Source organism: Melospiza georgiana, chromosome 1, assembly GCF_028018845.1.
Source record: "Melospiza georgiana isolate bMelGeo1 chromosome 1, bMelGeo1.pri, whole genome shotgun sequence".
Classification (NCBI taxonomy): domain Eukaryota; kingdom Metazoa; phylum Chordata; class Aves; order Passeriformes; family Passerellidae; genus Melospiza; species Melospiza georgiana.
Genome location: NC_080430.1, coordinates 42,458,087 through 42,530,175, shown reverse-complemented (window position 1 = coordinate 42,530,175; position 72,089 = coordinate 42,458,087). Strand labels below are relative to the sequence as shown.

The following is a 72,089-nucleotide window of genomic DNA, read 5'->3' as shown; positions in this document are numbered from 1 at the left end:
GTTTGTTGGCACTTTCCTACATTAATTAAGTACCTCTCATCTAATATTACATGCGGTCTTTCTGAAAACCTCTAGTGAAAAGTCTATTTGTTAAAAGTGCCAGTTGAAGTCAAAACAACATCCAATATTGCAAATTAGGATTCCAGATTCCAGGATGAGATCTATTAGTCTTTCCCTGCTTAACTAATTAAAAACATGGAGGGACAAAATTTGTTTTGTCATTCTTCCGTCCGTAGGAGTCCTTACAGTAACTAAGAAAAGAAAACAAAATTCCCCTTCATTTATCTTAAGATATCGGCTGGCTTACCCATCTGTGAGCAAAGAATGTTTTTGCTTAGCTTGCTTAGCTAAATGAATCTTGGTTCACTTGCTTGCAGCTGAAGACAAATTAGGCTGATTATCCACGAAAGGGCATACAGTACATCTAGGAATTAAACTGCGACTGGGTATTTAGGATGAATGAAATGAATAGGCTGCAACAGCTTTGCGTGGCTCTGAACAATCAGCAGTCCCCTTCTCTTGCAATCTTTTTAAAGCACTTTCAAAATAATCCTCTGTGTTATTCTTGTGTGTAAGTCGCTGCTTTGCAAGTATGGATTTTTAAAGAAACAAACAAAAAAAAAAATCCCCATGCAAACTTTCCCCCCTTTGAGACGGGAAGCATTGCCGAGCTCAGCAGCTTGCTGCGATGCTGCCTTTCCCACTCAGCGGAGGAATTCCTGACATGCCACGCTGCTGGGCTGCTCCGTGCACAGATCCTAGAGGCAAGCAACAGCATCGCCCCCTCCAGCAGTTTTATTTCCCACATCTCCTACCCCGCAGGACACTGCAGGATGCGCGCTGTATCTGCTGCAAGTGCTTGACAGGTGGTATTTCACATTCACCGCTCTCGCTGCTATCGGGAGCCGCCTGAAATACTGAGTTCTTCACGTGTCGGTGGTTTTCAGTAATTAGCATATTTCAGCCCAAATCACAAACATCCTCCCTTGAAAAGAATGATAATTGGTGACAAAATCCATGGCATGCAGTTACATCAAATGCAAATTTGAGCTAGTAAGATAGATGCTGGCCTGCACTAGGAGAATTAAATGCATCACTGTTAGCAAAAATAATTTTTGCTAATGTTTTGGGCACGATGATTTTTGAGAAGACATTTCTAATTTTAGTGTTTATGTGATAAAAGTGGATATTTGAAATACACAGATAAAGAAAGTCTTATTGGCCTGTTCTTGTGGCATACCACTGACCATTCCCTGTATGACTGCTTCTCAGTATGACCACGAAAGATCGATAAATCTTAAACAAAATGGAGATTTAGATGTTCAGCTCCTCTTTGAAACACATTCTCGTTTGTTCTATTCCAGATACTTGCTGACATGCAGTAATTCCAGTTTTGTGCTCTCTTCCCTCACTGTGCATGTAAAAGGGAGGTTGGAGAGTGTCTCTAGGTTTGTGGGTTTTTTGAGCCAGCACGGGCTTAGGTCCATGCTAGCTCCTTTGCAGTGCTGGTTTTACAGCTCTGTGACCCAAGCAAGGGTTCAGGAACATATTTTATATTGTGATTGGTGTCAACAGGGGAAAGAAAAGCAATCCCTCTAGCAAGAGAAAACATACATTTCTTGAATAGTGGGTGTTGCCCATCTACCAAAATCAGATGAAAACTGAAAGGCAAATATTTGTACCCAGATAGGACAAATCTGTCTTTTGACAGCAACAGACAGCTCCTGGGAAAAGTGGTAGGGGCTTGAACTCTACAGAACCCCAGCAAGGAAATTCCTTCAAACAAAGAACACTACTAAGCTGTTAGGAGCTCACTGACTAGAAGGTTTTCTACATTATGATCATCTCAAGCCTTGAGAAACTGTTGGGTGCACATGGGTGACTGAAAGACAGAAATAGTGCACTGGTTTTACCCACTATGACACAGGGAGCCCCGGCCAAAGTAAATAGTGAACCCAGGTCCTGGGGGTCTCGCTCACAGTTACAGCCAAAGCCAGCTTTTCTTCCCGTCTCTTGTTTCCATCTGTACTTGTTTTCCTGCAGCTTGGCCATCCTCTCTGCCCAACCATCCCCTCCTGTACTGCCATGGCCATCTTCCCTCCCCAGCACGCAGGACTCAGTGGCAATGGGTGTGATACCCAAAGCCTCCAACACCTGCCTTGTTTCCTACACTCCCCTTCAGCAGCATGGACAGTCATGGTAGGCTGACTCTCTGTCCTCTCATCTCAGCTTCCCTAGCACATATTAAGGCTCTGGAGATGCAAGAGAGCACTTTCCAGACCACAGGCACAAAAAGTTAACCAAAATTACAGCAGCACCTGCAGACCCAACCACTCCCTGTTGACGGAAATGTGATTCCCATCTCAGTAAGAAAACAGAACAAAAGTTTTCTTTCAAAGACTTTCTGACTACAAAATCATGGGAAGCAAATATAACAAGTCAAATCCCCAGGCTGAGATAGCATTGTCAACACAAGGCAGGATATGGCATTTGCTGTGAACTCAATGCTATTTTATTAAAAGCTGATAGGTGCTCATGAATATAAGTTAGCAGTTTACTTTTATCTAACAGGGTTTTTTTTTCTCTGAAATGACAGGTTCCTATTTTAGTATATAAACTTGCTTTTGATGTATTGATGTAACCTAGAACTTATCAATTGTGGAGAAAACAAGACAAACCATGGTAATATTGGGGGGGGTGTAACACAATTATTGAGCTTTCATGATATAAGCATCATAGCAAAATGATTAACTACATTTAGGAGTGCATATCCAGCTTGCTTTTGAAAAATCACATTTCACACACAAACACACACACACACTCACACACACACATATTTCTGTAACAGCCATATAAATAGACATTCAGTCATATCCTAACTTACAAAACATACACTACTGACAATAGGTGTGATAAACCCTTGTCTAACACTGAACAGCTTTGTCTCTTCTCTCTCTACAATTCTCTGCCATGCTGAAAACAATTCTGCATGTGCTGCTGAATCCAGCACAGGCTCTGAAATCTAAAGACTGTTAGACCACCATGCTGTACAATCACCAAATGCAAGATTAAAGTGTACAGAGGCACCATATTACTCCATTATCAGCAAAGCACAAAAACATCTTCTTTCAGTTATTATTTATACAGTATTAAGAATCTGAATTTCTTTCCAGAAAAGAATGTTTGAGAATTTCCATCCTTATAACATAGTAATGTTATGGGTATCTAAAGGAAAAAAAAATATATATAAATGCAGCAATTCGTTTTATACATATTTTGTATATAATTATTAGCTTTCTAAATTTAAGATTAAGTTACACCCATTAGATATGTGAACAATTTGTAAAACAACAGTGCTTTTCTGGTGTCATGAAAGACTTTGAAATTTAATTTAAATCTTACATTACTGCTGAAGTACATTTAATGTAACAACAAAAAGGAAAATAGCAATGTTAATAGCTGGCTTGCTTTGAAAGCCATCAGTAAGTGATCCTCACAATGACTTCATGTGTCACTGAAAGATGCAGTATCCCCAGAAGTCTACATGCAGGGAAATCTTAAAAAGCAGTCACACAGAGAGAGAGAAACTAGGATCAGAACAGAAATAATCCCAGAAGCTCCATTTCTTTCCCAGCCCTAGAGACATGCCAGTCCCCTTATCTTCAGCATCAATGCTCCTGGGGCTCGGCATGTGTCGGGAAAGTCCTCCTCTTTTCTGCTGGCAGGGCTGCAGTGGCTGCAGTAGGAGCAGCTCAGGGAAGGGAGGAGGGAGATGTGCTGCAGGGGCCTGGGGAGGTGGGAAGCAAGCTGGGAATAACCCAAGCCACACCGGCCTTCTCCCTCAGATGTTTGTGGGAGTTTCTGCGGGGAAATCCAATATACAGACAAAACAGGGAGTGGCTGTTTTCTACGACATGCAAAACCAGGCTGCATGGCATACATGTGAAGTGAAACCTGCCTACTCATGATGGAACTGCAATCTCAGTTCAGCTGTGTCATTTTCCATTGCTGTTGTATAAAGAATAGCATTTAAAACGTGGCATCAGCCCTTTCAGTCATACAGGGCTTCCCTAGACAGATGACTAAACAATCACCCAGGTAAGAGGTTTAATGAGCACTTTGAAGGCTATCTTCATCTAGAAAAGACCCCTATGCATATATATAAGCTTTGGCCAGAATTTTAAGTGATTCTTAAAAGGCTGGTTGTTAATAATCTAAGATCTCTCATACAGGGTCTTCTCCCCCACTGGAAAACACAAAGGCATTTATAAATTCATTATTTTTTAAAGGTTGAAAATTGTGGAGTTGGCATCACTGAGATGTGCCAACGATCAGCAGGGCAGGTCATTGTTATTAGCCAGAAGCACTTGTGTGCACCCACTGCTTTCACCATCCCAAGCAGTGAGTAACTGGAAAGCTTCCCTGGGAAACCAGCTCATGGAGACACCAGAAGGTTCCTGGTGCAATGAAGAGAAGAAGAACAAAGACAGAATTTGGTCTTATTTTTACTAACATTTACCTTCATGTCATGCATTCAGACATGAAGGGACACCAAACCCCTCCCAAGCCCAGCATCTATGTCCCTAACACTAAGCAGACACAACCTGGCTGGCGTGTGAGTCACAACTGACTGCTTGTAAAAGCCCACTGCAAGGCACAGCAAACCTCCTGAAAACTTTTCCCAGGATAAAACTGAGTTTCCTACTTTTCTGCAGTGATTTTTGGGTTTGTGCATGCTGGTTGGTATTTCCCTGCACATAAATCCTGGGTCTCTTCTGCAGAAGCGGGAAAGCACAGACTGCTCACAACACTCATGACTAAATTTGCTGACTCAAATTCTTTCCCCAAACCATTAAAAATACTGGGTTGCTAATTTCAATCTAACCACCATATCCTTCTTCCTGGATTTCCTGGGAATGGTCAAGTGGTTTAGGATGCCCAGCAATCCTCTTTTCTAGGAGGTTCAAAAGCTAGGAAAAATAAATATGTCAAACAAGGATTTTAAAGGAATAACTAAGGTGGTAGAAAACATGAGCCCAAAATGTTGGCTGTACCCACTATCCTCTAATATTTCCCCTTTCATATTATCAAAAGATCAAGTTCTTAAGCCTGCTGAACTCGGATGGCTAGGAAACCTGAGCTCAAACAGAAGCTGCTAATGAGAGGCATTTCCTAAAGCTGCTTTAGCAGGTGCTTCCTGCTGAAATGGGGAGGGTCACGAATGGAAATCTCATTAGGAAAGTTTCTAACCCCGAGGATAATATTCAGTGGTGCTGCCACTCTCACTGCCATCTGCACTAGAAAGTGGTTCTGACTGAACTAGATAGCACTTGATCCCACTGAGTGAGCCCAATTGTTTGCATTCTTGCACAAATGTGTGAATGGCAGCCTTCCGGCGAAGCAAATGCTGGGTCTGCTCCCTTCAAAGGCTTTGCCAGTGATCCTTGCCCTGCTGGCTTCATCCTTAATTGGCCTACACGGTGGGGAGCAATTAAAAATAAATGGTGGCTTGCTGTGCTGCTGTAAGGGGAAGTTTTGCGGCTCCAGGCATGAGCGCAGCTACCTTAGTCCATGGCGTATGCCGTTCACGGGGAATGGCACAAGGGAAAGGGGAGAGACCTGGCTATTCTGAGTGCCGAGGGGAAAAAAATCACACTGTAGTCTGCAATAAATCAGCATTACCTTTACAATTAAAGGTTTGATTGTCTGGGGCCAAGGCATGCTTTCCCTTGTGTGTCTGTGGAACGTGGGAATGGCATTTCCTATTATGCCTATCATCCAGAAATGGGATTTTTCATACCATCTTCACAAGCCCCCCTTCAATTCAGTCTCATCAGAGAGAGAAGAATGGCTTTTATCTGCTTGGGGACAAAATGAGGTTTCTTCAAATGAAATACCCAATACCAGAAGCTATAGAGCTAGTCTTTAATGAAAAACAACTAATCTCAAAGAAAAGCAGTGTCAGTGTCCCATAACTGTGTCATGAGGCTCTCTGAAACTTTAATCATAAGGGGAGAATTTTGAACCAGCAATTAACTTGCCACAGTCATCTGTATCAAGCAATGAAGTTTCTTAGATAATTTCCTACTACTTATTAATGAAAGTCTGGTATAAGGATGAACTGAAGAACATGATCATTTATGAAATTAAAACTTGAATTAAAAATACAGATTTTTGCTACACAACAACCCATATTTCCATGACATTTAGAAGTGGATTAAAGCGCAAAAAAAAAAAAGGAGGAGCTGAGAGTCACTTGATTTTCCTCTACTCCCTGAAGATACTTGACACTGAAGGTGGTCAGCTTCACCCAGGTACTAACTACATAACTTATATCAGCAACAGCCATTTTACAAACATGACATGTATGCCATTTCTTAATGATGGGGTTGCACATCATTTTTTGCATCTTGCTGCTTTACTACAAAGCATCTCTGTGCTTCCTGTTTCATAAATGTGTGGTACCTTCATGGACGTCTCTTCATTTTGTGGTGGAATAAAAAGGGATGAAGTCTGCCCTGGGAAAATCTCCAGAACATCCTTTTTATTTTATCTCTCTTTGTTGATACTAAATAGAGGCTAACAAAAGGCTTTACTCAGCTGATACCCTGAAAAATTTGTGATGCAGTATATAAGAGCTTAGCATCCCTGGAAAAAGCTACCACTCTTTTTAGGCAGATTCAGTGAGCATGGAATAGAGCTTGTATAGGACACACACTTCTTGTTGCACTCATTTTTATGCCCAGTGTTTAGAAAGAAAATCTAGACATACATCAAAAATTATTTCTCCCATAGCTAACGTGTGATGGTTGGATTGGGACAGAAAGATTTGTGGGCTATGGCAGGGGCACTGGGGCTACATGGCCTTTAAGGTCCATTCCAAGCCCTTAACATTTTAAGATTCTGTGATTCTATTCACCAGTGCAGTTCAAACTCTGTGATTATATAGATCTCGCTCCTTCCAGGAAATTACCTAAAAGAAGCAGTACAGAAGGATTTTTTTTGTTGTTGTTGTTTCAGTAGATTTCATCCTCAGAGGGAAACAGGTTATATAAATTGGATTTCTGCACAGAAGTCTCTTGTTTCTTGTGCTGCAGTGTAGCAAACCACCTGAACTGCACTGACAGCATATGATTTACTCAGTTGCTGAATGAGGACATTTATGTGCAAGCACATATATTTGCTATATTGTTTGTAGGCACCTCCAGAACTCACCTTCCCCAAACCTGCAAAATTTCAACAGCAGTAGGATGCTGTGGGGGTGGCAGAGACACTTTTCATGTTCTCTCCACAGACGGCTGGAGAAGATAATGCAATTTCTAATTCTTCAACAAAGAAATGTCACTCATCCCAGGCACTTTCCTTTTAGTCCATTAATTCCTGATGCAATTTCTAAAAGAAAAAAAGTTCAAAATTAGGCAAATCTCTCTAAACCAGATCTGAGCACAGAAACAGTGAGGGGCCAGTTGCTTAGTGATAATCACAAGGGCAAAGAAGAAAATACTGCAAGCCCTGCTATAGCTACGTGATCAATGTGAGGAAAAGGCCATGGTCTTGCAAGGGAAAAAACATTGAGCTGGTTTATTCTGTTGCTTGTAAAGATTTCTTATATGCTCACTCTATCTGATTACATTCAACACTGACAATCAGTTTTTTTGACTCCAGAATTGATAAAAAATTACTACTAAATAGCACTAGGGATTCTAATATATTGTTAGTATGACCTTTGTAGTAAGATCTTTAAAAATCACGTTGTATTCCAAAGCACAGGATAATTCACAGCTTTTTTGCACATGCTTTTTCTTCCTCCCACATACTTCAAACACAGCATTTGAAACACTATGAAACACATTTGAGCACTATGAAACACATTTAGATGAGGCACAAAAGATGCCAATCACATGAAGGCCATCCTAAAAAGTTTGTCTGTTCAGACTATTAGACAAAATCTGTAAGAAAACTTTAATATTAAAAAGCTACTTCTGCTAGGGCTGGTCTTATCAGCCATGAGATCACTTATGAGGTCCCTTCCCCACTGCTCAGGACCTTTGATTCCCTATTAGTCACTTCATGGGTCACTTCATGGCAAATGATCCTCCACATGGCAGGAAAACATCTCCAAAATAATTTCTGACCATTGCCAGCCTCTTCCTGTTCAGGAAGCATTAGCCAGTGCTAGTTTCACTAGCCAGTGAAAACTCTCCTTTTTTAGTGTTAATTCCTGATTACAGTGCTTTGTGGTTACAGTGGCAAAAATGTGATTTTTAGAATGCAAACTATAAAAATTGCAATTTTACTTACCCACCTGCTAAGTGCTTTTCACATTTACAAATCACTCCAAAATAGAGAGAAGTGAGAGAATGATTTTTTTGTCTTTCTTTACCAAAAGCTTCTATAATCCTTGATTCAAGAATGAAAGAGGAGAACTGCCCTGACCCATCTAAGAGGACTGACAAAATGAAGGTGCCCCATAATTTCTAGCCTCAGAAGTAAGTTGTGTATTTATATAAATTATGCAAACCTTGAGGGAATACAATACAAAGCCAAAACTGCAAATGAGCTAAAGAGTAAGAAAAACATAAGAAAACACCACAAGGGGAAATTCAGATTGCACAGCACCTATGGGTACACAGGCCACTTCCACACTGCACAGTGGTGACTTCCAGTGTCCTCTGGATCCCTTTCCCTCAATAAACTTTGCATCTCGAGTTGCATCTCACAGAGGGCTGGAGGGGGATGGTGCTGGAATGAGCAGCTGTCAGTCCTGGACACATCCCTCGCTCGTGGCCACCAGTGCAGCACCATCTGCTGGGAACACAGACACTTTGGACAAAATCCTTCCAGCACCAGCGTTTGTCCCCACCTGTCCTAAACATGACACACACAGAAAATGTCCACCTCCCTGCTTTTCTGCCCTTTTTTTCAGCAAATATGAAGTGATTAACCACCACAGGCTAATCAGACTATTACTTGAGCACTTGGGAGCTCAGGGAACTCTGCAGAAAGCAATAGGATACACAGAAAGCTGGCATTTTAAGGTCCTGTTCAAGAAATCATTTCAATACAGTTACAGGTTAGTGATGCCAAAATGAAGCCAGGAACAGGAGGCAGGGCCCTGTGGACTGAGCAATGTTTTTCAGTGTCCAACCCTTGCAAGGAGACTGGCTTCAGACATTCAAAATTGAGACAGAAAGAGTAAGGGTTAATTGAGCTAAAGGAGCTACTATGTGAGAGATTTAAGCTAGTGAGCATAGCACTTGCTGAGTTATTTTGTCAGTGTTAAATCTGTGGGAAAATCAGACACATTTCCACAGTCAAAACTAAGCTTCATTATAAAGTAGGACATCAACATCTTTATTAGCTATGAAAAACACCATGCGTCCTCCCTACATTACCAACAAGAGCCAGCTGGAAAATTTTGGCAGGCTTTTATTTTTTCTCTCAGAAAAGCATTCATTGGAGGAGTCTGAACCTTTGATAGAAATTAGAAAACTTTTACCCTGAAATGATACTGCAGGACAGAGTTTCTGCAACCTCAGAAGGGCTGGTTAAGAGTCTAGGCAACACACTGAGACAACCATACTGCTGCTGTTGTGGGCAATACCTCAATTTGTCCTTCCTCAGGAATCTCCTCATCCCACCTTGTTGAGTGGCACAGGCATGGCCAGAAGGACATTAATGAAATATGTCTGAACTTTGTGCTTACAGAAGGAAATACAGAGTGATACTCCTGGAGGTTCTACAGTTTTGGGGTGGGACATTTTTGGCAAAACTTTAATTCTTGGATCTCCTTCAAAAGCAACCCAAAACCTCCAAAAGCCAAGGATCCCTTAGTACGATGTAGCTTAGAGTGAGTTCAACTAAATGGTATCATCTTAAGATATAAACTTTACACTGAGTAAAAGAGAGGAAAGACGTCCAGGAATTCTTGGTGGAATGGTAGGCATTATTCAGTATCAGCTAAGCAGTTATGCATGCTGTAAAGTGGCAAAATATATCAGATTTAAAGACCAGAGTTACTTGGAGAGCCGATTCATCTGGTTTGTTTGAAAAACTCTTCCACTTCTTTTGGTAACCCCATGGACTGAGTTAGCACAGACAAGTCTGCTTGTGTGTTCAGACTTTTGGTGAGAATTAACTTTTTATTCGCTGAGAATGTTGTTATGGATTAACAACCAAGAAAGGGTCATCCATCATGTTTTTCAAATAAATGCTCCCTGTTTATCGATGAATCCAAATATTACTAGGTTTTCATCACTACCTGGCCTCAGATTTGCAAAGTCACTACACCATTGTGTCATTTGCTCCACAACTGAATTTGCAAGCAGGGCAGCCATTCATTCCTGAAAAATCCAATCCACTAGCCATAGCTTATATTTCTCCTAAAACATTTTATAAATCTGGAAAACAATTTCTATCATGAGGATTTAATAAATAGCAGGGAAAATTGAGTGTAGAAATCTATATAAATACCTAACTAGTAACCACCTCTGGCATTTTAATTCAACATCGTTTAGATTCCTTCTCATAAAAAAGGTTTCATTTCACAAAAGGTACATTTTAACATAGGAATTAAGAGAGTTTAGATTATTAAATTATCCAAATGAATAATTTGGATAATCCAAATTCACAGTCCTGTCAGTCCTGATTAATTTCTTATTCCAACTATTTTTAGTAACAAAAAATGAACAGGAGGGAAGGTCACTGTGACCAGCAGCATCCTCTGAATCCAGCTGGAGACTGCTCACAGCAGCTATGTACAGTTTCAGTAGACAAATCCACAAGCCCCAAATATTTCTCAAATGCTAAATCAATTAGTCAGTATTTAAAGGCCATATACAACAAAATTCTTTGTTCAGCTGCCCCTGCCAATGTCACCACTGTTATCTCACATGCACAGGGCACAGCAGCAACTTGCACTCTCCATCAGCTGATGCCTCACTCAAGATCAACAACACCCAAAATAATTGTCCCTGACCCAAAAGCCTACAGTTTAAATGGCAAGCCTCCCCAAAAGGATGACATGAAGGGTTATCAGGAAGGGGATAATAAAATTAATAGGTTTTGTGTCCTAGTGGATACTATTGCAGTGTATATAATTCCTTTTCAGAACAGTACCTCTGCATCTCCATTTGACTAATGAGGCGTGCTGGTTTAGTTTGGTTTTTATAGCAAAAGCAGGCTATATACTATAGCCTTTTTATAGGTTATGTACTAATTCATATTATATGGCTTGAAGCCTTCATGCATGGTGGAGCAGCAAGTAGACAAGGAAAAAGAAATGGTAGTGTCCTCACAGAGTATGCCAGGATTTCCCTATCTGTAGTCTGCTTCTGCTGTTTCTTTTTCTTCTCCCAAAATTCAGATGTCAGTACATGTGTGAAGCCTGGCTGTAGGGGCAGAGCACACACTCCAGCTCCTGGGGCCAGCACATACTGATCAAGCAGGTTTACATGTCACCCTGAAAGTGAAAAACAGACACAAAACCCAAGCTGAGCATTCAAACATGGAAAAGGTGAGGTTATAGCATGGAGAGATTTGTTGTTAGAATACCAGTTCTCACTCACATTGGGGTGTGTCCTTAGCATCTACTCACACATTAAAGGGCAAGGCCAAGAAAACCCATCACAGAGCTCTACACAGCCCCATGTGCAGCCTCTTGGCAGTGCAGTAGGTTCAGCAGCACCAACAAATTCCAAAGCGAATGTAAGGACTTGGTGCAGCCCCTGAACTTTTTCCAGTAACTTTCCCATCCCACTACACAGAAAACATTTATTTAGAGAAAGAGGAGGATGAGGGTATCAGAAAACAGGTCTCTGAAAAAGCAAATTTTGTATATAGTGCCTCATTTTTTAATGAGGCAGCAATTTGTTAATTCACCTTTCTGTTTTAATAAATACAGCCCGTAAAGTAAGGAAACATATTGTATTCACAGAAGCCTGTAACTACTTCAAAGAAGAAAATGTTAGTTAAAAACATCCAAACAGATTCCTGATTGGAAATAACTCTTTGTCTTTGGCTATACATACTAATTTCCTCAGCAGACAGGAAAAACAAGCTAACAGCCCCCAGAAAGACCACAATGCAGATTTATGTGACAAACCACCACTACCTGAAGATGAAGTGTAAATGTTATGGGTGAGTGGGGAAAAGACAAGGTACTGAGTGTATCCTGCAGCACAGGCATTGGTTTCAGTTCAGCATTCACCCAGCCCTGATCACCTGAATCTCTGCCAGCATCATTCTTAGCCCAGATAAGGCAACTGACTGATTTCAGTTGTCTTTTTTCAGACTGTTGAGCATGTGAAATGAATACAAATACCTGGCTCCTTTCACGGTTCAAAACAGAGTAAGAAACTCAAACATAAGCTGCAAAAATAAATACCTATTTGCATGTCTACAAAAGCAACTTCTACCAGTCTAATGTAAATAAATATATTGTTTACATTTATTTGAAATTTCACTACACAACATAAACTACATATATAAATTATTTTCCTTTAAATTCCCATGGACCAAGGAAGAGTCCTGAAAAACATTCAGATGTGCCATGTAAGGAAACATATTATTCCACAGAGGGATTAATACTGATTTACAGCTTGCGTGCCCCAGCTTTAGGAAGCTGTTTCCTCAGGGACAACATTTAGGGACTTCTGGTCATAAAGCTCTGCCAACAATTTTAACTCCCATGGAAGCTCTCTCCTCTCACAAGCAAGATGCCTCCTGCCACCCAATCTTGCCTGAAACCATGTTCAAGATCTTATAATCTGTAGCTTTGTAAGCAGTGGGACAAGACCTGATGTCTGACATCTCTCTTTTTGTGGATTCACTCATTTAATAAAGGGTGAGCCTTTTTTTCCATGGATGACTTCTCATCTACATGTATGTCCATCTTCCAGAAATACTTGACAGCCCTGATCTCTTCTCTATCCCATGACCATCAAATTTAGACAAAATTCCCCAACATTACTCAGAGACCAGGAAGGAATGACTGACATAAGCAGGCACAAAAATAATGAATGTAACACAATTGCTGCAGCCAAAAAAGAAATTGACTGCCTTGCAGTTCTGACTTGTGTTGGACGGTGACAACAATATTGCTATTCATTGAGAATTATCACTTATTGCCAGCCTTCTTACAGGTGAAATTTCAAATTACAGCATTTGAGAGAAAGGCTCCTGAGGTGCAAGGAAAGTACTTCTGCACAGATACTGTAACATCAGAGAAGACCTACTCTTCTTCGTTTCTGTACCCTGCGCTGTGTGAATACATAACCTCATTTGCTCATGATTAATGCAAAACACCCCAGTTTTCATCTCGAGCAACATGCCAAATGTTGTGAATGTGAAACTACAGTTTTAATTACCATCATGAATTAAAGTCTTTAAACCATCCATGTACAGTCTCTGCTCAGAAAGTCTTCATATCTTCATGAAACTAGCACTGGAGATGGCTCATTCAGTTGTGCTCAGCTGACCCGGGGACCAGGAATACAACTACTCATTAAGAATTTTACCAACCTAATAGTAATATAGGAATAGTAATAACAGGAATATTATGCAGAAAACCTACAGTGGAGTCGTGACTCATAATGGGATTTCAGAGCTGTTGTGTTATATTATTAAAGAATGTTTTCTCTATGTTGTGTTAAAGAAATTGCTCTAGAAAGTGACAAGACTGAAGGGCAGTCCAGCAAATAATTCCTCCTATCACAGTGAACCATCTAATTTCTTCAGTAATTACGTATTTGTGTACACCAGCAAGCATGGTGACATTCTATCAGCTCTCCACAGTAAGAGCAGTTGCTTGAAGGGCAATGACTCCAAAAATCATACTTTCCAAAATCACTGATGTGCTCAGTCTGACCCACCAAACGACAGCCAAGCCAAAGAGTGGGCACTTGCAGTTAGCACAGCATGAAACTTAGGTCATCACAAACACATCAACAATCCTCATGCTGATAAGAAAAATATTTATCTAGGTGAAGAGGTGAAAAAAAAACTTGTCTGTCCCCAAATGCTGTAGGACACACAGAAAAGGAGAATTTAGATTTTAAATGAAACTGTCTTCTCACACACAGAATGCAAATAGCTGAGATACCACTCAGAGGTTATGATCCAGCCACTCAGCCCACCGAGGTATGAAGATATGCAAATTATGTCAATATTAAGCAAATAATCTATGCTGGATGCAACTCCATGTTGAATGGAGTTTGCCTTGGTTTGCCATAGCATCAACAAATTTTACCTCCAACTCTCACTACAGCACCTAGTGTGTGCCTGGTTTATCTGAAGATCATTTTCTGTTGTTTTCAAACGGCATAATTAATAACATGTGAAGAAGTAAGCAGATGAATGCAAATGTAGGTAAATCTCTGATCTACTCTGCTCTTTCCTACACAGCAAGCTGCTGCACTCTTGTATATGTGAACCAATAATGTCAGCTTTCATGCAACTCCTCCCATAGATTACCCTGGATACATCAGTGGGAAAATGTGCAATGGTAAAGTCAGTATACATTCAAAAAGGGTTGCATGCTGCTTTGGTTAGGGAAGCTTTATAATTAGTGCACTGCACAACAGTCAGGATGGTTTCATCAACTGTAGAAGGTACTTCCATTGCTACAGAGCAATACTGCCTCAAAACATTATAAATATATAAGTAGCAGACATTTCCTAGATCTGCAGCTCTAAAAACACAGAGCAACTGCAAATACACTCCTCAGGTTCAAAACTATGTATACAAACTATGTAACATACTGAGGGATGTGGAGCAACCTGATGCTTATGGATGAATCACCCAAGGATGGAAAGACACAGCAGGTTGCTCTGAGGCTTCACACTCAGCACATCAGCCACCTTGACACTGCTAAGCAGACAAAGATGTAAGCTCATCCTTAATGGATGACCATGGCACAAGAAATTGAATGTAGGAGCCAGTCACTTTCAATGCCTAACAGCAAGATGAATTAGGTTTCAGATTAGGGTCCCAGTTTGCGATTGATCGCTGTCACTTTTCAAAGTTCAGGCTCTCTTTACTTTTCTTAGGAGCACTGCTAAAAACAATCCCCCACTGTTTCTTCAGTCAGTCTAAACCACAAGAAAGTTTTCTATTACTGTGTTTAGCCTTCATCACTCATTTCTGATTTTAAAGAGTGATTTTCTGAAGCCATTTGGCGTGTTTTTTTTGTCTGTGTTCTGTCTAGCACTGTCTTCCCTGATTATTTACTGGTTTACTGCATTCTATCTGTACCTTACTGCACCACTACCATTTCTAATCCTATGCCTTTTCTAGTTCTGACTTACTCAACTTTAATTTCCTCTTTTCCTTTCTTTTTCAACTTTTTCATCTAGAAATGACATTTTATAATCTTTTTTTGGCAGCAAGATGGACGTGTCATGTACTTGCTGGTGTGCAGATGCTTTCATCCTAACTCCATCTTTTTCATCCAGCCACTAGAAGGTGTTGATTCTAAAGGCAGACTTAGTGGTAGGTACATGGTATGTATTATCTGTGTGAAAGAAAAGATATGTTTTATTTAGAGAATTTAAAAAATAAATTGAGACTGAATGTGTAGTCCTCTACTTGACTAGTTAATCCTCTACTGTGTATTTTTTAATTTCTAATTCCAGGAAGTTAGCTAGTTTATTCTTAAACATTTAAAGATACATGAATGCAAGGGAGTAAAACAGAATACAAACTTTACATGGGAGTTCCCTTGTGGAACTTTAAAACCAATTACTGCACCTTCTGTAAGGTTCAGATTGGATGTGATCATCCGGAAATCAGTCTTCCAGAATAAATATAAAGCAGCATAATTACAAAAAAAAAAAAAAGGCAACTTACACAGATGACTTTCAAGGCTTGCAAAACCCAGTGTGAGAGGTCCTTTTCCCTCCTATGACTACCCTTTGACAGAAACAGAATTGCCAGAGGGAAATACTGATTCCATACAATCAATACTTTTGATTTTCATGCTGTCACAATTCAGTAGCAAATTAGGAATGAGAGGATCTACCAAGAAATGCCAGATGGTTCATTACAAAATATAGCAGCTGTCCTTTTTCCTCCAATAACTCATTTTAAACTGGTGGAAAATGAAGTTACTTTAATCTGTCCTGTACAGCTCTATAATAAAAACAGACATGAAAATAAAGGTTGTGGTATCCAGCTACTCAGTGGATTCACCTACTCTGCCATGTAGTGTAATCACTCAGCAATTTTACAAAACAGATCACATATTTCCACCAAGGTATCTTTATTCTCACCACCCTACTGGCCCTTGTCCAATGGAGTTAAAGTGTCAGGGCAGACAAGGAAACAGCTGTCAGTATGAGCTGGGTCAACACCTGCACAGGGGAGACACCAAGGACATGAGCTGACCATGAACATTGTACCCCAAACCCAGTACATGGGTAGTTGGCAGCATTCTCATTAGATGCCAAATCAAAGGTGGCTCCTGACTCAAGAGCCTGGAAGTGAAAAGCAAAAGCAATTTTAGAGGAATATACATGAATGGCTTGAAAGACAAAGCAACTTCTTACTTCAACAGATTAGCAATACACCTATTTCCAAGGCACCCATGTATTTGAACAGAAAACAAGGGATAAAGAAGTTACTTAAAATCATATCAGTACTCATTATCTTAGGTTCTAACCTAGCAAAACAAATAGCTCAGAATTGTTAATAAATCCTTGGGGTTATAAAAGGATAGCTTCTTTGACATACTAGACTGAAACTCTTTTTCTCTTTAGTTGTATCACTTAAGGGCTTAATTTGGCATGTTTTAAGAATGCAACAGACTAGACATACTCTTCAGAGCTCAGTCTCAGTTATTACAGCACAGCCAAACTCTTTTCACCATGGTTTGCTAGAGATAACAACTCTATCCCTCAGCCAAGCATAAAGATGCGAGCAGTGTAAAAAGAAGTGGTCCAAGGGGACATTTTTCACATTGCTTCACTGAAAAAAGGTTCATTTTCAAGTTAATTCTTTCCAGTTCCCTAGCTAAAAAAAAAGACAGCTTAATTCCTGTTGCTAGGTGAGTATATTAGCAAAGTCTAAAATACAGCCCAATAAAAAATTTATATGATCATCTCACCTATGTAGCTGGATTATGTGTTTATAAATTTCAATCTTTCAAAAACTTTTGGAAGATTGCTCAAATGTATCATTGTTAGATCTGCAGCCACAATTTCTCCACAGCAGCAATGTAAATTACATCAGCTGCAGAGATAAGTGCATACACTCCTCTGAGGAAAAAAAAAAAAAGAAAAAATTTTATGGGTTTTACATAAATGTAGTCACACAAGCTCCTTTTTCCCACTTGAAAATTGCCAGGCATCTCTCTCCAAGTATACTGGCAATTCTGGTGGAAAAAATATTTTGGGCACCACAATTGTCTTTTTACTTTCAGACACCTGGTACCTCATCTTTCTATTACTGTCTTGAAGTGTCTAGAATGAACAAGAAATCAGTGAAACAAAGCAATAGATCAGCAAAAGTTGAATTAGTTCTAAAATTTAGATATGGCATTGAGATAGATAACTATAAAACTCAAGAAGAACAAGCATTTATCTTTATTTCTAAACAAGATATAATTTAAAAATAAAGTTTAAACATTTCCTTGCAATATTAGTAATTCAAATGTTGGAATGTGAAAATAACTAATTTTTCATCCATAAACTGTTTATATGATTTTGTCAAAGTTTTTTCCACTTTAATAACCTACAGTTTTAATAAACACTTGACACAGGATTTTTAAAATATGCCTATATATTAAAATTCTCTTATCTTTCAAGTATTTTTAAAAGATGGTTAAATTGACCCACTTTGCAAGACAATGTTTATACTACCTCTTTTTAGCAGTATTGTAAACTGAATGCAAGCTGTTTTTTAACATAATCCACAGCTGCTTCAAAATGTCCTTTCTGAAGCTCTAGTGCTTTTTTCAAAGTACTTTAATGAAGAATGCCTTTAATTAGTATTCATTTCAAGTAGATTTTTATTCAATTTCATAAAAATCTGGTCTGAGGAGAGTTCTCATCATTGCAAATAATTGACTAAATACTAACATCCTAAAAATTTGAGCTAGCAGTAAGGTAATTCATATGCCATTTTCCCAGATTTCCTTTACTTCTGCTTTTCAGCATGTCTTCATCTTGCTATAAAACTTAAAAGACTGTTACTCACTGAAGAAGGTTTGAAATGAAAGGTTAAATGGCTAAATTTCACCAGAGCTGAATGTTTTATGTAATATCAGCCTTGCAGAACACTGACAATGATAAATACTGTGCAGTTAACTCCCTTTTATTAGGTCCTTTCTGTCCCAAGGACTAGAAGCACAATACTGAGCCATGGGAGAAAATGCCTAAGAAATCTGTATTTTCTGCTTTTATTAGCTTTAGTTAGCCATTTGCTGACTTTTTGTACTTAAGCATGTATGTACAATCTAAAAATACCACAAGAAAATTAAAGTTAGCAATTTCCCAGCCTCCCTGTTGTTCTTTCTTCATCTATGGGGAGATTTTAGCAAAAATGCAACATTCTCTGTCTTTATTTGGACTGAAATATATTATTTCTACCTTTGGGTGGAGAAACAGAGATGAAGTGAGTTACGTGGGCTGAAGTCATACAGTGAGCCAATGCCAATTAGTAAAATGCACCTTTCCAACTACTCTTTTAACTTCACAGGACTGCACTTCCAGCAAGTTGTGACATAAAGCACCTTATTTCTTTGCACGGATCTCAAACTAGGATGTATGAAATGTGAACACCAGAAAGCACTAAGCCACGGTGAAATGAATTTGAGTAAGGTGTTTCATCCCTCAGAGACCAGCTGAGGAAAACACAAGGAGACTGCTTGCAGGACACAGTCATTTAGCAGCCATGTGCAATTTTGCTGATGGCATTATCGGCATTAGACTACCACCTTATTAAGTTTAATAATTTGGGATTTTCATAACACCTGCCACTTAGATTCAGCCTTTGTACAACTATTTTTTTTAAGCTAACTTCTACATGTTCACATTATCATGCAGTGTATGGTTCTGAAGCTTTGGTGTTCTCCATCTGTGTTGAATCTACCACCCCATTCAAAGCCCAAACACCAACTTCTATTGTTTTCTGACAATACAGTCTTTTTGAGTGATCTTTTCCCCCTCACTCAAGTCCTAAGAAGCTGTATTATTTGAAATACAAAGTTGATGTCCTCAGAACAAGAGACACATGGAGCTCTTAGAGCAGGTCCAATGGAGAGCTTTAAAGCTGATGACAGAACTGGAACATAAAAGGAAAAGCTGAAAGAGCTGGGCCTGTTCAGCCTCCAGAAGAGATGGCTGAGAGGGGACCTCATCAATGTCTGCCAGCATGTAAAGGTGGGTGCCAATGGAGCCAGGCTCTTCTTGGTGGTGCTCAGCAGTAAGACAAGAGGAAACAGCCAGAGAGTGATGCACAGAGCTCTGCTGGAATGTGAGGAAGAACAGCTTACTGCAGATAACCAAGCACTGGAACAGGTTGCCCAGAGAGGTTGTGGAGTCTCCCTCACTGGAGATATTCAAGAACTGCCTGGACACAATCCCGTGCCATGTGCTCTGGGATGGCCCTGCTTGAGCAGGGAGGTTGGACAAGGTGACCCCACTGTGGTCCCTCCCAACCTGACCCATTCTGTGAAACAACGGCATGGCCCCTCAGTGTTGGCGAGCTTCTTTAGCGCTGTGCTCGAAGAAGGAATCACTGAGGGGGATGGAACACCCGACGAAATGGGCGAGCCTGGGTGTTTACCTACACGACTCCGACCTCGGGCCGAGTTGGGCCTTTGCGCCCAGGCTCTGGCAGTTCCACACCGCAGCCCGGTCTCGGGCCCGCAGCCCCGCACGACGCTTCGGGCACCATGGGGGCAGCACGACGGCTGCGCAGCGCCAACCAAAGCGCTTGGCCGAGGGCTGCCGACACGGGGGCACGGCCGCCCGGAGGAGCCGCGCTCGCCACCCCCATTGCCGGGGTTGGACCGCGCAGGCGGCCCAGCCGATCCGGCGACGGAGCGAGCGCGGCCAGGCGGGTGTTCCCGCCGCCCCCCGCCTCGCCGCGCCGCGGAGCCCCCTCACGCCGCCGCATCACCATCGCCCGCCGGCGCGGCGGCAGCTCGGCTCTTTGGGCGAGCGGCTGTGCTTGGACGAGGGGAACGGATCGGTAGACGAGGGCAGATAGTGAAGGGGAGAGGGTGGGAAGGAGGCGCGGGAGGCTGCAGGCAGCGGCCTTCTTCAGTTTGGAGAGGTGTGGGGCCGCTTCCTTCAGCGCCGTGGTCTGTGAGAGGTTGCCTCGGGTGTGTGTTTGGGGGCCGGGGCAGTGAGGGTGTCAGGAAGGGCTTGTCGGTGGCCGTGGTTTTTCTCTGGGCGGCCTGGGCTCCGCCGGCAGTCCCCGGAGGCGGCAGCCTGGGAGGGGCTGTCCCCCGCTCCCCGCTCGGGCCTGCAGCCATCGTGGGTGCCGAGCTAGCGAGGCTGCGGCGGAAGCCGCGCTGGCGAGCGGGGTTTGTGGGCTCTGTTGCCGTCTCTGCGCCACCGAGATGCCGCAGTTGAGGTCAGGGAAGGTAGTGAGACCCGGCGAGGTGGAGCTGGTTGACCCCGAGGTCAGCAGCCCCGGCTCTCCGCAGGCAGGGTGTGAGCCACAGGGAAAGTTGGTGGTCAAGCGGGGTCGTCGCCTGGCACCAAAGAGAAAGCCTGAGCAGCCCTTACCTTTCTTTCCACAACCTGCCACGCTCTCTCACACTTCCTTTAAGTGTTTTGCTCTTCCTATGTCCATGCAGAAGGAGCAAGGTGAGAACAGACAGAAATTCCCAGGTAGAAAAACTAAGGGAATCCAGCACAGGAAGTCTCCCCGAAGAAGCAAGGGTGTAGCTTCACTAATTTCAGACACAGATGAGCGTGAAGATTGGCAAGCAGCAGCCACGGCTGCAGCAATGTGCTGGGAAGAGACTCTGAGAGGGACAGGTCAAAGCCAACAGCTGTTTTTCTCAGGAACTACTTTGCAGAAAAAGTTCTCAGCAGGGATTGAAAGGAATGAACATTGCTCAGAAGACCTGAACTTCTCAGGTTTCCACAAGGGTTCAGGGAGCTCAGGAACAGAAGGCAAACATTCCTGTATGGAAGTAAAATTACAAGTCCCGAACTTGAAGAGAGGAATTGAGAGCACAGAGAGACATGGAATATCCTGTTTTCCAGAATCCGAAGTTCTTCAACCCAAAAATGTCACGTGGAGTACTGAAGTGCAATGTACTGACTCTACAATGACGCAGAATATGCAAATCCCAGATTTTAGGAAGAATTTGGGTGCTCAAGAAGTTGTCCCTGAACCAAAATCTCAGGAAGAGGTTTTCATACTAGAGAAGTTGAATGGGTGTCCATTAGTTGGATCAAGAGCACTAGGGACACAGGAAAAAGAAGAGAGGTGTTTGGGCAAGAAAGGCAGGAGATTGGTGAGGAAACCAAAAGTACATGGTCCCAAGGAGAGGGGTAGTTCTGCCTTGCTAAAACAGCATACACAGTGTCCAGAGTCCAGGAAAGGAGCTCTGAGCAAGAGGAACAGAAATGCCTTGCTGTCACAGCAGCTGCAGGATCTGAGTGGAAAAGAACAACCAACCACCAGAAGAAAGACTCAGAAGCATTGCCTGAAAGAAGAGCAGCAGAGCTCAAGCCCTCAGAAACGACCAGACAGCCCAGGGGAAAGTGGTAAGCACTGGTAGCTCCATTGTAGAAGTACAGCTACAGAATTTGTGCTCCCAAATTGGTCCTGAAGTAAGACCCCTTTAAAAACTGGCTGCTGACTTTGAGAAAAGCTAGGGTGTGCTTCGCAGTACTGTGACTACCACCAGTCTTAGAAGACAACAGATTTTCAGAAAGAGGAAAGGCTTTTCCTGAAGGAGAAAAGAAGCCTGTTTAACGCCAAGGAGAGGAGACCAGTTAGCCTTTCACGGGGGTAGAGGAAGGGGGGAGGAAGGGAGAGAGGAAGGGATATGGACAGAAACAGGCAGGCCGTTGGTGGGGAGTGCTGGGAATTTGTTTCTCTCAAAAGCATTCCCTACCTTTCTTCAGAGGTGGTCAGCCACAAGCAAGGAAGGGGGCAGTAGTTTCAGCAATGCCAGAATAAGACAGTCAAGTCTTCATTCATCTGTCTATTATCTGTTTATTTTTGATTATGTGTGATGCTGTCTTAACAGTGTCTGCCTTTATAGGATGCTGGGGTTTGCTCTCAGGACTTTTTAGTTGCTATTTTATGAAAAATCCCAAAAGATGTAGAAGCAATGATTGTGTTTTGATGTTTTAAGAGAATTTTGAGTCAAACTGGAACAATTTTGAAAGAGGGGTTTTTAAAGTCTTTTTTTTTTTTCCAGGATGTTGTCTAAAAACATTGCTTTTGAAGTGAATACATTCAAATGACATATCAAATGACTGTAGATTATTAATATTTTATCTAAAAAACATATTCTGAAAGACAGATATTAACATTGTGTTTTACCTTGAAAACAAAGGTCTAAAAAACCCAGCATTGTACTAGTATGCTCTTGAGTCCATTCTCTAGATTTTCAGATATACAGTTTTTTACATAATCTGTATTTGCTTTTAAATAAGAAGTAGTAGTCTCTAAAAATGCAGGTCCTTCAATTTTTCTGGATCTTCTTGATCAATCAAATGCATTTAGTTGGACTGTGTATCTGAAAGATATTCTTACAAATTAGTGTTCTTACGACAGAGAATATGCTGTGCAAACAAAAGGTTTTAAGGCTGAGCATGCAAACAGCATCTGCATTTTCTTGCCAGATTTGCTCTTATTTATTTTCCACTTATGTGGAGTACACAACAAATACACAACTTCCAGTGTCCTTATGACACTGTACAGTTCTGCTCCTCTTTGCATTTGTTCCTGAAGGTAATACATCTTTTTTACTCTTAAGTGTCCTAATAGCTTTCATTAAAAAAAAAAAGTCATAAAACTTCACTGAAATATTTTAGCCTTGTATAGTGTCATGTTCTTTAGCAGCCTTTAATGTTTGGGGGTTTTGATTCTCTTTATAAAGTAGTCTTTTTCTCTTAGAGTTTTCTTTAATGACATTTCTTTGGTTTTTTTAATCAGCAGAAGAGCAGTTGAAAGCAATTGAGCAAGACTCTGGTAATTCACAGGCTGTAAAGAAGGTTAAGACAAAGCAAAACAGGGTAGAAGATTCTAAGGAAAAGGAATCTCACTATTCTAAATCTTCTACAGTTTCTGCTTCAGATGACACTGAAAGCAAGAGCTTCCTATGCCATGCTGTAACAGAAGAGCCTGGTGTGCAGTGTAGAAAAAGGCAACACAGATCTGGTAAAATCAGGCGCTTGCAAAGCTCAAGTGTGACTGCAGCTGAGGAAGTGATGAATGCTTCTGCAAAATGTGGTGCTGAACGTGGCACTAATGCCCTAAACCATTGCAGTGGCTTGCTCTGTGCAGCTGAAAAGAATCCATTTGTGGTGTTGCAGGACTGTTGTTACATCAACACGTTAGTGAAGCCTTCAGCTAGTGGAACTACCAACAGTTATAAATTAAATGGATTCTTCCATGTAGCCCATGGTACTGGAGAGCTGAGTGATAGAATTTGCAGCACTAGTAGAATGCAGAATGAGAGATCACTCATAAAAGGTGGTTTTTCACCTAATAAAGAAAAGAATGAAAATGAAGAAGGTTGTGTTTCATGCTGCCTGAGTGAAAGCAGCAAGTGTTTAAGGGGAAAAAAGTGGAATATTGGTAGAAAGCCTAGAAAAAAGATGAAAATCACTGAGAAATCTGCAGACATGGCTAGTAAATGTAAGAAGTGTGAGTTACAAACAGAAGCAGCAGTTACCATGTCAAGCTCATTTTCAGTTTCAGGACTAAATCATACTTTCTCAACTTTGCGTGATCATACATCAGATTTTGATACAGAAAAAAATACTCAGGAAGTAAAAACTGTATCAGCCTGGAGAAAGAATAGTACCAAATTACTTGCATTTGAAACTGGCTTTAAGATGACACCTGAGCTCTCTGCAATAGTAAAAGGAGAAAATTCAAGCAATGTGGCACGTTATGCAGCTGCCTCAGACAGCCTTAGAGCACTAGCTCAGATCCATGATGTTTCTGATCACCACAAAAGCAAGACAGGAAGAAATTTGAACAAAGTTACTAAGAAATTGCAGCAGTTTACCTGTCAAAGAGCAATACCCATGACTGGTAAAAAAGTTTGGCCTGTTGAATCTTGTGCCAGGACTTCTGAATGGTTTCTTAAAAGTCATAGGTTCATCTCAGAAGGAAAAAGACTTTTAAAGGCTGCTTTTGAGGAATCCTCTGATAAAAGCAGTGTTAAAGCTGTGGAATGTAGTGCAGAGACTGGGAATGTGAGACAGCTGGATTTGCATACACCATTGGCAGAAATTACAAAAGAAATTACACATAAAAAGATTGATCCAAATATTGACTGTCAGGCTTCACATGAAACAATGGAATCCTCTTCTGTGGATATTTATGAGACTTTGACAGTGAACAATGAAAATGGGGAATCACCAGTTAATGCAGATAAAGATGCTGTGGCTTTTAAACGTGATGTGCAAGAAGTTAAAGCAACCTTGAATTTTGCAGCAGAACAAAAAGATGAAGATGAAGGAGATATAACAGAAGGAAATGTGTCTGTGACAGTCCAGAACAGTACAATAAAGCAAGAAGATAAAGATGAAGGAGTTGTGACAAATAGAGACCTGTCTGTGACAGTCCAAAATGGCACAACAAAACAAAAGGATAAAAATGAAGGAGAGGTGACAAACAGAAAGCTGCCTGCAACAGTCCAGAATGGTACAACAAAACAAAAGGGAAAAAATGAAGGAGATGTGACAAACAGAAACCTTCCTGCGACAGTCCAGAATGGTATAACAAAACAAAAGGATGAAAACGAAGGAGAGGTGACAAACAGAAACCTGTCTGTGACAGTCCAGAATGGTACAACAAAACAAAAGGGAAAAAATGAAGGAGATGTAACAAACAGAAACCTGCCTGCGACAGGCCAAACTGGTATAACAAAACAAAAGGATGAAAATGAAGATGTGACAAACAGAAACCTGTCTGTGACAGTCCAGAATGGTACTTCTGCAAGTAACACAGGCAGTACAAACTTCAGCCCTAAAGCATCAGTAGTGAAGCAGACATTTTCTGATTTAAACCTAATTAAACCATTAACCTCTGGAAGCTTGACAAAATTCAAAATTCCTTTATGCAGAAACAAACCTAAATCCAAGAAAAGGGAATCTGTCCATTCATTTGAAAGCAAAACTTGTAGTCCACTAGAGCTTCTTGAAAGCACTAGTCCAGGAAGGCAGAAGACAGGTGAAGAGACTTTCTTGGTAAAATCTGAGCAGGGTCCTCTTCCTGTCTTGAGTGATGCTGGATCTCCAGCTTCCATACAGAAAAAAGCAGATGAGATTGATAGTAAGGACTTCCAGCACAATGGTTCTGTAAACCTCTCTGATGAGACGTCTGCGCTCCCTGAAAGTTTCTCTACATATCCACATCCTCCTCTTGATGGACAGCCAGAGCCATCTGTGCCTGATTTCAGTGGTTCTGAGTATGTGCTGAAATCTAGTTTTCCTGATCATTCTTGGAATGCAGTCGACCCCCTTGTTGGATTAGAAATAAATGGTGATAGAAAATCAAGAGGGAATTTTTCACAAAAAGTCAAAAGTCAAAATTTACCAGACGTCCTTGAAGCGTACAACCAAGATGTTCTTGTCATTGATGTGATTCAGGATGACCCAGACCTTTTTGGAACCAGTAATGAAGAGGAGCTTGCACCTGCACGCTGTGAAAATTGTCCAGTGAAAGCATCCTCGGCAAACTGCATTAAAGACACAAAGGTGTATATTAAACCTGAGTCTCCTGTTACATCAGAAAATAAATATTCAGTAGAAAGTAGTTTCAGGTATGCATATCATTCCTTTTTTATCACAATATTCCCAAGTACTTTTGTCTCATATGCATATGCTTTGGTTGTAATGGTCAGGCTTCCTTAGAGAATTCCACTAATTTTTGTTTAAATTATTTCTTTATTTGATTTTCAGTGTCTAATTTTGATTGAGCTATGACAGTATTCTGAATGCAGATACATTAATTTGTTCTTCATAAGATCTGGGATAAACTCTGAATTGTAGGACAAGGTAGTCCTAAAGTGCTTGTTTAAATGAAGGGAAATATGAAAATAGAAACAAAGATAATTAATATTCTTGATTTGAGATAGCAGCTAGCCCTTTGAAGGCAGTTTTCTTAGTTGTAAAGTGGTATTATACTAGAAATGTTTTTACTTTTTAGGTGTAGCTTATTCTTCTCTTGAGTCTGTAAGAGTAAATGGTTGTCTCTACAATAGTGTTCTGTTCTGCCATTCTTCTTTCCTCTTTTTCTCCTATCCCCAGGCATGTGAATATTTTTCAGGTATGTGATTTGGCTAAAGTGTTGCAGAGGTTTATCATCCTGCATCTTCATTCAGCAAGTTCCTGGTGTAAATCATCAGATGTTAATATTTTACTGGGTTTTCAGATGATAATAAAAGTCATAGGAGGAGTAAAAGAAATTTAAAGTGGAACCTAACTTTCGTAAATGAGATAGTAGTTCTTCATGGAATGAACTCATCTGTTGTTTAGCCTATTTTCTCTCTTAAGCTTTGATACTTGTGTTCAGTGAAAAAGTTTTAAGATTGAATTTTTCATTTTTTTCAAAGAAAAAAAGAGATATTTAGATAGAAACAATGCAAGATTTTCCTCCAAAGATTAGTTTTTTTATTGGGATGGGTGTTCTAATTTTTTTTGTGTGGTCTTTCTAGGTGGCTTTATGCTACCTGTATTTTAAGTAACACTTCAATTATTTTCAGGATTGTACCACCTTGTAGCTGCATTCTTCTTTTTTTCTAACTCACTTCTCTCCTTATCCTTTTCATTAAACCCATGTGCAAAAGAGGAAAGGAATCTTCTTTGAGGTGCTGAACACTTTTTTGAACATGAGAATATAAAACTTCTTGATGTTAACAGAATAAAATTTCTGCCAAAACAAGCCTCTAGAGAACAGAGCGAGCCTGTAGTAGGAGCAGCCAACTTCTTGAGAAGCAGCTAGGCTGTAGCATAGTAAATTTATTAGAAGTAATATTCATTTCTTTCTGATACCTGTTGAATTTGTTTGCCATTAGCCAAGGGAAATAAAAATGCATGGTTCTTCTTTCTTAGAATTTCACCTGCATTTGCTAAAGAAACAGGCAAAATTTCTTGTTTTACTTTTTACCTTCCATAATTTGATGCAGATCATTAGATGATGATTACACATAGTTGATAGCAGTCAGGAACATATTAATATTATAATTCAATATGAGAATTATTATTATTAGTAGTAGTAGTAGTAGTAGTAGTAGTAGTAGTAGTAGTAGTAGTATTCTTGTTGTTATTGATATTGTTATTGTTATTATTCAATATGAGAATATTGAAATAAGTTTTGTTGGGTAACTTATGATATTACCAGATAGTACCAGATCATGTTTTTTTGGTTTTTTGGGGGGGGTGGAGGGGGGGGGGAGTTGAGAGTTTGTTTGGTTTTTTCCTTAGTTTTACCAAATACAACTGGGACTTCAACAGGTTATTTCTCTGATGCTTGCTTTTTACATAGAGAAGAATGCTGGTCACTTCCAGGCATAGGGAAAACATTCTGGCCTGAAGCCTGAATGTGGCAGTAAAACTAATTTTTCACATATGCTTTTGTTTGCCACTTTCTCTTGCCTTGACTGGACAGCTTGCTGTCATTACACTTGGTGTCATTCACCAGGTACAGGCTTCTAAAATGTGTGATGATCATGAGCGTGTTTTATATATTCTATGTGTAACATTTAAGATATCTATTTGTCCCTCCTGAGCTTTTCTAAGAAGTATTTATTTTTCCCTTACTTATCTTTGAAATAGGTGAAGTATCTTCCTATGAACAGTTGTTTTTGTTACTCTCTTTGAGATTCATTGTTAAGCAAATTATTTTGAATATAAAATTACTGTAAATCACATTTTGTTTTAGAAACTGATGAATTGGCTCATTAGCACAATATTTTCTTGATTTGCTATACAGAGAAAATTTCCCTTCCCAGTATTTTAGTCAAAGATTAAATGAGATCATGAGCTTTTACTGAAAATTTTGGGTTTTGAAATGTCTTGGTTTTACTTAACATGTTTAGGTGTACATCTGAAGGGATGAACATAAGAAAGCCAAAAGAGAAAGCTAAAAAGAGTCATAAAACAGTGTGTTGGTTGTAAGTGTTCTGTCCACGGCTAAAAGTATTACTGAGAACTTTTGATTTTATGTAACTGATAGATTATTTTTGCTTTTGTGCAAGATGGAAATCTTAAGTACACTTTTTGTTCAAAACAGATGCATGCAAGAATCTGGAAAGTCAAGTGACACTGAAAACTCCTGTAATTTGATGTTAAAAGGTAAGGGTCTCTGGAAATTTTGGTATATAATCCAAAGAAGAAAAAAAAACCAAAAAAGAACTTGTCTACTTGTCTGGTTTTGTATTATCTTTTTATTGTTACAGCAGTTTGTTTCCTAATGCATATTGAGTCAACATCTTGCAAAATGACACAAGCCTGAGTCATAGAGGGAGCATGTACTTCTCTGTAGTACTTGTCTGTTGGTAGGACTAGTGGGTTGGAGTGGGGTTTTTTAATTTTGTTGTGGTTCTGGGGTTTTTGACATTTCTCTGACAGTTCTAGGCAAAGAATTCTGTTAGTTGGTGAAATCATAGTAAGACTCTGAGTCCTGTAATAGTGCTTTGGAATTTAGGTCAGAGTTGGAGGTGGTTGTTCTGTTGTGTTCATCAGCACACAGAATTTTGTAGTCAGGTTCATTTCCAGGTTGTCCTTTCAGGGTTTTTTTTTGTGGATGCTATGCCCATTCTACTGAGACAGTGTTTTGTTTTTAAAGAATGCCTTTTTCTAATGAAATAAGGTTACTTCTGATTTACTGGGGTTTTTCTTCCTGTTTAAAGCAGAACAGTCCAGCTAGGCAGCACATGCATGTGATTTGTTTTGTTTCCTACTGGTATACCAAGGTATACCTAATACAGAAGTTTCTGCTAGATGGGTTGGAAGAACAGGATTTTGACTTTAGATAGAAGCCCTTTACTGACAGTGGTGAACGTACAGAGTGCTGAGACAGGTTTTGGAGGTTCATGGTGTTTCCCTTCTGTTATCAGTTTGTCAGCTTGTTGTTAATCTTTCGTTCTGACATTACATGTTGATTTTGCTTTAGGCTTGAAAGATGTCTGTGGCAGTACCTCTTGTGCTGGTTTGCCACATTAATGTGTTATGTTCACCTACAAAGAGTGGTTTCAGCAGATACTGCCTCCTGGAAAGGAGTGACTAGAGACTATTAGGGGAAGAGAAGATCTCAGGTTTCAGGTATTAGAAGGCAAAATAAAAGGTTTTAAGAGCTCCGATACCAAGAAGCAAGTTTCCTTAGGAGGAGTCAAGAGGAGTTCGCAGTTATGCCTGTGGTCATGTAAAGAGATTGGGGCCTGGGCCACGGAATCTGCAATGCTGAGGTGATTGAAGCCAAACCTGGCAACAAATTTTGTACTATTCAGTAACTTCTGCATGTTCTTTGTTGTTTTACTTCATGTTCTAGCAGACTTTGAGGCTGAAAGTCTTTGGTTCTTTTTGTGGCACTTAAAGTCCTTCCCAGATATGAGAAGCAGGATCCCATCATAATCTTAGATGAATATGCACACAGTAACTTACTGTTTAATACATGACTTTTTAAAAAAACCTGCACAGAACAAAAGAAGGGTGCCTGGTTTTGCTAATTACTGACTATTTATGTATTTATTTAGAAATAGGTGTTACTGCTTTGGTGTCCTGTGTTACGTTAGTGAAGTCATGGCTCCTTGCCTTAGTGGCTTCACCATTTAAGAAGTGGAAAAAGTACCACAGTTAAAATATTCTGGATGACATCAGTCCCCTTCACCTTTCAAGTGGAAATCTTGTGTATGTTGTCTTCAGCCAGATGTGTCTTGTACTTGGTGATCGTAGAGACCAGGGACTGTAAGAGAAAAGCCTTTCCAGACTAGTCTGATTCTTTCTTCCTGTGTCTGGACAGCACAGTGCAGTTGGAAGTCATTTGTGTGATCCAGTAGTGAATTTCTTTTCTATGCAGAACTCTTCTGTTGTACTTAAAGAGCCCTTTCAGAAAGTTGCAGCCAGGTGTGTCATTCATTTCCTGTGGCATCTGCTAAAGGTGCTGAAATTTCCTGACACTGAATTCTTACTGAGTTTACTATATCACAGGAATTTGAAGTTTCTTAGAGCTTTCTATATTTAGTTCAGGGTTGCATCATGTCAGTGTGATTAACTTATGCCCTTTTGTAACAAAGGCAAAGTCTTTTTGCTTAGCAAATTGCCACACATATCTTTGGCTGTGTTTTAATAAAACAGCTTAACTGAATTTATTTCTAAAGTATTGAATTCAATATTCTATAAGTAAATGTGTTGTACTGTTCAACAGGGACCATTAAAGAACACAGTGCTTGGATAGAACTTTAATTGCAGATTCGGCCTAATATTTATTTGAAATGATTCCTGCCTTAAGCATGAAATATTTTTCCATAAATTTCACATTTAGAGGGTCCTAGGAGTTCTTAAATATCATTAGTTCTAAGCCTTTGTACTGTTTAGGAAATAAAAGCTTTGTTGTCTTGTAGCATGGGAAACACATAAAGCAATGCATTTATACATTTTCAGCTGAAGATGTGAAGACCCACAACTCCTCCAGAGGAAGCAGTCCTTCAGGAGATGTTAGTGAGGACTTTCTTGAAGATAGGCAGCAGAGCAAACTAGATGAACTTTTGACAAGTTTGGATGTGGATGAAAAGGTACTGAGAAATTATGCTTTCTCTACTTAAATAGTTTAAGAAATTACAATCCACATAATTGGATAATTTTAATTACTAATGCTGTTTTATCAACAAAATCTTAAATTTCCTGAAATAAAAATATTAGCATTTAGTAGATGACTGTGTATTGGCAATGTAATCTTCACTTAACAGAACTTGACTTTTTTTTAATTGTCAATTAAGCTTCAAATTGGAAGTGAAACAGGATATTGTTACATCAGTTGTTGCAGTAACAACTGATGTTGTATTCCCAATGGTATGAAAATTACTGTTCCAGTGTACTCCTATGAGTACTGCTTTGCATGTATGACATTTTTACATAACATACCTAATTTTAAATGTGCTGTTAAATGCCTCTCAGTATCAGAAGGAAGGGGCCATGTTGGAAAGCTGGGGAGCTGCGCAGCCATCATGCATCAAAAAAAATCATTCTGGGCTTTGTTACTTGGGCAGAAGGGCCTTTAACATACAGATTTCTGGCTGTTCAGAGGGAATAATTTTCATGCTTGCTGACTTTATCTGACCTTTCTCTGTCTTCCTTCCTCTAGATAATAAGTCTAGGTCTTTTAAGACTTACTGAAGTTTTATACTATTTGCTTCTTTGATAATTAATTGGAATTTACATCTCTCTGCCACTCATACGTTGTTGCTTACTGTTTTCCACTACTCCAGGAGTGGCTAGTGGTTTTAACTGGATAAGTTAAACTGTAAAATTCACAGGGTTAAAATTGGTGAGTAATTGGGAAGTTAATCAAACAGCAGAGAATCAGTTTCCCTTCAAGCAAAAAATTGTTTAAAAGAAGAGAAACATTTCCTTCAGCAAATGGAATTGGGGCGGCTAACATGCAATTCACAAAGTTAACAGTGCCGTTTTGTTTGCTGATCTTTTGGAGAGACAAAAAGGGTCTGTCAAATTGTAAGGTTTGCTGAAGGTGGGGTACTTGTTGCAGTATTACCAGGTCAGTCCCATTTGGATTGTTTCATAGCTTTGTGGCTCTATAAAATCAGCGTCCTAGTGCTTCCTTTTCTGTGCTGTGTTGGACAGTAGAAAATATGTACAAATAATCTCACCCAACCCAAACTTAAACCACAAGATGCATACTAAGCCCTAGCTAAACCTGTTCTGTATGTGGATAGAAAATAGCAGTGCACACCTGCAGGGGGAATGCGATGGCAGAACCCTTATTGCAGGTACTCTACCATCCGGGGAGATTTTCAGATCATGCTTTTGTGATGGTTTTTCCAGTTAATAATCCTGTGAGAAAATGCTAAAACTATTCAGGAAGTGAATACACATGGAGAAAATGCTAAAACTATTCAGGAAGTGGTAAAATAAAGTTTGGAAATTCAATGAAAACATAGTCATCTCTAGTTCTTTGGCTATAATCAATTTGTAATAGAATATGAAGTCCTAAGTTACTTTGTGAAGCCAGGATTCTCTGACTTCATTCTGAATTAGTCTTTTCAGATTCTCTCCTCCAAATATGTTTTGTGCTGTCTTTTTTCTCCATATCGTTGGGGATTTTTTAACTGTCCACGATTGCATAGAGCTGAGAAAAAGGCTTAAATTCCTCCTCAGTGCAGTTTTAAATTTCATTAAACTTGTTGGAATAACTTTTGTGGTGTTCCACACATCCGTCAGGCACAGTTAAAGTTGGGCAGTGGGCATAAAAATTGCTGAGATTATTATGGGAGCAAAGAGAAGTGAAGACAGTCACACTGTCTTTTTTTCCAATTAACAATCACTATTTTAAAGTACACAGTGTATAAAAGCAGTCTGTTCATTAACAAAGATGTTGTAGGAATAATCCTATACACCAAATAACAGTTTTTACAGTTAAGGCTGTCTTACCACACCTTGCAATGATCTCTAACAGTTTTAAGTCTGTAAAGCATAACAGCCTTAGTAGTGCTTTGTTGTACCTGAAAATAACTTTTGAATATCTTCACAGCTACAGCTTGCAGATGGAGTGCCTGATGTTGAAGAACAAAATAAGAGTGAAGCTGGAAAAAGGTATATATAGTGTGTCTTTCATGTAACCTGTGCCATTCCCCAGTTACTATACAAATAAAACATGATGTTGTTACCTGAAAACCACCAGTATTTAATTCAGTTTTCCATGTTACTGTAACTGTGATGAAGAAAATAAATACATGAAATAATATAATTTCACTCCACAAAGTACAGAACAAGTGTAGTCATAGCCTGACAGGACAATAGGGCTTATTTTGACTTTTGGCTGGTTACAAAATATATTAACTTCATGTCAGTGTGTCACTTTTGCATCTCAATGTGAGCATAGCATGAGATGCATTTCTTGCCACAATAGAACTTACCAGAACTTAACAAAACCAAACAATAGTAATAAATAAGTCTTTTGCTTTTTGAGGCTTTCCTTTTTGTTTTCTGCTTATGAAAGAATTGAAAGATCTCATTCAAATTCAGGCTGACAAATATTTGTACTGCAGTAGAAAAAGGTGCTTAAAAACATGTCACATGCAGTTAAGAATGTGCTTTACTGTTCTTCTAGCTTCAAGCTGTGTTTGCAGTGTTTATTGTACACATTTCTTAGTCTGATTTACAGAATCACAGGATCACTGAGTAAGCTGAGTTGGAAGGGATCCATAAGGATGATCAAGTCCTGCTCCTGGCCCACCACAGCGCTATTGCCAAGAGTCACACCATGTGCCCAGGAGTACTGTCCAAATGCTTCTTGAACTCTGACAGGCTGGTGCTGTGACCACTTCCCTGGAGAGCCTGTCAGTGCCTGACCACCCTCTGGGTGAAGAACTTTTTTTCTAATATTCAACCTAAGTCTTCCCTGACACATCTTCAGGCCATTCCCTTGGGTCCTGTCACCAGAAAGAAGAGATCAGTGCCTGCCCCTCCTCTTCCCCTCATGAGGAAGTTGCAGCTGAACAGACCAGGTGACCTCAGGCATTCCTCACCAGGCTTCCCCTTAAGGCACTTCACCATTTCATTGCCCTCCTCTGGACACTCTCTAATAGTTTAATGCCTTTCTTACATTGTGGCACCCAAAATTTCAAAAAATATTCAAGGTGAGGCCACACCAGTGTAGAGCAGAGCGGGACAGTCCCATCCCTTGGCCAGCTGGAGATGCTGTCCCTGATGCCCCCCAGGACACGCTTGGCCCTCCTGGCTGCCAGGGCACTGCTGACTCCCATTCAGCTTGCCATCAACCAGGACACCCAGGTCCCTTTCCATAGCACTGCTCTCCAGCCTCTCATTCCCTGGTCTGTCTGTACTTGCAGGGGTGTCCCATCTCAGATGCAGAATCCGTCACTTTCCCTTGTTGAACTTTATACGGTGGGTGATTGTCCGAGCCTGAATTACTGTCAGACTGAGACATTTTCATTCATCAGCAATCCAGAAATAAGAGAGAATTTGTTTTTGTAGGAAAGGTATACTTAGGATAAAATTCTCAAGTAATTAAAAGAGAAATAGCTTATTTTTGAGTGTTGTGGTTTAGGAACAGTAATCACCAATTAGCTACTGCAAAAATTAACCCTGTCCTGGCTGAAACTAGGACATAGTAATTTTCAAAATAACCAAGAAACCTTAGCTGACATAGTAGAGTGTACTGCTTTTTTTCCAACCATGCTCACATTTCTGTGACAGACTTGAGTCTGCCAGAAGTCTGTTAGTGGAGAATACTGCATCTTTTTGTTAATCCACTAGAGAGCTCCAAGCTCCTCCTTCTGCTATAAAGTACCCATTTAAATTTGCCTTAGTAGCATAAATAGTTCTGTGTATTACAGAATAAGTAGATTGTGCTGAACAAATTATGTTTGTGCAATGCAGTACTCTGTGTGGTTAGAGAAGAGGCCTTCCTTTGGAGTTGAACTATTTTCTCTAGTTTTACTGAAAAATGTTACCATTGCAAAGTTTTACCTAGAAGAAAACATAGTTGCTGTTCTTATTTAGCAAACTCCTCTTCCAGTGATGCTGTTACTAAAAAAAATGCTTGTAGATCTATATAGTTTACAGTTTCTGGCAAAATAGTGTGTAGATTCATGTTTAGATTAAAGAAATCTGAAGGAAAACTGCTATGAAAATCCTGTTGTGTCAGAACTGAGGCTAGCATCATGAGGAAGCATAAGATTTTATGTGGTAATTTGAAATTTATGAGTAACTAAAACTGCAGATTTTTTGTTCCCTCTGGAAACCAACCCAAATGCATTGATGAGAATAAAGATTCATCTTGAAAAATTTAGATTTGTTAACTGCAATTTCTTTCTTTCTATATTAGCATTTTTATTTCAAATTATATTGAAAACATCCTAAAGTTTAGGAACTATTTGAATTGTCTTGGTTATGAGAAGTATTAAATATTTGGAATCCCTTATAGGAGCTGGCAACTCTGTCTGCAGAGGAGCCAGCAGGTTAAAACCAGGATTGTACTGAACCAGGATTCTTAATGGAAAGGGGGAAGGGGAGCAAGATCTCATGAAAGGGGATTATATTTTTCCTGTGGCTTTGTTTACAAATACAGAAGAGATTACCAAATGTTTTGCTAGCAATATTTTTATCTTATTTTTGAAAACACCACATTTTAGTCATTTAATTCTCTGGAATGTACATATTTGAGAATAAAAGCAGAACAGTCTTTAATTAGGGTTCTCTTTGAAATCACCTAAATCTTCTGTCCAGTAGTCAGTTTTTAGGAAAGAAAACAGTTGACTCTTTAGATGTAATTTGAAGAGCCTTGGGATTTACTCTTTGGCAGATATTACGTAACAGACTAAGCTTAAGTAGATGCTTCTTCAGAGGTGACAGAAATCATCTCAATCTTCTTGTCAGCATGGTGCAGGGAGTGGTTCACTGGTGCTTTTTCTACTTATTTATTGAATTTCCTATGGTCATGCGCTAGGGCAGGATAATCTCAGCTAAAATCATAATCAGATTGGACCAGGCAAATGAGAGTAATGAAAGTGAAATTGTTGGGACTGCTGGCTGTTTAAATTTATGGCAAGTTTTGAAGTGTTGCATAAAGTGTTGCATAAAGTGTTGAAGAAATTCTCATATTTTATACACTTAATCCTTCTTTTAAGGCATGCAGTACATGAATGAAACTCGTGTTAAATTTGGTTAAACTAATTTTAACAAAATTTTGGTTTTTAATATTCAACAGTGACTGTAAATACAAAGTGAACTGTGAATTGCTATCAGGATTGCCATTGAATGACCAAAAAGTAAACATCTTCAGTGGAACTACAGAGATGAAATCCTGGACAAATGGTATTGTATGCTGTGTTGATGAGCCTGTCATAATTTTTTATTTGTGCTTTATTTGTCAATGAAATCATAAGGACTGTCCTCAGTTCCTGAAGATATTGACTGGAGTTTTACTTTGCATATATAAAAGTAAAACTGTAAGATCTCTTGGTGGGTTAGTGAGAGGTTTGGGGTTGGGTTTTTAGTAGAATTCTATTCTAGAAATAATTCTATCTGGTATTTTTGCCTCTCAGATACTTTAATGGTAGGGGAGTGCATGTGTTCTTAGTAGTCTGACACATTGTGTTTGACATGTATTATCAGCAAGTAACTTGCTTCCCTTTATTTGTGGTCAGAGAATGTGACTGAAGATTGGGTTGGTTGATTGTTCATAGTAAGATTTGCTGAAGTGGTTTGCCCACCTTGCTGAAGGTCAGAACTTTGTTGTTTATGCCAATTCAAATTGTTTTGAGGCATTCACTAGACTGGATCAAATAATTATATGGATTTCATAAGTAGCACTTCTTGTTGACCCAGTCTGTTTCACATGTGGAACAGATATCTGTGCCACCCGAGAATTCACAATGGAACTGGAGTCACTGCACAAAACAAATCTGACATTTAGCCTTGCATAAATGTATGGTTTATTTGGCATATGAGATAGAGAAAAATAGGTATCAATTACTTGTGGATAGATACTGCATTCTGTTTCTTTGCAACTGGTGCAAAAATCATTGTTTTTAGAATTATTGACTAAAATGGCTATTTATAAACATAGATTTCTTGAATTAAGATCAGTGACAGGGGTTCTTGTTTAGTTTCGAATTGTACTGTGAGTCTGAGCTTGTAGAACAATTTTATCATCATGTCATTTAACAGCATTTTCAGGTAGTGCGAGAAGCATATGCTGTAAAAAAAACATTTTGAATATGTCTTCAGACTCCAGTTGTTTGAAACTATTCATGTCTTGGGCCTTCAGAGTACACCTTCTGAAGATCTCTTCAAAGTCTTCCTTCTTAAAGTTATTTGAAAGTTGCCAAAGCAAGAGTTTCTGTGCTAGGACAGACAGGGCAAAGCAGCCTTTTATTCCCAGAACTGTGCAGGCAGGATTTGCTATTCCACTTTAGGGCCTGCTTCCCTACAAGTCTGACCTACGGTCAGCAAGGGAGAATGCGAACTCTTGAAAGGAGCTGGTCAAAAACTTTGTGCTTGGGGATGGCAAGAATCTGGAGAAAGATCAAATTCCCTGTGGCATTTTTCTTTAGCTGTGGTTAGCTCTTTTCTCAGCTGTTTTCTTGGATTGGATACTAAATGTATCCAATCCTGAACTTATTGAGCAGCCCACCGTCACTTCACAAGTTTTTGCAATGTGACAATACATAACATTTAATACTCATTGTTCTACATTGTGCTCTATGCTTCCTATCCTGGGATAGCCCTATCTGTTAGGAAGACATGGAGATTAAGAACTATGTACCTAGCACCAGTCTATAGAAGAACATTAATTATTGGATGCTCTTTAGTAACTTTAGTTTGCTGGAAGGGGCTAAGCACCCTGTCTTTTGAGCACTCAGTTCTTTGAAGGGGCCAGATGGGAATCCTAGAATGCAGGGCATTCAAAAACTCTCATTTGTCTTTAGATATGGAGTTGAAAACTTGAACTTTTATCTTCCATTAACATTATTCAGTTTTCAAAGAAAGAAAACTGTCATTCAGTAATAATTAAAGTTCTAAAACCAAGTTTCATGGTTAAGAAACCAGTTACTTATACTGGGCTTAAACTTTCTACTTGCATTGCTTAAAACATAAGAATATGAAAGGTTTTCTATCTATCAGTTCAGAAAAAATAGCTTAAATTTAGGGCTAGTGATGTTGGAATGCAAAGATTACTGATAAAGTGGGTAGGTTTTGAAATTAAAACTTCTGGATATTTTTATTCCTTTTCTTATCTCTGTAAGTTAGAGCAGGATCCTTGGATAAAGTAGTGAAGTTTTTAATTTAAATGTGCTTACTCTTGAAGTTTTTGTAAAGTCTCACTTTTAGGATAATTAAGAAAACTGTAATTTAAATTACTGGCTTTAGACTGCATTAATCAAATTTTCATTAATCATTGCTGTGACTTGAAGGAACTATAAATATAAAGGAAAATAAGATAAATGAGAATGGTTTCAATATGATTCATTTTTATTATGTGATTTGTGCCCTCATCCTAATTTTTAGGTTACAAATCTTCGGGAAGAAGTACTTCACTGCCATTGAAGAATTGTGGAGATTTTGAGCCATGGAAGATGGAGAAAAATGCAAGTGTGAGTTGTTAAATCTTTGCCTTTGGCACTAAATTTCTTATGGCTATTCAGACAGTTCCCCATGTATCAAGTCACAAACTGTGAATCTGTATATGTTTATTTTTTTATGCTATCAACTGAGTAAGTATAATTTACAAGAACAAAATCAGTGATGAAGGGGCTGCTATTCACAGTGAATTTTTCTTGATTTCTGTTTTCAGCTTAAGCAAAATCAAATAATTATTTTTGCTTTATTGGTGTTCGTAGAACTGAAAAGCAGACAAGGTTTCACATGTTCAACACAGCCTGCTTTATCCATGATGCTGGGCGCTGGAAAAGGGTTAAGGAAATTGATGCCCCAGAATTCTCAGATCATGACTCAGAGCTGTCCAGGAACTTGTCACCTTTCTCCTTCCTCTCTACTCATTGTCCATCTCATTAAGCAGTTCTTATATTATCCCTGTTTGTGGTCTTCAAGACAGGCTTTTGTTGTATTAGACAGTAACGTGATATGGCAAGGGACTGATCTTAGAAATGCTGCAAGTACAGTAGAGAGGTGAGGGTTGTTTCAGAGGCTGAATTATAGATCACATTTTCTGCTTTTGTTTAGAGTTTGTAGATATTTTTAAATTTTAAAAAAACAAAGACCATGTTTCCTTTCAAGAAATATTATTTGGCTTTTTCTGCTTGTTGTAATTTTATTTTATTCCAGGCTTCTCATTCAGTCCAGCAGATCCTTGATGCACTTAACTTGCCCCGTAAATACTGCAGATATTATTTCATGACTTCACGTGGGTGTGAAAGAACAAAATGTTGGTTCTGTCATGTTCCAGGACAAGGGGATGAAAAGGTAAAGTATTTAGTGAAGTAGGGAAAATATTCTAAATGTGAACACTTTTTAAAACCAAAGCATCATCTCCTTTGTTCATTTATATGTGGGAAGTAATTAATCAATCAGAGAATGATGGATGAAAAAATTGTTGAGAAATTCTTCCTCCCAAGATCTTCTAAAGTTTTTTTTTAAACATGGTGTAATTTTGAACTAGTGGGTGCTTTAACATACATCAGCAATTAGGCTGTACAAATACAGAGTAGCAGATTCTGAGACATTTCTATCCTGGGCATCAGAGACTTGAAGCAAACCTGTGCAAAGACTTTGTATGTACTTTTAAGGCCAAAAGCCATCTGTGGTATATTACCTTGTGCATATTTGGTGCAACAGTAGGCATGTTTGTTTTAAGATGCTGTAATCTCCTTAAATAGAGCAGCAATTCTCATAATATTTGCAAGCAAGAATAGTTTTCCAATGATGGGCAAATTTTCAAATCATTTTCAGATCATTTAAGAGAGGCATTTTGAGTTTAATGCTTCCAAGAAATGTGCAAGGCAAGCTAGTTGTACTGACAAGTAAAAAGATTTTGAAATTTACTGTATGAAAGTTTCATAAGTTAACTGAAAGTAAATAAAAACATCAAAGCAGGTAACCAATAACAAATGCCTAACTTGTCCTCATCAGGTCTTACAAGATTTATTTCTTACCTACCATCTTAGTGGTATGAGTGCAATTTTATCATTGATGTCAGTAAGTAAAAAATTTCTGAATCAAAATGTAAAAAAATTACTTGCAGGTAACCTGTTAGACATGGTTGCTAGAAAAATTAACACCTAAAGCAGCTTGTCCATCTTCCTGATATCTTAAATATACTGTGTCCAAATTTTTAAAATACATCAGTGTAATTTGGTTTTACTTTTCTTAATGTTTTCTCTTTTCTTTTGTATTTATTTTATATGGAACATTTTTCCTTTTTTTTCAAGTGTGATACATCTTTGGCAGGCTGTTGTGAATATTTGTAATTTTCAGCTAGTTTATCTGAATTATTGTGGTTTTTATTGCTTCATTATATTACAGGCACACTAAAGAATTGTTTGCCTATGACTATTAAAAATCCATTCCATTCGATTTGACTTGTGGTACAACACTCCAGCAGACTTTAAAACTTCTACCCACCAAACCTAGACAAACTTTCTTGGTAGTCTAAAAGTATGCCTGAGTTTTGTTTGTTTGTGTATGTATTTATGTTTTTAGACCTGTCCATTTAAAAATTATAATAGGCCAAGCACCTCATGGTGGCACCAAAGTACAGAAAAGAAAAACAGGTGAAGAAGCTATAAAGGCGTCTGATCTTGTGCAGGATCATTTATTCCAGGAGGAATAAATCTCTTCAGGAGAACTGTTAATGCAGACTGATATTCCATTTGCTTAGAGCTCAGTGTTCTCTGTGATAATAGTCACTGAGTGTTTGAAGAGAAATACCTTTCCCCATAATGATATTTTTTCTTTTTCGTTAAGTAACTGGTTGATGCTTTAAAGCATAACTTCCTAATATTTAACACTTTACAGTTGTAGTTGATCACACAACACAGCCATGCTTGAATTCATAAAAACATCATATGCTTTGAAAATCAGCATATTCTTGAGCCCAGCAGGTTGTACAAATTATCAATTTTTGGGGTTTTTTTTAAAAGATGCCTTTCATTTTCAAACAGTGAAATCTGTTTTGTATTAGATAAAGTAAACAGAAGAGTATTTAAGGGAAGGGTGGGTCTTAACAATATGTGTCAGTGATGGAGAAGAGGGTAAAGGAGATGATGCTGGATTCTACTCCATGGTCCTCAGTGAAAGGACAAGACACAGTGAGCTTAATACAGTAAATTGTTTTGCTCAATTGACATTTCAGAGTGTGGCACAGGCAATCATTTCATGGTTAAATAAGTGGTTTCAAAACATGTTGTTATGCAAGCCTTTATTTCTCTTTGTGAATCTCACTCATTAATTTTTTTTTTTACTCCTATCCCATTGAAGAAGTTTTTATTTTCTGTGACTTCATATTCTCCTTTTCCTTCATCCTGTGAACCTCCTAACTGGAAACAAAAAGTATATAAAATAGGAATATTTCTTCCTTCATTAGTGTTATCTTAAAACTTCAGGGCCTTGGATATATGCTTCTGTTGTGGTGGATTTTGTTTTTGTTTTTTTAATGTGTCTTCCTAAAAAAATGTGATTCTACACTGTCTTTTATTTCTGTCTCTAACCACCACTAAATGACCTTTGAACCTTTTGGTGAGTTTCAGCCATATTGAATAGGAATTGTGCATCTCAAAGCTTCCACAGCATTCCTGTAAGAAGGATCCTGGTTTTGATCTTACTGAGATAAAGGCTGCAGTATGGGGGTTTCTTCCTTATTAAACAACAGAATGGGCACTGGCTGGGAGATGCTGGAGTATTTAGTGAATTCCTGTGCTTGTTCTTCTGAATAAGCACCTCTGTGTTATTGTAGTAGGACCATGCTCTTAGTGGAGAGTTGGTTGGTTGGTGCTATAAAACACAGAGGCCTTTGTTATGATTTTATTAAATTGTCATGTTAAATGAGTCAGGGAAACAACTGACATGACAGAATAGTGTGATATATGCTGCCTTTTGAAAAGAGGAGTAATCTCTTTCATGTACCTACATTCAAAATCTATTACAACTAACTCAAAATTTAAAGATTCTGACATTTTTACATAGTCTGTGGGTGCAGTTACACCTTTCAAAATTGGGACAACTAAATCAACTGAAGCCTTCTAGAAGGTGTAAATGAGTAACACATTTAGTTTCTTTTATTAATGTAATACAGCATGTCCCATGTTTGAATACTACTGCAAGTGGTTGTCCAAGCAATTTCACCAATACTTGGAACAGACAGAGCTCCAGATGCAATCTTGGCCTTTTTTGGGAGTCAGTCCAAAGAAGGAAAAAAATTAATTCCATAAGAAAGCAAACTAATTTCCTTACTGTAAGCTAAAGTTTATTCTGGAAATGCCCTCAGCCACCTGGGAGTATAGATTTGGATTAAGTGAGTTAACCTGTTCCCAAGTGACACTTCACATAAATTAATGATCAAAAATATGACATGATTTTCTGAAAGGTATATCTTGGAATATAGCTCAACATTGCAATACTACTTCCGAATAAAAACAATAAGCTTTATTTATACTTAGATGTATAATTTTTGTATACTTTGGCTTGATGCTCTAATGGCTTTAAAATAAGATGTCTTGGCCATAAACCAGTGCTTTGATGATAATTAATTTGCTGCATGAGTAAATCCTGTGTCATTTTGAAGTTGCATGTAAAAGTAAACCTGATTCAGTTATATATTACCATGATTACTAATTTAGGGCATTTTCCATCTCTTGATGTTTAACTATTTCACAAAATAGTATTAAATATGACGAGTTTACACTGTTGTGCAGAAAGACTGTAAATGTTCTAGAAGAGACAGAGAATTTCTAAAATTCAGGGGGTTTTCCTGAACTTGGAATTCTAAGATATAACATCAGTAGTCTTTATTTCTTCATCTGCAGAGATGGAGTAGTGTAAGTATGTAAATATGTAAAATGTGTAAGTATCACAAAGCTGACAGCTTAAGATGTTAAGACAAGAATGTTCCAATACTAAATAGCATTAAAATATCTAGGTGTGGATTTTTTTTTAGTCACTTCAGTCTGTGGTGAAATGGCTCATTAAATCAAGTTCGTTCTGAGCTTTTTGTTCTGTGTCCTTATGAATGATTCTTTGTGACAATTGGTGTTACCAGCTTAATTTCTGGATGATTTTTTGATTTCTTAGTTGGTAGTTTCATGGAATTTTTACTTATCATGTTTCACTTTCACATTTTTGCTTCCCTTTCTTGGTTTACAGTCTGCCACATTTATGCTAGCTCTGAAGTAACTGCATTGTCAAATTTTCTTTTTTTCTTCTTTTTTTTTGTTTACTATAGTATATACATACACATGCAAACATTTGTGGTCCCAGCAGCCTCTTTCCCAAACATTGCATCTGCATTATTTTTCAGTTTGATTTGCTGGCCATTTGACAGAGCCTTTGCCTACAGACCCCATTACCTTCTTAAATCATTTATCAGTATGTATGGCTTACATGGAAGCAATGTAAAGCTCATTATAGAATAGAACTCATGCTTGTGAGTAGTTCTTTTGGTCAGCATAAACTGAAGTTACATTTTACTATAATTTTTTTTGTTTTTACAGATTTGCATGGCAATTCTTAGGACATACATTAGTATCAAAGAATCAGGCCTCCTAAAACGTGCAGGTATGGTATAGCAGTAGCTGTTGATGATCTTTGTTACTTTGCTTATTTAAAGCAAATTATATAGGCTGTCAAAATAGAAATGACTGCCACTTCAGCAGTGAATAAAAAGTTCTTCAAATTAAAGAATACATTCAATCCCTGTGTTTTAGTGGTTCTGTTTCCCAGTAAGGCTAGAAATTTAGATAAGCACTTAGCTCAGGAGGTTCTTAGCAGTCTTACTTCTTTATAAAATGAATATACCTGACTGTAACTAGATTTGGGAGTAGAAATATGTAAATAGGGCAGGTAGGAGGTTTAACAGAACCTAAATTTTATTAAGGTGCTTTTGAACACCCTGGCCAAACATCAGAAACCCAAAAAGGTGAGAATGGAAGCTCTTGAAATTAAGTGTTGCTACTGCACCCACCCCCAACAGATTTAGTTTAGTCCTTACACCATGTATGCAAAGGATTATGATTAACACATTTTAGGGACTGCAGTTCATTCAGGCCCATCTGAGCTTTTGAGTTCAGTCAGAAAGGGCTTTTGTTTTGTTTTTACTCTGGACAGTGATTTCTTTTACACCGGTCCTGAGCAGTCTTTAAGGTTTTGAAAGCCTCTTAGAGTGTACTAGAATGAGAATGGGGAATTCAGCTGTTCCGTGTGCTGCAGTGTTCCATGCTGAACATGAGTGTTTTAATGTGGGTAACACTGGAGACCAGCAGGCCACAGTATATGTTTGTCAAGGAAGGGTGGGTGGCACTGGAACAGGTTGTAAGACCATCCACTGTAACACAGCACTTCCTAGAGCTTCCTGTCTGGAAAGGCCTTACTACCTTGATGCATGTACCAAATCTAGCCTGGGTTTGTGCATTCTTCTTGTGGTGCGCCAAATCAGCTAAACTTGCTGGGAACCTACTGAGCTTACAGTGCTCAGCTCAATGATACAACATATTTCAGAATAGTCAGTTTGGTTCTGGAAAGGTTAACTCTGTATTCAAACTGGATCCTTTAATTCATATTTCTCCTATCCCTATTCCATAATATCTTGGACAATTAAGCGTCATTACACTGTGTCTAAAATGTAAGGAAATAACTTGTTTAAATAGTTAGCATCAGTTAACCCCAAAGTGAAATTCAATTTAATTGCTTTTTCAGTCCAGATATTTGTGCAGTATTACAAAGAAGTTACTCCTGGTATAGATTTTGCTTCTGAAGTGCTGAATGATCTTCTTCTTTCATTGCTCAACAACTGTTTGTTGCCGGAAGTATTTCAGATATTGAATGTAATTGTACAAATCAAGACACTGGTAGGTGACTTTGTAATATTTTTTAAATCTTAGTTTCATAATTTCAGTTTTTTGAGCACTATGCTATTTATAGTAATAAGTTTGTTTTTACTCTGGTACTTAAATCTTGGGTGAGGGGAGTAATTCAGAATACCCTATTACAAAATCTCTACACTTTCTAATTGAAGGGAGTTGAAAAACTGAATGTGCTATTTTTGTCTATATTAGCCAGCTGTAGAAGTTCTTCTGAAAGTTTTTGAGCATGTGGCTTCTTTGAATATAAGAAATGCTGTGCCTACATTAATCAGTACCTTCTGTAAGGTATGAGTTTCATTTGTACTACTGCTGCTTGTTGGAATTTCTGAAATACTGTGTTTACACATATTGCCTGTTTGAAAACTCAGACATATCAATTTAAAAACCAGTACTGAAATAATATGAAAAATGTTATTGTGAGTAGCTGAATTCGTGGTATAGATTTTCATTTATTCCTTCATTTTTGACTGAGATTCGCTGCAATGTATTCTTCCCAATGTTGTTTGCCATTTACCTCTGAAGATGCATTAAGTCATCACAACTTTTAATGTGCTTACTTTTCTTACCTTGTTTGATATTACTCAGCTCATTGATGCTGGTATGTTCCTTGAGTTAGAACATTTTGACTACATTATTAAGTTACTTCGCCAGTTGCAAGTTTCCAGTTGGGAAATGAGTACTGTCTTGAACATAAAGTCCAGGTATGTCTTTAAGGAGCCATTCTCTAATTATAGCTGCTTAACTCCTTCTTCAGTATCTATTTTTTATAAATTTATGTGGAATCCTTAAAAGATGTGTTGAATGAAAATACTATCATATCATGCCCAATTGTATTTTAAAGCGCTGTCAATTTACTGTATTTTAAAGACCAAGCACTGTTAAATCAAAATTTAGATTCTGACCTCAATTATTAGTTTTCCATATCAATCACCATTGTACAATTTGCTGCCAGCTGTGATAGTTCATATAGCTAGCCAAATTAGAAACATCGTGGTATAATATATAATTTATAATATTAATATATCTTTTACCCACTTCAGCAAATGGTACTTCTGCAATAAACAACCCTTCTAGGATTACTTATAATCTGAAGTAGTTTTCTAGTTTCCTTTACAGTATGACTACATAAACATTTGTGCCAACACTGCTAGGGAGGAGGGTCATTTTTTGAGTACTGCTGGGATATGCTGGACAAAACGTCAAATCTGTTCAAAAACTGCTAATACTTGAACCATCTCTTGAACCAGATTGTGATCCTTTTTCATTTTTGTATCATCTGCCTCAAATACACAAACAAAAAAGTTGAGAAACTAAATTTGTGATTCATAAACATACCTTTGATTCTTAGTGGAAACCAAATATGCAGCATCTGTGAAAATAGCTCTGCTCAATTATTTGTTTAATACATCGCTAACTTCCCTTGGCAAGATTTTAAATGAGCATTTCCAGTGTGCAGTTTATGTAATGTGAAGCAAATAGGATCAAAAATCACATCCATTTAATGTTCATATTTGATAATTTGTTGTTCAATAGGATGTTAAAATTCAAGTATTCTTTTTTTTTTTCATATGGAAGAATTAAGGAAAGATATTTTGAAAAGACATGGATTTTTGACTACAACTTAGCAGTGGCTGAAATTCAGGTATAGTATGTGCATTCTTCATGATTTCTTTAAAGCCTACATGAAATAGCAATTTCTATACATTTTTTTTATTAGTGGGCTTTCTATACATTTTTTTATTAGTGGGCTTTACTATACATATAGTGAGCTTATGCAAAGCCATGTATGGAAAGAGTTAACATGCAGGAGAAAACTGTCTTTGGCCCTTCTGTAATGTCAGTCTTTTGATTTACATACTTGTAGTTTTTTATCTTTATTTTGCATCAAATTGAAAGATTTTGTAACTTCAGCAATTATTTCCTCTGCTTTACATTTGTTGTGCTTGTAACTGGTAGTGGTACATCACTCCTCACCAAAAATTTATTTAATACATTATTTGGCAGATAGAATTCATATCTGGTATAAAAATAGATAAGAAAATTGTCAAAGCAATTGACAACATTGAGCAGTATTTTAAAGAATAAGAAAATGTTGTAAAACATTCTTTATTTGGATGCTTGTGTCTTTCATGTTCAAGGTCAGATTACTCATTATGCACAATTATAATATAGTTTGCATATTATCACACATACTGTGTAGATCCAGAGATTGAAATATAAAAAGGGAAAAAACAGTACTGATTTTTTACTCCTTTAACACCAAAGTCATCAAGTTATCTGGCAAGCAAAAGACTAATTCATATAGAAAATAACCATAAACTCAGCATGCATCATGGGAAAAAAAATACTGAATAAATGCCAGTTCCTAAATAGGATGAATAAGTTATGAGCTTTCTCAATTGGGGTCATGACATGAAAAAAGGAATTTAATTTCTTGAGGGATAGAAGTAATTAGCAGTCCATGCAAGTTTGGCAACATGTAACTGCCATATGACCATGAATGTTCTTGGCAGTAGGATTTCATCTGCATTTTTTCTCCTTTAAGTCTTATCCCAGGTACAGATCTCAAATTTCACTTTATTTTCTGTTTGGTTTTCTGGAATCAGGTTTGCTTATATTTATCCTTTACCTCCTTTTCAGCACTGCAAGGAAAAAAGGGATTGGACCAAGCTGGGAGCTTTGTATCTTAATGCAAGAACTGGATGTGAACATTTTGAGGATCTTCAGAAATTGTTTTTATCTATTGCTGAAATTCTAACCAAGGATTCTGAGGCAGACAGACCAGGAGTCCCTTTTTGTGATTTTGCTGATATAGGTAAAATTAAGATGCAAGAAATGCTTTTCGTAGAGGTTTTAAAAGAGATAAAAAATTAATTCATATAGTTTTCTGATTATTAGTTAATTTTATGTTACAATATTCTGAATCTTTTGAGGTGTAAATACTGTCAGCTGTAATGTTCAGCACAAGCTGTTTTCCAGTAGAGATAAAATGCTTACACTTAAGGAAGATTCAGAAGGAGGAGCAGTAGAGTTTTGTGAAATCAAAAAGAGAACCCAGAATTCATGATCTTTCAATAAAAATGGCCTATGCTAAGAACAACAGCAAATGTATTTCAGTATTTTCATGTAAAGTGTCACATGAAAATGTTACATCATATTAATAGCATAAATAAGCTTTACTGCTGTAAGTATATATATGCTTGTGTGTTTTAAAACACATTGAACAGTTTACAACTGTATATAATTTTTACCTTTTTTTTTTAGTAAATTGGATTTTAAGAATTATTTTATTCTCCTAAGAATCAATGGTTTCTGCAAGGGCTGGGTGCTTGAGAACCCAATGTTTTAATGGTTCTGGCAGGTTTTCTTGCCTCTTTCCTCCCTATGCCCCTTCATTTGCATATCTGTATCATTCTTCCTAATGAGTTTGCAGATTACTGAGGCTTGGTAAAGTGTCAGTGGAATATTAAATAGTTTTGCAAAGGATTACTTAGATATTTTTCAACCTGTATTATCTACTAAAACATAATGAATATTTATTCCAGATATGTGACATATCCTTTCTGACCACAGACTTTCATATCATAAAAAAGCTTCAAGTTGTGACAGAAGGAGAAGATTTTGTTGGAGCTTGGAACTTAGTCTCTTTCTTAGAGCAGTGGTCTCCCAGTTGATAGGCACCTCCATCAGTAAAAAATTTTTGAGCAGTGACCCACAATTTATTTATTTATATGTTATATACATGTGCTACTACTCCAAAATATTAAATTCTCTATAAACCGTACACAAAAACAGGAATTACAAATACGAGCTAAATATTAAATAAACACTGTATTTGAAAGTATTTTACTTATTTTTATTTTCTAATAGTACAAAAAATATTTCTTTCCCACAACTGAATGGATTGTTGTACTCACACCCTACTTTGAGACCACTGGTCAAAAATTCAAAGTGCTTCCAAAGAGGTTGTAATTACTCAGTTCTGCAATTGCCGTAATTTCTTCATAGTGCCATAAAATGTAAAGCTTACTTTACAAGTAATGATGTTACTAAATTATGCCATCACATGTCCAGTCATTTTATGGATGACTTGGACTACTGTGAAATACTGTCTGAATAAACTATAGTTATTTACTCTCCTTCTGATGTTAAGACTTAGGAAGTTGCTGCTTTCAATGGCAAACATTTCAGAAAAACGCATTTAGTATTTTCACAATTACTGTGTTTTTGAAATGTGTAATTTCTTTAAAACTGCATTTACATGTTAAATAAATAAACAAATAAACCTTATTCTTTTTCTTTCCAGTAATGAAAAATTCCCAGCATAATAAAGCAGACAGCCTTTTCATTGGAAGAACTGGGATAAGCGCAATGTATTCGTATCACAAAGTACTGCAGTGGATAAAGGTATGCAGTTCTACAGGAGCCTGACTGGAAGAAAAAGAGAAAAAGAATTAGCAATTTCTCTTCTGGATATTAAACTCTAGTTTCTCTGGTGGAATGACTGGGTGTGCCACCTGCCTCCCTGCTGTCTTAGCACTTTCTAACTGTCCAGCTGGACCAACGCATTTATCGTGGCTTTCTCAGCAGTAGTCTTCTATGGAGCCTGTCATAACTTGGTCTTACAACCTAGAAACTGATTGCTCATGTTCATTTTGTGATTTTTCTGAGCTGAGGTTGAATCTGAACTAAGATACAGGCCTTCCTGAGATTCTGAGGTGAGGCGCTGATGGCATTATTTCCCAGAAACATTACTTTCTTCCACTTGGCAATCATGTTGTATTCTGAGACCTCCCAGATGAAGTGACATTTAGAGAAGTTTGGGCAATTTCCTGCACTGGTGTTTCTGCATCTGACCTCAAATAGAATGGATAAGGCCAGGAAGACAGAAAATCAGTGTAGCACATCTGTTCTTGGTCATCTCCCTGCTCCCCAGAACTGCTGAAGTGCTTTTCTTCCTCTGAATCTAAGTTTTTAAGTTCCGTGAGTCTTGTAAAACTCCAGTGGTCACAAAGAAATACCTTTACAATCAAATCTTTGCTATCAAACATTACACAGGGCCAGGGCTAAGAGACTAGACTTTTGACTGGATATTTTACATTCCTTATGCTCCAGGCAGTATTGGTCATAATTTCACTGCAGTAAGATCCATTTCAATGTTAAATTTGTCTTCTTCCTGGAAGGAACCAGTGCATACCAAACTCGATCTCTTATAGAAAGTAACATGAAAAGTGATAGCACAAGAAGTAACATTAACCCTCAGTCATTTTAGATTGTGTTTTGGTCAGTGATCCCATTCTGAATTTGTGCCTGGTCCTTTCAGTTAATAATTATGCTGTAGTGGGATGTGTAGCATCCCATGAATTCTCCCCCCTTGGTCAATCCCCAAGCCCTCAGGGATGTTTGTCATCCCATACAGGATGATTTTTAGCATACATTTTTATGAACAGAAGGAAATGCTCTCAGTCCCCTTTTGTCTCTTGAAGTTTTAGGTTGGCTTTTCTGTGCAAATTACCATCAGGGAACCCTTCGTAGTTCACATCGAGGAATTAAATTGTCTTTTGTACAGTTGTCTCTCGGGGATGCCCTTCAGGAATTCTGTTACATAAAAAACCTGTCCACTGCTCAGTCTGTTTCCAGGGTCAAGCCAAGGAGATATATATTAGAGGTGCTTGGTCTAGAGACAGGATGCCTATTCTGATAAACCATTAATTTTGCAGCATTACCTTCATGAGTTGAATGGTATTCAGCGGGTTCCTTTCGAACTGCAGCACAGTGTGGTACTGTTTAAGAGTAAAGGGAAGGAGAGGGGGTCTTTGCACTAGCACTTGAATAATACTGCACTGGAACTCTAGGGTTTTTTGTTCCATAAAACTTAGCAGTTAGAGCAGTTAAGCTACTCCTGACCACAGAAGAGAGAATCTAAATTCTTGGCATTGAGGAGTGGCAGTGCTCACATGCCCGCTGAAGAGTTTCGTTTGGCTTGGGTTTTGGCTCTCTTCTTCAGCATATAGTGTTTGTGTGCCTTCAGGCATTTTAGCTGTTTTCCAGTCCATCTTAAGGGAGAGCCTCATCTTGGATTGCATAACCCCTGATATTTCAAGGAGATTCATCTTCATGTCCTAATTTCTTCTCCTAATGTGTGAGAAGCACATATAGTGTTATTCTTGTACAACATGAGTTACTAAAAGTAGTACTATGATTTCTTTCATGTCTATAGCAAAAGATCTTTATTTCTTTGAGAGTGTTGTGTTAGTATCAAACCTGCTTCTCAAGAGATTACTGACCAAGATCCTCAAAAAGCTTTGTAGACAACCTGTGTTCATCATATTAGAGTGTGAATGAGGTTCTGCTCTGAATGATTTTTATCAAAACTGGCAGATCCCAAATTTATCTCTGCTTCAGGAAGCTGTCATTCTTACCTCTCTCTACCTGTTTCACTCCATTATATATCAGATAAATCCCTAATCCTGGGCTGATGGGCTAGTATCTACTTGGTCCATGTCTTTTCTGCCCAAAAGGTAGTCAAGAAAGTAAGATAGTAATGAATTTGCTCTTCCTGCTCTGCCCAAGTTAATTTTGGCTTTAGGACATGCCCTGTGCTGTTTTATGAATATTTTGGACTGCCTGAAACTCAAAATGTGCTTTTCATATCATTTTTCCTTCAAGAACATCAAACCCCTTTATTGCAGAGCTTTGGTGGCTCTTGGGGGTAAAATATGTATGCTGCTTGGTCCTGAAGAGAATTTTCTTTGTAAGAGGTAAGGAAACTTCATAAAACAGATGTACTTCAAAAAAACATGCAACAAACAGCCAAAAAGTTGGTAAGATGAAATTTCTGAAGAAAACCAGTCTAAATACCAATCTGGAATGTGATGATAAAGTTGTTGGTTGTTACAGTGTTGGCCAGATAGGCCCAGCTTCTTCCCATTTATAGTCCTGCTGCTTACAATCATCAGTGTTTTCTTTGACTTACGCTGGAGTAATTATTTCAGTTTAACAATTACGTCTCTGCTGCAAAATGAAAATTCTCTGTATGATCGTTTTAGATTGTGTAGTACTGAATGAAATCAAAATTAAAAATATTAAACCAAAGTAAGCACATAAAAATAAATTACAAAATATATTAAAAATACTGTATTGAACATTATATAGTAGAAATAATGTTATGGGTAATAGTGTGTTGGGAACTCTTCGACAATAGGTTGGTAGAGTTTTTTGTCTACATAGTAAAAAAACCCTAAATTCTTCATTTGAAATTCTACTAGACTTCACCCCTGACTCAGTTTGGAACAGGTAACTGCATCGATACCTATAAATCTGTGTCACCAAATTAAGTCTGTTATATTTTATATAAATATACTCTGTGTTCACTGATACCATTGCTTTCTCTGACCTTCCCTCTTTCCCTCTCCCTCTTACACCAGGGAAGGAAGGTTTTGGATAAACTGCATGAGCTGCAGATAGATTTTACACTCTTGAAAGGACTTGTAGGTGCAGGGAAGTCAGCATCCAGATGTCAGATTGTTAATAAAGCCGCAGAAATCTATCTTTATTCTGGACATTTGGATGGAGCAACAAGGGTATTGAGAGGTAAGCCTGTCTTAAAATTTTGGCTTAAATTTGAACAGTTCACTTCTATGACAGATTTCAGATAAAAGTTACAAGCTGGTCTGTGTTACTAAATACAGTCAATAATACTGAGGCAAAGGAAAGGTGATCATCTTACTGGTTAATGTTCTTCTTTATATGTATAAGAAATATTACAGCTAGTTTTTTCAGATGCTTTCACAGTATTCTACTATCAACACCATTCTACCTAAAAATCTGCCATAATGAAGGAGGAGTGCAGCTTGGAAAATGATGCTGTCCCATGCTGGGAGTGTAGTTTTCCTTTGAACCAGGGGACATTCAGTGTCAAATTTCTGGCTTGGGTCCATGCAATATTCCTTTGCACCTCATAGGATCCTCTTTTAGTATAATTGCTTTAGAACAGAACCATATTTATGCGATTATTACATATGGCTTTTTGGCACTCTGATCTGCTGAAAATAGAAGAAATTCAGAAGTAAAAATAATAGAATGTATGCTGTAAAGTGATATTAAGGGTGTAAATTTGCTGTTCAGTTTTATAGCTGTACATTGATACATACATACCTATATATGCCACTGAAAGGCCATTTTACTGCAGTGATATTTCACAAAAGGGATGATTTGCAATATAACAGTTCAGAGAATCAGTCTAAGGAATATTGGTCATGAGAAACAAATTATTAATAAGTCAAGCTGCACTTCCTGTGCAGTTCTGAAGTTTGTGTCATGGTACAATTTACAGTACATTCTTAATGGCTCAAAGTCTCAACATCAAAAGTTCCAGTTGTTAGAAATAACACTGCACTGTTGTTTGCCACAGAGTCAGAGTGGATCACAGATGCACCGTTGTGGCCCTGTGATAAAATGGACATCCTCAATCGACATAATCTCTTATGTGCAATAGTGCACAAATACTTGAGGAAGAGTTTGTACAGGCAGGCATTTGAAGTTCTGCAGAACTTACCGGGTTTGCAGAAACATTCTGGTAAGTAAAGAAAAAGATATTGTGGAAAGAGTTAAAAATTTAACAGATGATTCTGTGCTGTTCTTGTATTGTTTTCTAACTAAATTTGCTGAAGTAAGATGGGTTTATACAAGCCTGTTTGTGTTTTCCAAAGAGTATAGTGTCAGTTAAATATGTGTTGTGCTCTGCTGCTCTTGCTGCACTTGTGCACACACTCTTGGATGTGCACACACACCTGTCATCTTTTGCTCAGTTACTACGCAGGGCGACAGAAAGACTCATTAATTTTTTAAGGATCTGTACAGTCTATACAGTGAGATAAAATAGGAATATTTTAATTTTATTTTATCTTAATTTCAGGTGAATGAGGTGGGGATTTTTTTCTTTAACTGAGCTGGCTACCTAAGCATCTCTTACATATCATGTTAAGAACCAACTGCTCTGTCAGGCTCAATTTATCTGACAAATTTTGGATGAGTACTTCAAAATGAGATATGTAGTTACTTAGGCTCCACTGAGGAAACCTCAGCTGATTCCTGTGTGTAGGTCTCTCAGCCTACTGCCACTTTTAGATATTTTAGGAGAGATTGGTTGGAAAACCATCTACTTTAGACAATACTGAAAGGAACCTAGTTCTTCAAGTTATGAGGTAAATACAACAAGGCTGTTCAGTCCTGCCAAAAAGGTGACAGTTCAGAGTAAGAGTAGAAGCAGAAAACCAAGGGGGTTTTTATTGGTGGAAATCTTAAATCTGAGAGATCAGATGAAGATTGTATTTATAGGCTGTAGCAAGTGAATGTATTTTTATGTGATTCTATTGGTTTTGGCAGCAAATTGTTACTTGAACCTTAACACTTGTCCTTCAAAATGTGAGCGAACTACTGTATGAAAAGACTTTTGATGAATAAAGCATTCATGTTATCCCAACCTTGTTCCATCTTACTGATAGGGGCAAGAGTTCTGATTTAGGTACTGATTGAGAAAATGATCCTTCAACTAGATTTGCATTTTCATTAATTCAGTAGTTAATATTTTTAATTTCATTTCAGATATTATAGATGCTTCTCAATACAGCTGCCTTTTTAACAAGCTGATAAATGCCTGTTTTGAGAACAAGAACCTTGGGGTCTCATCTTCTGCAGTAGACTTCATGCTTTCCAAAAAAATTGCTATTGATTTTGTTTTACTTAGAGGATTAATCACAGCTTTGGGAAGAAGTTCTTTATGGTCCAAAGCTAGGACCTATTACAAAAGTAAGTTCCTTCTTGAACAATATGCTCCCCTTACATTCTTTAGATAATGCACTCATAACATTTCAGTATGAGTAAAAAGAAAAACAGTGCTTTCTGTGTCACTCTCAGGAATTTATTTGTAACCAAAAATACTTATTAGGAAATGGTGAATTGAAAATAAGAAAGAGTGCATACTACCTGGCATGAAATAAATGTAATTGTGATAAATTAATTTTTTACATTCAGTTCCAGAATTTCAAGTATGTGAGCTCTGAAATGATTGAAAAATGCATCATCTTCACATTTTCATCTAGGCAAATTAGATTTCCTGATACTTTTCTCTAGAAGTGTACCGGCATCTCTGTGGTGGTAAAATTATTAATATTTAAGATTTGAGAAGTCTAGCTAATTATTTTATCCCAACTAAAAGAAAATTCATTTCAGCTAAAAACGGATAGTCTGTAATTGTTTTCAACTCTCCATTTCTGAGCTAAGATAATACTGGATGAGCATTTCTGCAGAGGGTCTCTCCATACAGTCACATTATTTACTGTTTGATTTTGTCTTAGAATCATTGTGGTTAGCAGACTGCTTTAAGGGACCATCCTTTCTGGCATGGATACTTGGTTTTGTTAACATTGGAATTAGAGTTTTTCCTCATCTCTTTTTTTTTTTCCCCTGAAATGCTGTGTTGGGCTTCTGGGATCACTTGACAGAAGAAAGGGGAACAAAGCAGGAAATGCTGTTCAAATGTTCTCTCACTTTGACCATGATTAACAGCTTCTGTTCTGACCTGCCTAAATTGTACTTGTGTTATCACAGACTTGCTGTCTCCAGACTTCTGACACAGCTTTCTAATCATAGCTGATAAAACTCATTGAAAAAAAATCCCAACATTTTACAACTGTGAATATTAGTGTGAATACTGTGTGCTGTGTTCTCCAGTCAGGCCATTTCATAGGTGAAATAGTAAAATCCATTAAGACTTTGGGGTTGGGGTTTTTCCACATTTAGTCACACAGAAGAGAGATTTGTGTTCAGTATTGGTAATCCTAATTCCTCATTTTCTGCATTTACTCTCAGATGCTTTATCACTGGGTTGCTACCCAGAGCTGCACGGAAATTTATATCACAGACTTCTGAAGATTCCCTCTTACCTGTCTGAAGTTGAGATGCTGTTGGCCATTGAAATATTTCTTGTTTCAAATGCCAGTGATATTCAAAGTTCAAGGACTACTAGCCAGACTCTTCAAATAATACTGAAAAGGTTTGTTGTCAGATATGTACCATTTTGATTGTATTTATTCATGTGATCATGTAAGTAATAGATCTTGATTTCCTTATCCTTCTCAAAGAATACATCTCTTACTTTTGTTCCTTGGATAAGTGAGAAGTTTTTTATCTCTTGTTCCCATGTGTATGCTACTGTATGTATCTGTTTGTTTTCTTAAATAGTAAGTTCTGCTTTTGCAAAAAATGTAGGCATGTCACTTAGGCACAGCCTTGTTCCAAAAGTAATTACATGCCAAAACTGAGTGAACCTTATGGATTCAAGCATGTACGTGAATTCTTGGTATATCCAGTTCATTAAATGGTTTGCATTCCTTTACTGAATCTTCCAGCCCAGAGACTTTTATTTTCATTAAATGTGCTGTGAATATTGCAGAGCTACTTTGCACTGGTATTAAAGCTTACTATTTTTCATTACCATTAAAGATGTTAAAAATACTCTTTCTATAACTTTTTAATTCTTCAGAACAGTAATATAATCTGTCTAGAAATTAGCATAATATTTATCAGTGAAAAATACAAGGCATTATTTTAATGTTTTTGTCATTTTCCTGCCTGTATAAAATGATAGACAAGTGACACGTAGGCCTGTATGGTACCTAATTTTATATTTGTTAAAATTCTCTTACAGATCTGAAGATACAGTTCAGAATAGCAGTGCCTATCACGAGGCAGTGGAAAGGCTGATCCAGGCAGCTCATTTATCTGATCCAAAGCTTTTTCTTAAGCATTTGACAGTGAATGTTAATATGGAAGAAGTTTACAGACTGGAGCATTCATCTGCTCTAAAATGGCTGCAGGAGAATATGAAATGGGCTGAGAAGGTCTGGCTGTCCCAGTAGTTACTAAACAGTTTCCACTGTGTTCAGACTGTGCCTTACTGATTTACAGCAAGGTTTCAAACTCAAGTTGTGGTTTTTAATACTGTATTGATGATAATGCAGAGAGTAGCACAGAAATAGCAATTTTTCCCCTATCACACTAACTTATATAGATGTTTTGCAATGGCATCACCAGATAATGAGGAAGCTGCAGCCTCAGAACCTACATTCTCCATTCTTACAAAGAATTAGCACTTAGCTTCTTTCTCCCAGCAGGTGATCATATAAGTATAATATAAGCATAGATAAAAGTGTAGGTAAGTACATTGGTTGAGTGCATCTGCTGTTCTTGAGTGAAATATTTTCCACATTCATTCATAGTCTGTAGAAGTAATACCTATTTACTTTTGTCTGCCTTACAGTAACTTGTGAGGTCACTGTCCCAACTGTTTGCACCTTAGATCTTAATTTCTTTGCTCCAAAAGCCCAATAAAAAAGCACTGAGAATAAAATAACTTCAAAATCAGTTGAGATATGCCTGATTTAGGATACCTTTCTTCACAGAACTGAGAGCCTGCACGTTGCTCACAGCTGAAGGTTTAGTTGATAATCTAATTAGCTCTTTGTTTGAAGCAGACAGTAGCTTGTGTATGGTTTCATATTTGTATATATGGATGCTTCCACTGAAAAGGAAAACTTGCATTCTCCCTTGATCGGGCTCTTAGAGAGAGGTGGGTTTGCCCATCTTCTAGGTTCTGCCAACTGCACGATGAGATGGAGACTTCTAGCAAGCTTGTTTCACCATTCCTGGTTCTTCAGGATTTCTGCTTTTTTTCCACCTGAAAATCCTGAATCACATTCAAAGCATGAGTTGCATAAGACACATTCTACAGCCTGAGTAAGAAGAACCAAACATTTAATACCAGAAAACCTCTCATGACAAAACAATACAGCCTCTGTCAAAGTTGATGCTTACTGAGCTCACCAATTTTGTAGTGTTGTTAGTTTAGATCTTTGGCACCAGACTTCACAAACTTGCCAGTAATACAGCTCTTTTGGTCTGCTCTCCATCCCCTTTAAAGCCTTTTGTTCTGAACACTTAAGCTATTTTGGGTATAGAAGTTCATGAGTTTTTAGGCTGTTCCATCATAAGTGAGATTAAGATGGGAGCACATATCTCTCTCCTTTGGAGTAACATAAGTCTATTCCCAGTTCCTGCAGCATTATTTCACATGTCCTTTGCAGCTCTAAATCATGAAAGCCATCATGACCTTAATACTGGATGGTTGAGAGGAGGGTTTTGGTGTCAGGTGTTTTTGTCTTTAGGGGAGGTTGCCATTCCAGTCTTGTGGTTTATGCCATTGATCTGATGTCATGAATCTGATTGTCATTTGTTGGATTCGTGACCTCCTGAGGGCCAGGTCCTGAACTTTTTCAATACCACTTCTCATCCAGTGTGTTAGGGAATTGCTACTGGAAGAGAGAGAATTGAATCTGATGACCACCAAGATTGCTACTTTCTTCCTGTGCCACCTGTACAGAAAAATGCTAGGATAGAGACTCTTGTTTTTTCACAGTGTATCATTCTTCTGTAGGGATCATCTGCCTGCCTTGTAAAAAATGGTAGATCCAGTACCAGTGGTACCAGATGGCATTTCTGTAGAAGCCATTCACCTCAGTCTTAGAGTACAGTTGGCACTGGTCCAAACAAACTTTGGGTTCCACCCCTTCACATGCATGAAGATAGCTCTGCCATTTGTAAGGGTGTCCACCTGGTCAAATCTAACTAGATTCTGCTGATTTTGCTTCCCAGTAGCTGAAAGACTGGGTAAGAAGTAATCAGGTTTCAGGTGAGGGATCTAAACTGATGCTCTTGCAAGCATTCTAGTGTTAGTGTAAAGAGCAATTTTGAAAGGTTCCAACAAACTAAAACTGGTAGTAAGAAGCAAAGTCAGTTTTGCTAATTACTTCTTGTAAGATCCTTTGTGGCTTAATCTCCCTTGGAATAAGCCATAGGCTATCTGAACTTCAGCTAAATCCCACATTTCTGTGAGTGGTACCCGATGTGGCTAATAGTGTGTTTGACAGACATAGAAGGACAAAATTCTCTTTGTGTGGCTTCAAAACTTGTGATGTTCTAGAGACAGCAGAATTTTTTCATCTGTAAGCAGCCTTGAATTTTCACTTAGATCATCCCCAGAACAAAACTCCAAATGTTGCTTTATTTTTCAGACAAAGGTTAATCATTGACCTTCAAGCTTAACTTGGAACTGTGTAAAATATTTGCAATGTTTTGGCTCCATCTCCTGAGTATCATCTTCAGCTGATAGGATGTAATCTCAGTCATGTTTTATATTAACAGGCAAAGCAAGCTCCCCAGAAGTTTTGTTACAACTGAGGCTTCTAGTGTTTGTGTCAATATAGTGTTTTTCCATTTATCACCATGATAAGCCAGTAGGCAACTGAAACAAGTTTGCTGTTAAGTCCTGTATTTCACTTTTTGTTCTGTCTGGGTCCACGTGAAATACAATGCAATTCTCATCAGTTTGATGTGTATCAGAAGGCCAGAGTAACACTCAGTAACATTCTCAGTATTTTGGTTAGAGAAATTCCATGTGCCAAACAGGACAAGACCCCACTGTGGAATGGAAACGAGCCTGGAAAGATGGAAAAAGTATCCTGAAGAATAACATTTAGTACAGCAGTGGCAATGCAGTTTTGCAAAGCCAGCCACTCAGTAGGCAATATCCATATTTTTGCTTTCTCCCAGTATAAGTTAAGCTGAAAGGACTTCTGTTTGACATTAAACAACATATTTGGTATCATTTTTTCATATAGGAAATAAAATGTATGTTTACCTGTTTACAGAGAGAGAGAGACGGAAAAATGTGCAAATAAGAACTTCCCTGTGCTGTGCTCAGCAGCTTGGAGTAGACAACACTGTGCTCCTTCAGTATGTTGTTGGATACATGAGAAATTCCCTCTGTGAAAATCTTTCTTCAGTTTTCACTGATTTCACACTATGCTCTTGGAAAGCTTATTTTTGTTGGGTATGGACAGTTTCTTGTAACTAAAACAGAATAATGTGGTTTGGAAGACTTACCACAATTTTATTTCAAATATTGATAATTTTGAGAGTTTCAAGATGCAGGACAGAGGTGAGAAACTGGAAGTAGGAACTTGATAGTTTTATGGTGTTTTATAAAGAGCAATGGGGGAAGGAGGGGGAGCATTTTGGAGGAGTTGTTAGGTTGTTAATAAATGTTTTTTAATATTTATATAAAGCATTCAAAATATCTGAGTCTGTATTGTCATTAAATTATTTAATTGTATTCTGATTTTTGTAATGAACACTCTTAGATATGCAGCAAGATAGGCAAGCAACAAACTAGAGGTGGGGAGTTTAATATCTTGTAACCACTACAAGAGCCTGGAGAATGATACGCCACATGAGGAGGTTAAGAAAGTGTGAAATCAGTCAGACTATGCGGTTCTTCATCACACCAGAGCACACAATGTAGCGAATGCTCATGAATAAATTGGGCTGAAACTCCCAGCTGTGGAGATGGCCAGCTTCCAGTTTTAACTGGGAGTGGAGGCTACAGCCAGGGTTACAGGCTGTGCTCAGTTCGCTGAAGAATTCAAATGGATGTTAGTAAGAGTTTCATTTGAGGAGAGAGAGTAAAATTAAATACTCTGTTGTAGTAGTAGAAGTTTAATTACTAAAATCTCAATGTCATACTCCTCAGCTTAATAAACTTTAGCCACATTAAAAGCAATTATTCACATTTCTTATCCTTTCACATTCTCCAGATGCATCTCACACCTTTGTAGTTTTTTTGGAGAGGGGTTTTTTTGCAAATCCAGCTCTATATTCTTGAGTCTACACTCCTGCATAACTTTTTTTTTTAATTACTAGAATGATGTGTAGTATCTGAATGATACTGACATGATTGTTTCAGAGTTCTGGACCATTGCATGTGTGAGGATTGGAGAAACTGATGCTATTTTTTGACCTTCCACAGACCAAGGACCAAACCAGAAACAAACTAGTGAGGAGAAAACAGTTCCCATTGCCACTTGTAGCAACTTAGAATTAAGAAGCAAGAATGTTTAAAATTCTCTGTTAGGGCTCAAGACATCAAAATACAAACTTTTTCAGGTGATAATTTTATCTGGTATAAAACAAGCTTTCCATTTAGAAATCTGTGCAGCTCTTGCTGAGCTAGTGGGATGTGTCCTGGGTATGGATATATGGATAGGGAATATCATGGCCAGATAAAACCACAGTACTCCCTTCAGCACAAGAAATGTTGGGACTTAGATAAAAAGCAGGAATTAATTCCTGAGCTGGGGCAGGATGGGGGTGCTCTGTTTGAAAGTACGTACCCTAAGCGGTGGAGTTGGTATCTGGCACTGGCACTTGCTGATGACCTCTCCCAATTTATTTTATTCCTCAGCAAGTGAAAATCCAGGTGAAACAAACAGCATGCTTTTCTGTTGAATCAATTAAATTTATTTTTTCATTTGCATAATTGTCCAGCCAATTTGCTTACATAACTGATTGGCTTCTGCTGAAAAGTGAAAAACACACTGCATGTTACGGAAATTATGAAAATCCCCCAAGGGCTGTGAGAATGTTAACTTGATTTAAAGCTTCACTGAACTACAGATAGCTCCTAAACCTTGACAGTTCTCTTTTTAACCTTTTTTGTCTGGAAATGCAATAGATTGCATGCAAGTAACAGCAATCCCTAACAGTTAATCTCCCTTTGTACTCGAACACCGGCAGCAATAGACATTTTTCCTCCGAGGTTCCATGTCCCTGTATCAGGTGCATTTTGACACCAACTAGCTTGATGTCAAAAAAAAAAAAAAAAAAAAGAGATGTGTAAATATATTTGTACGTCGAGTGTTACTATTGCAGCACATAGTCTAAGCTGTGCCAGGGGAGGTTTAGGTTGGACAATAGGAGGAGTTTCTTCACAGAAAGGCTGATTAGACACTGGAATGTGTTTAAGGAGGTGGTGGAGTGACCGTCCCTGGAGGCGTTCAAGGAAAGACTGGACGTGGCTCTCAGTGCCATGGAATAGCGGCCGGGTGGTGTTGGGTCACAGGTTGGACTCGATGACCTCAGAGGTCTGTTCCAACCTAACTGATTCTGTGTAACTGCAGGGAAGCAGCTCTTCCATTCCCCTGGGGACTGCAGAGCTCACGCCTGCTTCTTCGCCTACTTGGTGGGTTTTTTTCTGTAGAACAAAAGGCTACGTGAAGCGCACGCAAGCATTTGGCTAAATTGCTCCCATCCCCTGAGCAAAAGGGCAGGCATTCCTTTTGTCGGGGTTTTCCCGTATCGGCTTATCACGTATTTTCTGTGTCCGTGAGGACCCGCTGCAGGCGTAGCTGCACTGACGGGCGCAGCAGCCTCAGCAGAGGGAAGGGGTCTCTTCCCTCAGGCACCCCTGAGGGGCGGGGCCAGCGGGGCGCGCGCCCTGTCCCGGGGGCGGGGCCCGGGCGAGGGGCGAGGGGAGCCCCGCCCGCCCCGAGCGGCCGCTCAGCGGAGGAGCCGCCAGGGGGCGGGAGCGCAGGCGCGCGCCGGCCCCGCCCCCGGCGGGAATCCCCCGGGCCCGCCCCCTCCGGGGCCGTCGGCGGGGGCGATGGGGCCGAGCCCCGGCGGTCGCCGTCCGGCCTCGGCGGTAAGCGGGGCCGGGCGGGGGCCCTCGGCGCGCCTCTCCGCGAGGGGAGGGCGTGAGCGAAGGCAGCGCGACCCATCGCCCACCTGTGCGGGGGGTCCGCTCGGACGGCGGCCGGAGGACGGTGCGAGGCCGTGCCTGGGCGGTGTGTGGGGGGCGTCTGCTTTGAAGCCGGGCCGGGCCGGGCCGCGTCGCTCGGTGACCGCCGGTGGGGTGGGGGCCGGCGGCGGTACGTGCGCGCGGGCACGCGCGGCCCCGGCTCTGGGCTGAGCTCGGCCCGGCCCGGCCCGGCCCGGCATCGGCCGCTCCTTATCCCGCGTCTTGTTCCTGAGGGTGCGAAAGGCCCGAGAGCCGGATCGCGGTCAGCTCTGCCGCCCTCTGGGAAGACCTTGCCTTTAGCAGATCTTAACGCGAATTGTAACAGGGCTCTGTTTTCGGTGCTTTAAATTATTAGTGCTCGGAGCGCCGCAGCTGATTCCCTTCCAGGCAGTGAGCGAGTCACGTTCGCCCCAGCTGATTTTCTGAGCGCTGTCATCTTGTTGCTTTTCGCGCTGTTGTCTCCGTGCTGCCTCAAGTGTGGGTAAACACCTGAGACAGACAGCAGCGGGCTGAGCGGGGCTGCCAGCGATGTGACACGTCGGGGTGCCAAAGCCTTCTGCGACACAATTCACGTTTCGTTGTGTTTCACTGGGCTTGTCTTTGAGATGGGGTGCAGGTGTAGCTTAGCCTAACCCAGGAGGTTTTGTTTTTCAGCTAAGCCGTGTACCAATTTCCAAGCTGTTAATACAGCGTTTAAAGCAAGAAACAATGATGCTTTTGTCTGGTTATATAAAGCGTCACCGCGGATTAAGTGAGACTGTTGAGTTTTTTCCATCCTCTGCCCAGATGCCTGAAGCTGAAATTACAGTGAAGGAAAACTGTTTTATGACCAGAGAGCTTGTAATGTATTTAACTTAATTTATGATTAGGACTCTTGTTACAGACAGTGCAAATGACACGGATACTGTTTTGCCTACCTATCTGAAAATCAGAAGACAAAAGTTACCAAATGTTTTGGGGATATTTTAGCTCAGTGTATTTTTTTTCTCCTACTATCTGCCTCTAGTGAAAATTTAGGTTCTTCTTTAAGTATTTTGGTATTAGTAATATGCACTTCTGAAACTTCAAGTATTTTACAAAGTAGGCATAGGAAGTGTCATTCTGTATTGGAACACAGATGATGTTTCTCTGATAGCTGTTCATCTTGGGTTCTTTAAAACGGCATATATAGCAGGCATGTTATTTTGATAAGTGCAATGTGTATTAAAAAAAAAAAAAGCTTGAAAGCATTGCCAATAGGGAGTTTACCACATAATCCCTAATAATTAGGTGTATATTTGCACTCTGACGTGCCAAGTGGTTTGTCTGCTCTTGGCAAACTTTAGCCTACAGTTTCCTAGTGCATAAGTTATTGGTAAGAATTGCCTAAGTTACTGGTTAAGAATTGCTGATTCATTTTTATAAATGTCAGCAAACCTTTGATTAAGAATCCCAGGCTGTATAACAGTGATTTTCCCTCTGGTTTTATATTACCCTCCCATAAAGTAATTGGCACTTGTGTTTTTAAGGTATTATTATTTGTTAGGGTGTAGGACTTAGTAAAAGTTTACTTGTGTTAGTGCTTAAAGAAAGCTTCTATTTGTTTGCTTTTTAAATTCTTAGGAGCTCTTTTTCCCTAACTGGAGTACCTTTAAATGTTCATTCTCAAATCAAGATATTGTAACAACTCATAATATTGGCAAGACTCACTGTTAGTAGAGGAAACTGAAAGAATTCTTACAAAAAGCTTTAGGTTTTATATGTGCTTGCTGAATTTTGTATTACTATTGTGACTTTAGAAGTTATCACCCAAAATTTAGAAAGTGCATTGGCAAGTAACAGGGGGAAATACCATGTCCATTTCTCCATTTCTAAAAGGTTTTTTTTTTTTATTTTCTCCTTTTTTTTTAAGTGAGTTAGTGGATGGCTGAAATTTGGCTCAACCAATAAGTTGCTGAAATGTTTTGCTGCTTGAGAACCGTGAGAAGGTATGGCATGTTACTGACCTAATTTACCTTTAGCATATGTTTCAGTGTTTGCTTATGACTTGCATATTTGTGAAACTGGTTTGGTACTTTTGTTTCATGCTTATTTCTTTGACATTCTCATCTTTACAGCTTGGAACTTTCAGCAGAGCATCCACAGTTGAAAATCCTCCAAAGCCATATGCCTGTCCTCAAGTGAGACATTAAAAAGGCTCTCAACAAAACAAGGGTTTTAAAATGGCTTAATTATGAGAAATATGAATATGATATCCAACATATTACTGCATTATTGAGTTATTAAAGCTCAGTGCTTCAAATTGTGTGAACACATCTGTAACTATGAACTTAATTTAACAGAGCTTTTCAGTGCCAAAGCTTTACGCCAAAAAGTTGAACTTTGGAAAGATGTGAAGAAAAAGGAAGTTGAAGGGAATTATGAAACCAATAAATTAAATCAGTCTTGGAGTATGATTGCACAATGTGTTCTAGTAGAGATTGTGTTTCATGTCTTTCGTGAAGCAGAGGCACTGCCCTCAAAGTGGCTGTGACCTTGATTTTGATACGAAGCCTTTCTCTGCGCTTCAGATCTAAATGAAGCTCTTGGAACAATCTTTGCTCCTTGTGAGTGAAGCCATAAACATCTTTCTTACATTTTCTCCCTCTAAATCCATTTTAATTCACTTACTTTGTCACTCCAGCTGAAAGATGCCTCGGAGTTCTGTCTTTCACCTTCAGTGAATGAATTCTTCCTTCTGTCACGCAGACTAATTTTGGCCTTTGAGCATTTCTCTTTTAAGCAAGTTCAAAATAGACTTTTGGCTGGAATCCTAAGCCTTCCTTCTAGCATGACAGTGTTGTTTAGATACAAAACAAGGGAACTAAAGTTAGCCGTACTTGGGCATTTTTCATCTAGAATAACAGATGGAACTTCATGATTAATAAACTCAAAAGCATGATTAATGGTTTCCAGCTATGTTGAACTTTCTTTCTGGACTATTGGAAACATCATGCAGGGTAGCTTGAGAGTGGATGTGGGAAATGGTGAGCAGAGAACTGAGCTACTCTTCCTCCTAGCACCTTGGTCTAGGAGGATGTGAATTTCTTGCATGTCAGTCAACTGCAATCAGAAGGGTAACTGATTAGTTTACTGCTTTCCTTTGCTGCAAATATTTTTTTCCTTTTACTGTTTTGTGTCCACTTGCTACCTGAAAAAAGAGGAAAAAAAAAATCACTATTTTTTTTCTCAGCAAGACAGTTATTTTGGTGCTTCCAGATCCAAACTGGTAAAGCATATGACCAAGTGGACTTTTATCCAGAGTGCTTTGCTGCCTGTCTTGCCTCGTCTAGTAGAGATGTTTTTCCTGCCTCACTGGGCAACTGTGGCATGATTTTGTCATTAAGAGCTTTCATTCTCCCTAATAATATTATATTGCTGGTACTTCACCATCTCCTGCTGTTTTGAGTAGAATCTTGGGCTGTAGTGATGACTAGTTTTAGTGTTAGAGTCTCTGAGATGAAGCCAACAAAGAGGTAGAAGTGTTTGCCAGTGATATATTTTAGCTTTTTTTTAATCTTACATTTCATCTGCATGCGTGAAAATTGTTTTTTAGTCATAGCAGATTTGGAATTCCATCAGCTTTCTTACATCATGAGGTTTTTGTCCCACTTTTCTACAATAACCTCTGTTTTCAGCAAGCTGACTTTTAAGATTTGCTAATTAAATATTTGCCCACCTCTTAGGCAGAAAAAATTAGTCTTCACTGCTTTCATGTTTCTAATTGAAGAGCTGGGAAGGTTGACAGAAAAAAGGTAAAGTAAGGGTCACTGCTTCTGCTTGACAACTCAAATATTATCTCTTATTATTTTCCAAAATAAAGCATTCTGCTTATTGTCTGAGCACAAATTTGGGGATTTTAAATTTTTTTTTTTAATTAATGATAGCAGTTGGGAAAGTCTCACGTGTCTTGTGTCCAGGATGATTATTTGATCTAGGATGCTGGATAAATAGATCTCTGTAAAACAGTCCTGCTAACTATTATTAATAAAGTTATTAGTTTTATGTGAGTTGGAAGCAGCTTTGTCTGTAATCTGCCATATATTTTCCTGTTTGGGGGTTGCAGTTTGAGTGATACTGTGAGGAGTGAGACTGCATTGACAGAGCAGAGTCTGCCCTTCTGATTGCAAACTAAAATGAGTGTTAATCACCAGAATTGCCCTGATCAATTTGCAGCTTGTGAAATCAGCTGAAGGAGAAACCTATTGTATATCTCCCAATTCACATTTTCTTGCTGCTTTAATGTATACTCTCTTGCTTCTTAGTTTGCTAAACGTGCATATTACCTTTGAGCTATGGCAGGATATTTTGGTGATTTTTCTTTCCATTTCAGTCTTCTGTAACACAAATGTGCTCATTACAGAACTGTTGTTTAATTTCTACATAATTGCAGGCATTCTGTAATTTGAACTCTCTGAACTTCTAGAACTTCTTCAACTTAACTTTTCCTTCTGATCTTAGGTAAAACAATCTTTTTCTCCTACCATTACATTTCTTTTAGTCCTGGTTTCTTGTAATTCAATGAAGATGAAAGTGCAAAAAGTATTGTCTTTTTACTTGATGTTTTCTATAAAAGAGTATGTTCAGGAAAGTAGGTATTTTTTTTAATAGGCACAAGTATAGAGCTCAGAAACTAATGCAGAATTTTTTTTCACTGAGTTGTGATTATTATTCCTGGGTAAAATTTAATATTCTTTTGGCACTGCTTGAAAAATACTGGGTTTGGCTTTTTACCTTGGAGGTTCAGAGGTATGTAAAGGTTAGCTTTTTGGAGCAGCTTCAATGTCTACCAAAAAATAGCACTAAAAGCAGTATTTCCAGTTTGAACTACTTGACTCGGAATTTTTATTTGAGGCATATTTGAGAAAGTAGAGAAAAGTTTCTGTACTTATTTACATGGTCTTACTCAACCATTAGCATCCACCATTCCTCAAACCCATGGGATTGGCACTGTCAAAACACTCTTTGTTAATCCCAAGGGGAAAGATCCAGAATTCAGACTCCTAATTTAAATTCTCCAGTTTTAAATTATTATACTTGCAACTAGAAATGTTTACTCCATTCTATCACATTTTAGTGTAATTGTATCAGTTTGTCACTTAATTGGGAACATCATACATAAACATTTTACTACTTTGTTAGGTTGTGGCTGGACAAGATACTGCTGCAGTGCACTCGTCAGTCAAGAACTTTGTCAGGCGCCGATGCCATCAATGCTCTCAGACCTTTCTATTTTGCTGTACATCCAGATTTCTTTGGCCAGCATCCCAAAGAGAGGGTAAAATACTTTAGTATGCTTTCTTTGTAAATATTTTGTGTATCCAGGATGGAAATTTTCTAGTTTTCCTGCTGTCAGAGAGAGAAAAGTAACGTTAGAATTAATTATGGTTGGTACCAGAGAACAAAAAGATGCACTTTCTTTATTTTTAGCAGGGATAGTGCCTGGCACTTGAAAGTGCCTTATTTGTTAATCATATTTTCTAATTGTTATGAAGAAAGTACTGAGTCCTTCCAGGCGAATTCATAATATATTTTATCCCTTTGAAATGCTGTGCATTGTATTTGAATCAATTAATTTCTTTAAGCTTGAAAGCCAGTGGGTTTTGGAATGTACACAAATATACAAGTATGTTCACCATACAAATTTATTCGTGCAAGGTGATTATAAATGCTGGGAATGTGAACCATATTAGTACTTGTTAAAAGCAACTGACATTTTGTGAAACCTAATTCTGCATATAAGATTAAAAAGGTTTAGATGAAAACTGCCCAAATTAATAATCTGTAATTTTTGTTTGGTTTTGTTTTAAAACAGGAAGTAAATGAAAACTCTCTGAAGAGGCTAAATGGCTACTTGGAGAACCTACAGAAACCAGGATTTCGTTCCTTTAAGCCAACTCAGCTTACTTTTTATGTAAGAGAAAGAGAACCAAACTCTTCTAATGTTCAGGAATCCTTCAGTGCTTCAGGTGCTTTTATGTCGTGTAGAATGTATCTTCCTGTGTTTAAATTCCTTCAGACCATTGCTTAGCCCTGTGCAGTTGTAATGACTTTTCAACTGAATAAAATCCTGTCAAACCATGAAAATCTGTATTAGATCAGGCAGGTGGGACCATCCCAAGTAATTAAACATCTTAAGCTTTAAAAAGCCTTGAAAGAATGAGACATTATAGCCCTGAGGTCAAGTTACAGTATAAGAAAGTGAAAAAGGTGGATGTAAATGATCATATTTCTCATTTTAATTCCATTGCCATGTTTAACTGGAGCAACAGTTGGGTCCTTGTCCTCATGGCAGTTCATATGTAGTACACAGTGTCAGGACACTTGTAGAATCAGTGGGAACTTACTCTCTAAGAATAAGCTCTATGATATCTGAAGTTTTAATTTACTTCATTGTGTCTTTTCTTTGAGACTACAAAAAATATTGCCAAATTTGGATTGTTGCTTTTGATTGACTTTACTCTGCAGTACCAATATGCCTTACCTAACAGAAGAGTTTTACATTCTGTATCCTGACAGTCAAAACACTTGAGCAAATTGTGTGGCACCCTCATGCTAGAAAATAAAATCTTGCTGTTTTTCAAGAAGATAGTAGGGTTATGTCTGGTCTCCTTAACATAACATTTGAACTGGAACCTGTCTTCTGCTCTTGAGTCAAAAGCTTACTTTCTAATTAGGGAAATTAGGCCCAGTAGCTAAGTGATGGGACATAGTTAAGCTGCATGTGAATTTTGCAGTGAGTATTGAAATAACAGTATCATCACAATTTTCAACTACCTGTGCCTTGCCTAGCTTCTTCTGTAAGAGGAAATAAATGGGAATGCATTTAAAATAATTTTAATTAAATAATACTTGTTTTTTACAGGGTTTCGAGCGGTCAGTTTTACATTACATACTAGGGATCTTCTGAGCACAGTACTAGATATTCTCAACTCCTGCAGTCTATCTACAGACCATGTTCAGAGTTTGAATGGGAACTCTCAGCCCCACAAGGAAGCAAAAAGCACAGTGAACAGACCTATCAAATGGGATAAGACTTATTATTCATTTACTGGATTCAAGGATCCTGAGGAGGAACTAGAGCAAGCCCAGAGAGTGGAAACAACTTTACTGTATGTAATGCTTTCATTGAACTGAAATTTTGAAACCTAAATTGGTCTTATTCTAATGCTGAGTTTTTTAAAGGTAGGCAATAAACATTCTGAACAATACAAAACTTTATTGTCCAACATGTAATTTTGCCATGCTTGTTATAATTAGAGTTCAGATGAGCTCCTGGAATAATTACAGTGCCAGCAAAGCTGAAGCATTCTGGTCTCTTTGCCCAGCAGTCATGTTTGGTCAATCATGGTTGATCTAGTTTTTCAGATTTATGAAATATTGGTGGCAGTTCAAAAAGAGACAAGGGCCCCACTGCTCCAAATAGCTCCTTACCTCTTATAGGACTTCTGTAACACAAACCTGTATTGCTGTTAACTTCATGGTTCCTATTTCATTATCCCATTCTGTTGAGGGTGGAAGATAATACATGAAAACTAGGGTTAAAAGGTTTTAATATGCATGTTAACACTATATCTTAGTGTTGTGCTTCTCATTTGTTGTTCAGCAGAAAAACTTGATTATAACAGTGTAGTTATAAATGCTGAACTTGCATTACATGTAGCATATTTTGTAGTAAAGTTGGTAGTTTAAAAAAATTTGTACATGCTCATTTTCTGACACATTCACATTCTGGGGCCTTGAAAAACTTTTGTAACAATGAGATTTAAGTCCCATTTGAAATGAATGCAGAACTATGCTGGAAGGATCTTCAGAGCAAAGTATGCCCCTTGTCCTGCATACCAACTCACAAATAAAACTACTCTAAAATACACAATTATAAAGCATTTAACTGAGATTTAACATGCTAGAGAATATTTTTACTTATTTTTACACATTTACAAGGAGTGCCACAGACAGTTACGTATTAACAGTCTTGTTTTAATACACAGACAGCTGGCATCAGGCCTCCCTTTTTACTTGAGTTTGAATGTTTTTCAAATACAAATGAGAATGCAACTATTTGTTTGCAAAAGTTAGAGTATGAAAATTAGTTTATACTATGAAAAAGGCTAAATCTCTTAAATAGTAACTTTTTCCTAGAAACAAAATTACCTGCTGAAATTTTAGATGTACTCAAAGAGTCGTGTTTGCCTGGTTGTGATTATTGGCAAAAAAACTATAAAACTTTGACCTGTTTAATCTATGTTCATGTCAGCTCTTTAAAAGTTACCTAACCTAGCCCTTTAGTACTACCTCCCATATTTGATAGTCTGCTATGATCACTTTGGGGTTTTCTGTTAGGTTTTGGTGTGTGTGGGATTGTTTAGAATTTTTAAAGGCACATATGTGGAAACTCCTTAAATTAAATAGAGTTCTGAAGGTGTCCCCTGAAGTCACAGTGATCTGTTGTGTTTTGCCTTTTAAACAAACATCCAAGTGTTACAGTTTGAACACTGTCAGTGATTTTGATTATTAGATTTCTTAGGCCTCTCCAAAGATATTAAGTGCCAGGGTTTCCTTTGTAGATATCTTAAGGTGAAGCATTTAGCAATTTCATCTTCTATCCTGTATTTTTAAAAAGTCCCTTTACCCGATAATTTGGCTTGAAACATATTGTCAGTAAGAACTGAGTTACTTGTACTGCTTACATGATAAATCAGCATGCTTCTACTGTTGAGTATTTTTCCTCCTCTTTCAGGTCCTGGCTAGATGATAATGCAGCAAGTGCAGTAAAAAAGCTGAAAAAGAGTTTGCCGCTTAGAAAAGAATTAGAACGTTTAAAAATTGAACTTTCTCATGAACTCCAGCTCTCAGATATCAGGTAATTAATTAGATCAGTTGAACTTGGATTAAGACAGTCAAAGCAAGGAAGTGTTGTCTAATACTCTGCTATGAACTTTAAAAGCTTCTTTCAGCAAAACAGCTATATTTCATATATGAAGAAGTGTTACTGCACTGAGTAAATTTCTAGAAGTGTTCTGCTGGATCAAAAGTTTCCTGTTACAATCTGCTCTGAGAGACCTCCTATTTGTAACTGAAAGTGTAGGCTCCAGTTGAGGTAAACACAGAAATAGAACTGGTGTGTATGTGTTAGTTTGAATGTTTTGCTGGTTAAAATTGCATTTCCTGAAATCAAGTTACTGTCTACAAAGGTAACTAGACCAGCAGTGAAGTGCAGCTTTGCACATGGTACTTAATGACATCCTGTGAATGCTTAATAAAAAAAAATGTTCTTTCTTTTAGTGTTTAGTTTCTCACTCTCCGGAGGAGGAGATTTCTTTGTTTGAAAGATCTGAGTACAGTTGGAGGTCTTGATTCTTCAGAATACATCCAGAAAATAATTTGCAATCCTTTTTTCATTTTTGTGCATTTGAGTGAGAATATTGTGAAGTGACA

The 72,089-nt window shown here is 38.4% G+C and overlaps 2 protein-coding genes across 3 annotated transcripts in view; both read left to right on the top strand.

Annotated features, from left to right (window-relative positions):
• Positions 1-20,563: 20,563 nt before the first annotated feature.
• TOPAZ1 (testis and ovary specific TOPAZ 1) lies at positions 20,564-59,602 on the top strand. Its single transcript, XM_058035748.1, has 23 exons — positions 20,564-21,725; positions 23,128-24,685; positions 24,752-25,056; positions 25,126-25,969; positions 28,441-28,502; positions 30,810-30,940; positions 32,914-32,975; positions 36,115-36,221; positions 38,418-38,503; positions 39,195-39,332; positions 43,574-43,637; positions 44,775-44,926; positions 45,134-45,226; positions 45,527-45,642; positions 46,517-46,583; positions 47,582-47,756; positions 49,248-49,348; positions 52,369-52,534; positions 53,355-53,519; positions 54,548-54,751; positions 55,814-55,997; positions 56,652-56,844; positions 59,448-59,602. Exons 1-23 carry the CDS (start codon positions 20,564-20,566, stop codon positions 59,529-59,531), a joined length of 6,219 nt encoding a protein of 2,072 aa, XP_057891731.1. The 3' UTR covers positions 59,532-59,602.
• Positions 59,603-62,451: 2,849 nt separating this feature from the next.
• TCAIM (T cell activation inhibitor, mitochondrial) overlaps positions 62,452-72,089 on the top strand; it is a 20,370-nt gene continuing 10,732 nt past the window's right edge. The window contains exons 1-6 of one of the 2 annotated variants that reach the window (XM_058022725.1): positions 62,452-62,537; positions 64,525-64,600; positions 67,794-67,929; positions 68,467-68,620; positions 69,517-69,763; positions 71,392-71,514. In XM_058022725.1, coding sequence (XP_057878708.1) covers positions 64,572-64,600; positions 67,794-67,929; positions 68,467-68,620; positions 69,517-69,763; positions 71,392-71,514 — 689 coding nt within the window. In that variant the 5' untranslated portion in view covers positions 62,452-62,537; positions 64,525-64,571. Of the gene's footprint in view, positions 62,538-62,566; positions 62,659-64,524; positions 64,601-67,793; positions 67,930-68,466; positions 68,621-69,516; positions 69,764-71,391; positions 71,515-72,089 lie in introns of those variants that run through there. The other variant, XM_058022734.1, reaches the window with a different exon arrangement.

Coding starts and splice junctions, on each gene's coding strand:
- TOPAZ1 (XM_058035748.1), top strand. CDS start 20,564: ATGCCGCAGTTGAGGTCAGGGAAGGTAGTGAGACCCGGCGAGGTGGAG. Junction 28,503..30,809: donor CTGTAATTTGATGTTAAAAG/GTAAGGGTCTCT, acceptor ATACATTTTCAG/CTGAAGATGTGAAGACCCAC. Junction 30,941..32,913: donor GTTTGGATGTGGATGAAAAG/GTACTGAGAAAT, acceptor ATATCTTCACAG/CTACAGCTTGCAGATGGAGT.